The 72,089-nt window shown below is 41.6% G+C and overlaps 1 protein-coding gene across 1 annotated transcript; it reads right to left on the reverse strand.

Moving 5' to 3' along the window:
• Window positions 1-2,212: 2,212 nt before the first annotated feature.
• vstm2b (V-set and transmembrane domain containing 2B) lies at window positions 2,213-27,805 on the reverse strand. The gene is made up of 5 exons (XM_026294044.1): window positions 27,557-27,805; window positions 26,871-27,058; window positions 25,844-25,873; window positions 24,619-25,060; window positions 2,213-2,385 (listed from the first exon to the last, which is right to left on the reverse strand). The coding sequence occupies exons 1-5, from the start codon at window positions 27,627-27,629 to the stop codon at window positions 2,297-2,299; spliced, it is 822 nt and encodes a 273-aa protein (XP_026149829.1). The 5' UTR covers window positions 27,630-27,805; the 3' UTR covers window positions 2,213-2,296.
• Between the last annotated feature and the right edge of the window lie 44,284 nt (window positions 27,806-72,089).

The raw sequence follows: 72,089 nt of genomic DNA on the forward strand, positions 1-72,089 counted from the left end.
TCTCTTGAATAAAAAATAGTATAACTGGCACAGAAACACACAATGCACAAATAGCAAATCACTTCTCCTGGTCTAAAAATTCACTTACTGTGTTTGCAGCAGGCAGGTGTCTCTGGAGACAGACCACCAGTCTGTGTGCTAATGGAACAATTAGAGGAGAAAAAAGTTCCTGGTTTGATCCCTGGGTTGGTGGGATAAAGGCAGGGACAAAACAGTGCCAAATCTTTCGTCATCCTATTTCCTGACGTTATATGCTGAGCACATTGGGATGTGTGGTTGTATGGGGCAGCTTGTGAGTGTGAGCAGGGTGTTTTGGTAAGAGAGAGCCATGCCATTCTTCCTTGTAGAAGTAGAGATTATGCAATAACTATAAGCTGAATCAGGTGGCAGCTACAGGTCTCATACAAGAACGAGTGCTGTAAACAGGCTTGTTCTTGAGTAGCACAAATGCATGATTTAAGTGTGTGACAGCCACCATTTTTTTTGTACTGATGGTACTAATCATGAGGAGATGAACAGTGACTGTGTGACTGTTTGATTTAATTAAAAATATAAATATTACAAAGACCTACTGCACAAGTAATATTCTGTTCAACATATTAATGACTGTCAATTTACTGAGAGGTCTGTTAATTTTTTTTTTTTTACAGGCATTTTTCACTGAGAGTGAATTTAAACATTTTTAGTTTAATGTTATGTCACTGTTTATTTCCGTTAGAGTACAGAACTGTTAAGACATTAGTGTGTAGGCTATTGGTATTCTTACCTGATTATTAAGAAATTATTATGAAACAGTGAACCTCTAAAACATACTTATTAGATTTTCTGTTTGTTTTGGTCTGCAGATTTCTGACAGCAGGATTTTAGATTTGCACTTTGAAATATTTTATTTTAACATTTTAATAAATAAATCACAAAGCAGAACATGGAACCCTCAGGTAGTTGTGATCACATTTCACTAACGCCTCTACTCATGAACAGGTGTTATTCAAGGTTTCCTTTAAAAGAGCTAGCTCTCTTTTATTAATGTTGCAGAGCACAAATTTCATTTTTATATTTCTTTTCTACCCATTGGAACTTTAACTAATTTGCATCTTTAGTCAGAGGTCACCATAATATTAGAACTGAAGGATAGCCATTGCAGTATTCATGATGATTTGTGGTAAAATATGAAAAACCTTATGAACTTTTAACCTTTATATTACTGGATTTAGGAAACTGTTGAAATGATGGTGAAGTTTCAGAAAGGGACAGTACTGTTATAGATAACATGATAACCTTGTTCTTTGCCTGTAGTGGAGCAGAGTTGTGCCCGCATGAACATGAAGATGGTGTTGACTATGGTACACTCATTCCCTGCCTATTTCTTCTTCTGTACATGTATGATTCTCTATGGTGAAAGAAAGCAATTGACATATGACGCTTTTGAAATCTAATTTTTATTACAAAAACAATAAAGCTTCGTCTCAACTGCTGTTGGCAAGTTACCAATAAACCATTTTTTGTCTCATAGAAATGAAATGTTTCACTTTGACCACCATAGATTTAATAAAAATAAACATTATTCGAGGTGATTAACAACAACTATGGTAAGGTGTGCCTTATCTTAATTAAAATATATCAGCTTATTATTTGATGTTTACATTATGAAACACAGCTATGAGAACAAAATTTTATGACTGGGTGTTTGTGTGTATGTAGGAGAATGGACGTGACATACATCAAACTAATACACTGGATCAACAGTAGCTCTGTATAGCCCTGTAATGGCTAGAGAAATGTCATGCCAACTGCCCCCTCACAAAAAAAAATAAAAAACAAAAAAAAAAACAGAGGTCATGTCTTCTATATAACTAAGAACAGTGACTATGTTCAAATTAACAGTAGGACTGCAGTGACGTGTGTTGATAGATGAACAGGATTCACAGTGAAGATGCTCTAAAGGTATGTGAGTGGGGAGTTTTTGAGGAGGGCCGTGCATGAAGCAGGTGCAGAGCAGAGGGAGAGCTTCATGTGGCCACGCTGTACAGGCTGTGTGTTGATCTGCTCTTTCTATACTCATGTTGCTTCAATCTCTGTTTCACATCAAAGGAGTGTCCTTTTCCTCTATTTTATTTAGTCTCTTCTGTCCAACTCCACTGTCCACTGTTGCATTGCTTTCACTCCCAGCATTGTGTTGCATACATCGATTTAATGTGACCCCCTTCCCCCTGGTGAGCACTGACTGCTGCTTGGTTTCTGTTTGGTATAGAAAGTGAAAAGGTTGAAGGTTGACATAATTTAGACTGAAGTCTTTTCAGTGGGCCAACAGGAAGGGGAGGAGCTTATGCAGGAAGAGGAGAGTGATGCAAAGGAGGGGGTCCATAGTGCTCATCACGCTGCAGCCTAGATGAAAAGTAAAGATAAGAAGAAAAATAAAATAATTAGATCAACAACCTAATAAACAACCTTTTTCATTAAAACAGACTTTCTATTTCAGCACAAATCTACAATATCCAGTAACAATGGCAGATTCAACACTCTTAGGAATCTTTGAAATCTAGGTTCAAACATAAACAAGTAGACTTACTTTTTAATCAGTGACTGGGTTTCTCTGCCTGACAATACAGAACTTTAAATATGAGGTTGAAAGAAGTTCATAGAGTGGAAAAGTTTTGTGCTGCTTTTTTTTACGAAAGTAATATCAAAACCAAGAAATTAGGAATAAGATTGAATAAGAAACTTGACTACAAGAGTAGTGATTCTTACAATAAAAGGGGACACTTTCATCACTACTGTTAGCATATTTTTTGATGACATTAAGCAGTAACGATCAGTCACGTTACATTACCTCATGTTACAGATTTGTTTCCTGCTCTGTCTTTTATTTTGAACTATTTCCGTATCCCTGGTGTGTCCCTTGTTGTTTCAAACTTTACTTTGTCATTAGTATCGTGGATTAATTTCAGCTGTGTCTTGTTAGCTGGTTCTGCAACTGCAACTTGATTTGTTTAGCACTTTAAAAACAAGTTGACCAAAGTGAAGTTGACCAAAATGCTGTACAAGATAAAACGTAAAATAAAACAGGAGTAAAAGCAACACCATGAACCATAAAATAATCAAATGAAAATAAGATAAATAACATAAGATTAATAATGTCAACATCTTAGACTGTGTTAAAGACCATTGAGAACAGGTGAGTTTTAAGTAGAGATTTAACCCTCTGAGGTCTGAGGGGGTTTTGGGGGCCTGGACAAATTTTGACATGTCCTGACATTTGTGCTTTTTTCAGTGTCTTTTAAACATATTAATGTCTAAAGTCTGATAACACTGTAATCAGCACAAAATTGGCTACAATAATATGTGAGCAGCAAGTTTATACATGATTGTGTTTTTGAGAAAAAAGTGTTTATGCATGGTTAGTGAAGAACTACAATTTTTTACTCACTGAAATAAGACCATAAAACACAAACAGAACATTGGTTCACAAGACTTTGGAGACCTGCATGTTGTAGGCTAAAGTGTTTACTTCAGAGTGCTGTGAATGTCATCTTGTTCACACATTCACAGTAAACAATACACTGATTTAAATTTTCTAAGACACTTTTTGTCCAGAAAAGCCATATGCAAGAGGGTGTGTCTCAGGATGAATAGTCATGTGATTTACCTGAGAACACAAAAGACGCACTGAATGACCAGACAAAGATGCGCATAATGAGCCTTTCAGTCAGTGTAGATGGGAGGGGATTAGTGCAGCACCATACAAAACAATGAGGAGCCAAACGATCCTCATTTGAGTTTGAGCAGCATTTTGTACGAGCTGCAGTCTTGAAATGGAAGCCTGACTAACGCCAAAATAAAGTGCATTTCAGTAATCAAGATGGGTGGTGACAAAGGTTTCAAAGTGCTGCTGTGTGAGAAAATGCTTAACTTTGGCCAGCTGTCTCAGGTAGAAGAAACTGGTCTTAACCACTGATCGGTCCTGGTTGTCATTTTAAACCCTAAGTTAAGATTTCAGGGTTGGCATGTTCTGCCAGAGGTCCTAGGTCTACAGGGGTGATCCCACTAGTAGTACTGAGAGCTTTTTCAAAGAATTTGGTTGGAGGTGCAGCTGCTCTTCATAAAGTTAGCCAGAGACGCCGATGTAGGAAGCACGAAGGAACTTTCATAATGCTTGGACAGTGCTGGTTGCGCATTCTTCTATCTATCTTCTATATATATATCTATATATCTGGTGAATGTCCACTCCCAGGCTAATAAGATGGACGAACTGCTGCTTCTCAACACGAAAAACATGGACTTTGGCAGATGCCACCCTCTGCTTCACTGAGACCTAGCTCTCGGGCAGCATGCTTTGGCTGTCAGGATTCCAGCTTCTTCTGTCCGCTGCATAGAGCGCTCATCTTATCCCAACCTAGAGGCAGAAGTTAAAATTCTCTAAGCCTACAGTAAGGACTGTGGTGAAATGGACAGCAGAGTCAAAGCTGGAGTTACGGGCCTGCTTTGATTGCACTGTTTGGAGTGTTTGTGAAGCTGCAGCTACAGATCTAAATGAACTCACTGACACTTTGACATTTTATATCAGTTTTTGTGAGGACGTGTGTGCACATCAAGACCTTGTGTCCATACACCAACTGCGCCAGGAGGCCTAAAGAAGTCGGAAATGGGCCCTTTTCAGGCAGGCCAGAAACAAGCTCACAAAGGAGATTAGGGTAACTGAGAACTGCTTCTATTGCAGGTTTGAAAAGAGTTCCTTCACACCTCTCATTCCAGCATGCAGACCCCCTGCCTGCCAGCTCTTTCAGTGACAAAAGTTAAGGAAGTCTCCAGGACTTGACGGTGTATATTAAAATATAAAAAAATTTTAAAAATAACTTAAAATAAAATTAAAAGAGAATGATAAAGTGTGCAGATAAAACACTTTCAGTTGTTATATACAGAGCTAAAAAGAAACTTGTCAGAGTTGAGGCTTGTCTAACATCAGGAAGACTATTCCAGATTTTAGCTGCATAAGATTTAAATGTTTGTATTTGTATGTAATTGAAAGTTTCCCCCTGTTTAGTCCTGACTCTGAAGCCCCTCAACTCTCTCCCCTCACACCACTGTGTTTAGTGTGGAAACCTTCAGGTTTCTGGGATCCACAATTTTCCGGGACCTGAAATTGACCTCCCACATAGACTACATCCAGATGCAGGCCCAACAGGGACTGTACTTCCCGCGGCAGACAGGAACAGACTGCAGTGGACAATTTGGTCTGCAGAGAGGATCATTGGGGCTGATCTTCCCTTCATCCAAGACCTTTACTGGAAGGAAGGAGGGAAGGAGCATCTCTGAAGACCCCTCACACCCTGGACACAAACTGTACAGACTCCTCCACTCTGTTAGACGCTAAAGAGCGCTATACGCTCAGGACAGAGACAGTTTCTTCTAGATTTGATTTACCCAAAAATGCTTTTAGGCTGTTAAATCTCTGCCCCTATCTCCTGTCAATAGATAAACGATTCTACATTTTATTGATATGCTAAGAGGTGATCTGTTCAGCTTCCGGTCAATAAAAACATCAATTTAGTTGTTGTGTTTATAGGATGTATTCTGCTGAATGACCTACATTGTAAGTTAAGGAGATAAGAGCAGACATCATGTAAACCTAGTCCCTCCTCTGCTCACAGCTGGCCAGATGGCTATAATAATGCAATCTCCTTTCCCCTGTATTTATCTTTGTCCTGAGTCTGCTGTCCAACAGCCTGTTAGGGACAGAACACAGGAGCAGGGGCCTTATCAACCATTTCAACCAGCTATCACAGATCTAAAAAGTAGTTACTATGAAAGATAAATACCTATAGATGGGATTTATAAAATAATTAAATACCCTAAGTGAGGCACAAATATTGGGAAAGAAATAAGTCCAAATATAACTTCAAAACACAAAATCCTTTAATTTTGGACATAAAAGGATTGGCTAAGTTGATCCCTGGTAAATTGGTCATCTGATAAGGGACACATTCTGGATGAGCAACCTGATGCAATCTACAGTAAATGACTGTTTTTCTTTTAAATGTCTCTCTGTACATTTCTCTTTCTTATGTGACAGCTGTCAAAAAAATATACACAGACTTAGCATATTTCTTTGACAGGTTTGAGAGCTGTCACACACTTAGCTCCAAAGTGACCTAAAACCTGCAGGTGCAAACATTTGTGTTAGTCCCATAAAACCATGTGACATAGACTCATTATCTAATGTCGCCTCTGGAATCAAATGCAAACACAAACCTCTCTTGTGTTGTTACTTTCAGTGTTTAATGATAGTGAACTATGTATGCTTAACTCATGTCATGCCTTATTACATTCTAAACATATATGCCAAATCTAGAAATTACAAAATACATTTGAACTCCTTTCTGCTTTCTGGTCACTTCATTAACAAACACATCACAAAATACTGCTCAAAAAATTCAGCCCTTGATCAATTAATTATTTAAGCATAAAATATTTAGAATTTGTTCACAAAGAATAAATAAAAAATCACAAGCTCATCAAAGGTGTGTCAATTTCATCATGGTAACTCCTAATGTGACATGGCCACCACGTGCCTGTATGCACTCCTCACAATGTTCTGGTATGCTGCTGCCGAGTTGGCAGGTGGTGCTCTGGACCTGGTTAAGGGCATCAGTGAGCTCTTGGACAGTCTGTGGTGGTAATTGGTAGTATCAGATGCACTGAGACATGTCCCTTATGTGCTCAGTTTGAATTAGGGAAATGTAAGGGCCAGTCAATGGCATCAGTGCCTTTATCATCGAAGAACTGCATGCACACTCTAGCCACATGAGTTCAGGCATTGTTGTGCACCAGCAGGAACACAGGGCCCACTGCACCAGCATAAGGTCTGTCGGTCGCACTGAGAATCTCATCTTGGTATGTCACAACGGTGTAGCAAATATAAATATGTATGTATGAGAACATAGATATGTTTATAATATGTGGTTTATGAATTATGAATATCATAAACCATTTTAATAATTTTAGGGCAGATCCTTTCATGGTGGATCAACCAGTCAAATAATCTGAGTGAGAGTTCCCCGATTCAGCGACGAGTTTACTGTGTAAAATAATATGCCAGTCACAAATGCCTTTTAAAGATTTATTCAACTATTTACATGGTACATACATACTATTTACAGGAAAACAGAGGGAGAACTGAGCAGAGAAACTAGATTAATTGAATTAAAACATCTTGAAATGCTGCATAATAGTAGGGTTTGAGTCTGAGGTCTAAACAGCAGTTTAGTAGCAAGCTCTAGGTAACTATGGAGACAAACAGATCAATGCGAGACAACCAGCACAGCCATGAGTTACTTGTATGACCTCGAGTTTAGTGATGCTCGATCTGTTCCACTGTGGGCTGGTCCGACTACAGTCCAGTCGGCGGGTTTCCAAGAGAGATGTAGGCGTTCCCTGAAGTCCTCGGCTGCAGGCCTGGAGTCCGTTCAGTTCCTTTTGTCACTCAGGGTTATCCCGTGGAATTTTGTTGATGTGAGACGATCAGATTGAGGTAAGCTATTTAATACAGGACATCCACATGCGACATGCAATATCTTTGGATTCGCTCCTCCGCGTGGGCAATAGAAGCAGTTTTTTCCTCCATAGTTCTTTTGTCGGTGCTCTCTTTCTGAGAGTCAAAGTAAGGCTGAGAACGTCCGCAATAGAACTGTCCCAATTCAGGGGCCACATCCTTTAAAGGACGGGGTCATTCGAATCCTAGGTAGGCCGCATAGGCCAAACATTTGGCTAAGCCGAAATCAGACCGTTGTCTGCCGACTTCCTGTTTGCATCACCGACTGTTCCCGCCCTTACCGTTGAATTGCTAAGCTCTGCTTCCTTCAGCTAGCAACCTTCACAGGTGTGTTAAATTAATCACTAATGATGGAGCCAGAAATGTTTTTTTTTAATTTATATTATTTTGGAAGAAAATGTGTAACTTTACTTTTGGCTAACATTAGTTTACTAAAGTAATAGCATTTTTAATTTGGATAACTGTATTTTCTCTTTAACCGCCTCACCACACGTATCTGCTATGTTAATTGTTTTCACCTTTCGCAAAGAATCTTGGGATATGTTGGGGCGCAAAGGATACATCAGATGTAGCTTTTGTTTCCCGGGGAAAGAAGGCTGCAATTGTCGGTAGCATTTGAAGGAGCCTTTCAAATGGGACTGTTGTCACGCCAAATGCAGCCTTCGAAGGATGTGGCACCTGAATTGAGACACAGCGTGTATGTTCCAAAGTGAGTCTGTGAATGTCTTTTTGTGTCTTGCCGTGCTGGGCGGAGAATCCATCTGGTTGCACCATCATCATGCTTGACACAACGTGGTTGGTCCAGGAAGTGCTCCATCATTGGTGGTGAGTTGTTCACAGTCACCTGACTGTGATGGTGCAGTCTCACTGGTCTGAGTACTGTGTGATGCAAAGGACCAATCTTTCCTTTAAGTGTTGTAAATTTTTAAGAATGTTTTCTAAAATCAGAAGAATAATTTATTTTTCTCCCAAGCAAGTTTCAAACACATACACATTCCAAGTAACCAGATTCAATAGTTTAGCAACAATATAACTGATTAAAATTTCACACAGGTACATGGATTTACCACAAGCATGACTGACAGGCAGTAGCATGGCTTCTATCTCACACCATAGTCTGACAGCAATGCTCTGCATAGGTCTGGTCACACATATTTAGCATTTGAAGTTGAAATATAACAAAAATAATTCATAAGTCACTGCGTAAGTTGTAGGTCATTTCTGTAAGGGAACCAGGAATAGTTTGAAGGTAATTATGGCTGGGTATGAGTAGGGTTAGTCTGTTTGTTAAAAGGGCTCTCCTAGTAAGAGCCCATGTGTAAATTCTGCAACCTGCTCATGATCAAAGGGAGTCTTGACAGTGCAGTATTTGGTTGAGATGGCCGTGCCCCTTCCTGCTGTCACCTTCACGGGTCACACCTAGGTTATCAGTTTCAGAACGATTAATTCCTTTTGGGAATCAGTCTTGGAAGGTGAAAATATACTTCTGCTTGGGTCCACTACAACAGTCAGGGTACTGCCCTCCAATCATATGCCTCCCCATTCCATCACTGACCTAACATGAATCTGGTCATGCGATATTGCACTTAGCATATTGTTTACAAGGGCAAACCTATTCAGGCTCCGTGTGAAGTAAAACCAACCTGGAGGATAAACTGACATTACTGTAACACTTACTACAACTGTTTTCTTCTGCTGCTATAAGGTTAAGATTACAAATTATTGCAATTCAGCTGTATCAAAATGCTAAAAATGAAATGCTTTGCTGCTAGAATAATCAGTATTAAAACTAACTATTGATTATTTGAAAACAACAAAAAAAGTGCAATTTTCACATAGGTCAGTGTGGATATCAATCAATGGTAGGCCATCAGGGCCAGCAGGACCTTCTCTGCTGGTCCTAAAAAATAAAACCCAAATGTGTGTAAAATGTCTTTATTGAATTTTTTATTATCAGTTTCATTAGAGTGATATGCACAAAACTGCTTTTTGTTATAATGTTAAACTGGAATTTCCTTAATGAAATATAGTCACTTAAACACCACCAATGACCTAGTGCTGGGGTCAGCACTACAGATACTGCCAGCCTCTTATTAAAAGACCACACATTTGTTTTGTAACAAGCATTAGTGAGAGAATTATTAGCCAATCAGATTTTGATGTTCAACGCTTCAGCGTCATTTGGGCCCAGCGCATTTACCTAGTGGTTTTCGTTACGAATTTCCAACATCGTATGTACGTGAACTTGATAAAAATAAAATGGCAGGTGTTGTCGCCACTACAGATAATCTTGTAGAAGATCTACTGAAAATGCCTTTTTCAAGGTGCTCTTTTACAGAGAAAAGGGAAATAATTGAGAAATGAAGACCTACACCCAAACTACTCATTAACAAAGGCCAGCAAATGTTTTGTGTGCCATTTCAAAGATTGCAACTGTGAGCGCTATGAGAGGCCAACAGCTAGCACAGAGCACAACAAGCTATTTTACCTTTCAATATGAGCAAAGGGACAAGGAATGATTCTTGCTTTAGCAGTCTGGACAGCTTCACCAAGAATTTTTCAGGGGACACGACGAATCCATAGATTGACTGAACACAGGCAATTACTTGGATTTGCCGATGCTGTTAGCTGAGCATGATAGTGACTTGCGGCACCATCTTGACACAGTCACTGTTTTTACTGGAATGTCAGGAAAAATTCAAAACGTTATCATAAATCCAATGGCCAATGTGTTAAATGATCACATCACAGAAGAGTTTAAACAAACAAAGTCTATGCCGGTTATTGTCGAGATGACTGACTTCAGTAATGTGGCGCAACTGTCATATGTCCTCAGGTACATGACTGAAATGGGGGAAAAGATTTTTACAATTTGAGGATATTACAAAAAACAAGGCCAGGATCTAGTGGTAATGGCATCAGGGCTAAATGGGAAACAGGCTCATGTCAAAGACACTCTCCCTCAGGTTCTTTGTGCATTGTTATGTACACACTGTATGTACACAGGAATTAACTATTTGAAGATTTTCAATCAGGATTTAGAGCACATCATAGTACAGAAACAGCACTGTTAAAAGTCACCAACAATCTTCTCTTAGCCTCAGATAATGGACTTGTTTCTATACTTGTCCTCCTAGACCTTAGTGCTGCATTCGACACTATTGACCACAACATCTTATTACAGAGACTGGAGCATGTGACTGCTATCAGAGGAACAGCATTAAAATGGTTCCAATCCTATTTATCGGACAGATTCCAGTTTGTTCATGTCCATGATGAACCTTCCACACGCACAAAAGTTAGTTATGGTGTTCCACAAGACTCTCTGCTAGGACCGATTCTGTTCACCCTGTACATGCTTCCTTTAGGCTATGTCATTAGAAAGCACTCTATTAATTACCACTGCTATGCAGATGACACTCAGTTGTATCTATCTATTAAACCTGTTAACACAAACCAGTCAACCAGACTTCAAGCGTGTCTAATTGACATTAAAGGCCTGGATGACTAGTAACTTTCTACTTTTAAATTCAGAGAAAACAGAAGTTATTGTATTTGGGCCTAAAAACCTCAGAAATAACTTTTCTAAAATTATAGCTACTTTAGATGGCATAGCCCTGGCCTCCAGCACTACTGTGAAAAACCTTGGAGATATTTTTGACCAGGACATGTCCTTTAACTCACATATAAAACAAATCTCTAGAACTGCCTTCTTTCACCTGCGCAACATTTCCAAAATTAGGAACATCCTGTCTCAAAATGATGCAGAAAAACTAGTCCATGCATTTGTTACCTCAAGGCTAGATGACTGTAACTCATTACTATCTGGATGTCCCTGTATCTCCATAAAAAGCCTCCAGTTAATCCTGAATGCTGCAGCCAGAGTCCTGATAGGAACTAGCAAGAGAGATCATATTTCTCCTATATTAGCTTCTCTTCATTGGCTCCCTGTAAAATACAGAATAGAATTTAAAATCCTTCTCCTCACATACAAATCCCTTCATGATCAAGCTCCTTCATACCTTAAAGATCTCATAGTACCATATTATCTCAATAGAGCACTTCGCTCTCAGAGTGCAGGTCTACTTGTGGTTCCTAGAGTTTCCAAAAGCAGAATGGGAGGCAGAGCCTTTAGCTATCAAGCTCCTCTCCTGTGGAGCCAGCTCCCAGCCTGGGTTCAGGAGGCAGACACTCTCTGTACTTTTAAGGCTAGACTTAAAACCTTCCTCTTTGACAAAGCGTATAGTTAGGGCTGGCTTCAGGTAACCCTGAATCATCCCTTATGCTGCTATAGGCCTAGACTGCCCGAGGACCATCGGTGCACTGAGCTCCCCTGCGCTAACCCTAACGCTCCCTTCCCTTCCCCTCTCTTCCTCTCCTCCCCCCTCACATGTATATTTCACCATTGAATGTCACTAACCTTGTACTCTCTCTCTCCCCTCATTTGTGGTCTCTCCCTCTCTTTCTCTCTCTCTCTCTGTACCTGCTGAAGGTGTCCCCGGTCCTGGAGCTGATGTGCTGTTACTGGCCCCACCAACCTGCAGTGTCTATTTATTGTTTACCGGTCGAGGCAGATGGCCGCCCAAACTGAACTCGTTTCTGCTGGAGGTTTTTTCCTCCGTTAAAGGGAGTTTTTCCTCTTCACTGTCTCCAAGTGTTTGCTCATAAGGGATTTGTTGGGTTTTTTTGTTTTTGTAAAGTGCCTTGAGATGATTTGTATTGTGATTTGGCACTATACAAATAAAACTAAATTGAATTGAATTGAATTGAACACTGTAAACCCGGTGAGGTGCAAGATATTTTTTGCAAATCTCAGGCGGATCATCAGCATGTTTTACTCATTCTCCCAAGTGTACCAAATTACTGGATGAGTTTTGTCCACAAAGGCTGCCACACATCACACAGGTGAGGTGGAATTTCAATTCCATGCTGGTGTGCACTGGTCACAACAAAATAGTGTGCAATTTTTTTATCAAAATCCCCCAGCATGATCAAGAATGTGTTGGAAAATCTCAACCACTTCAATTGTGTGTCTGCACACTTGGCACAGTTAAAAAGTTTTGACTTTTGTTTTATTCTTGTTTATTGGAATTTTTGACATTGGTGATGTGCTGTTTGTGATTTTACAAAACATGATGTTAGAGGTGCAGTTTAGTCTGGCCAGAATTGCTCATTTCTGCCAGTGTTGAACAGGAGTGGGCTAAATTCAGCGACACCTCTGACAAGATTACACAGGAGATGGAAGAGCCGAGAGCACTCCGTGGAAAGCCCCATGGCGCACCCACTACAGAGAGCTCCACCTGGCTGTAACTGACAACATACTCGCACAGATTTGAAAATCACGAAAGACTGATGTGTGTTGGATTGCTGGATTCTGAGCAGTTTAACAAATTCAAGCAGACATTTCCAGAGGCAGAGCTCCAGAGTCTGATGGAGCGCTACAACACACAGTTTGACCTGAACAGACTCAAATCTGTTCTCAAAGTTATGTATACCATGTCAGATTTTCATCTTAAAAATATAAGTGATCTCCTGACTTTTCCAGGACAGGCCGTGCAGACAGTATGACAGAACTCTAGACTGTTGCTCAACCAACAACTACATCATTTTATAGAATGCATTGTCAAAAAAGACAGACGCATGGATTATATTTACAAGTGCCAGGTGAGCGTAATCTAGTCTTCTATTGTGTTGTCATTGTAGTTTATATCTGACGATGAGCATTTCAGAAACATACTTATGTAAATTTTGCTTGAGGTGTACATCATCCACATGCTACCTTCAGTTTTGTTGCAGTAGGCACAGTGTATTTTGTAGTGATGTGAATGTGCACTGTGATACGTGTGTACTGGAAGATTATGTTATGGAACTTTGTCAGGAAATTTATTCTCCATGTACATAATCCTAGTATTTAGATATTCATTTTTGTCCAGGCGAGTTTCATTAGTTTGTTTTTTAAAATGCTTCTACTGAACCACAATTCAAAGTAATGTCTGATTGTCGTTAGTTAATTTTCAGTAATTTTTTTTTTTTTATTATTTCATCAGTTACAAGTTGTTTCAGTGACCATTCTGGATTTTTCTTTCTTTAATGGAAGGGTACCAACAGTTTTGTCTATGTGTGAAGATCACCAACCTTCACACTGGAATTGGTCATCCCTTTGTCATTGTTTCTTTCACATAAGCATAATAAAGTCACTAGCTTTTCTCCAGTGTCAGGTTCCCATCCTTTCATTTATTTTTTTTTTATCACAGGACACACAAACCATACAGATAATGTAACCAACTGAACAGGAGAATCAAATCAAAGTCCATGGATAAACTTTGAATTCAGAGAGGGACTGAGAACAGTCAGAATCCAAGATGACAGTAGGTTGACAACAAACAGCTAGCAGGTAAATAGTAAAGCACATAAGCTGACTGGAGACTCTAGTGTAGTACAAGGCTGACAAGCTGCAGAAGAGTGAGCTCTCATATCTGGCAGGCTGATGATGCAGATAAAAAGTAGGTGAATGGGAGTGTAATGGGAAGGGGCAGATGGAAGGTGGGGAAAGCAAGAAGTATTTGCATAAGAAGTATGCAAATGGGCATGGCAGAGTCTGAAATGACAAGGGACCAACAATAGGAATGCAATAAACCAAAACAAAACTTGTTTCAGCCAACTATTTGGTGAGGTTTTTAGCACAACTACTTGGGATTAAGAGGTTAGGGTTTGGTGCTATTGACTAGGTTCATCATTACTACACAGACAACCATGCTACTGGGGCACCCCAATAGTTTACTGGGTTTAATAGGGCTTGACGCACATTTACTCACTGTGTGCAAGATGTCAGTGGTTCAAGTCTGGTCACCAATATTTGTCATAGGTCTCCCTACTCTTAACTGATGTGATGAGATGACATAAACTTGATTAAACCCCAAAGTGAAACTCAGGTAGTCTTGTAGTTAATTAGTCAGTGTGAGTAGTCACTTGTCATCTGCCATTGGCTAAGGTGTTGTAGAGCCTGATGGCAGTAGGGATGAAGGATCTCCTGTATTGTTCAGTCCTGCAGCTCAATGAGGTGAGTTGTCCATTGCAGCTGCTTCTCTGGTCCATCAGGATATTGTGAAGGACATGGTCAGTGTATTCCAGGATGGTCTCTATCTTTTTCTGTGTGCATCTCTCCACCACAGCCTCCAGTGAGTCCAGGCTCATTCCAGTCACTGAACCAGCTTTTTGCACCGGTTTGTGCCGCTGTCTTGCATCCTTCTGCTTTATGCTACCTTCCCAACAGACTGCAGCATAAAACCGCACACCTGCTACCAAGTTTGATAAAACAGGTGTCTGTTATATAGAACTGTGTTCAGTGACCAGTCCAGCTTATTGTCCAGGTGCCCACCTAGATATATGCAGGCTGGCACCACTCAAATGCCCGCACCACAGATGTTCACTAGATAAGGAGGGGGCATAGACTTTCAAAAATCCACTACCATCTCCTTGGTTTTAGAGGTGTTCAATAGGAAGCAGTTTTGTGTCTCTAGTCACTGAAGGATTTTATCAGGCCCATGTACTCCTCTTCCTGTCCAATCCTGATACATGCAACAATCACAGTATCATCAGAATGTGGCAACACCCAGAATTATTCATGAAGTCTGCTGTGTGCAATGTGCACAGGCATGGAACCAAAACAGTACCCTGTGGAGCCCCTGTGCTGCTCAAAACACATGTAGTTCCCCAGCCTGATGAACTGTGGCCTTTCTGTCAGGTAATCTGTGATCCAGTCCACCCCCATCCACATTATATTATATTATATTACAGCTCTATTCAAGCTCTCAGTACAACCTTCCAGTGATATTCCAGTTAAGTATGTTAAATATAATGTCTCTTTATTTGCATCTTACAAAACTGTGATAATCATGGAGAAAACATCCACCCACCAAGATTTTCTTAGCCTACAAGCCTCAGGTTACTGTATTCATATGCAAATTCAAATACCTGTAATGAGGGCATTTTTCTTTCATTTTAAAACACAGCCACTCCTATGTATTATATTATAGCTAATAACTTCGTAGCCCTTTTCTCTGAGACATTTTTATTATTTAGTGGAGTTTCATTATTTCATTATTGTTAAATAAAGTCAAAGTTTAATCAGAATGACTGCTTCATTCTTCATCTTTTTCCCCCTAATTTCTCCATCCACATATTTCCTCTATCCTCTCTGCTATCCCAAAAGTTTAATATGTGAGGCAACACCCTGCTGATTCAACCATCCATTCAACTAAACTTAAGAGTACCACTTCTCCTTCTCTTCTCTGTTTGCTACATGGGCAATTTATATAAATGTTTAATTTACCATGTGTAAAAACCTTTTGTTCGTTCTTAATTAAGGTCTTATAAGGAATAAATCATAAATTTGTACACCAATAACAATAAGGTTTGAGGGTTTTAGTGCATAATAGCTGCAAAAGCACCACATTATGAATATCTGTGAAATGCATTGAATAATTCTACCATTGAATAATACAGAGTTGAGAGACTGGATGAAACTACCCATTCCCAAATTTAGTTTGCATCTGAAAGGCTTCTGCTGGTGGCTCTACATTTGCTTAACTATCATCAACCACATCAGCAAGATAAAAGCACATTTCAGTAGAAGTGCTACCAACGTTCATCCGCAAAAAAGCAGCTACCATCAGATCTAGAGTACACTTACAGACAAAGCAAGACATTGACATTCTGCCTGAATGAAGTCAGTAATTGTGTTAATTGTTATTATACAGTGGTTTTTCATTCTCTAATTTAAAATTAGGCCAATTTGGTAGTGGATATAGGAGGACTTACTTTATTTCAAAATTCTCTCAAATGTTACTTAAATCCATAAAGCCCATGGTTGTTAATTTTGGTCTTGCAGAATTTGGATTTGTTGACAGAAATTAAAAAAAAAATTAAAGAGGGCTTAAAGTGTAGAGCTGTCATGAGGTGTCAACAATCAGGGATCAAAACATGGCATCGTTTAGTTTAATTTGGTTACAAACAACATGCAGGTCACCAGCATTTTTTTTATAAATTATTTTTATCATAATTGGCCAACAATGTTGCTATGACAACATCTGAATGCACACACCTTTTAAATACATCTTGGTCATGTGGTGGTTTCTCAGCCTTACCAGCTGACAAGGTCTCAATGAATGCAGCCTAAAGTCCAAGACTGTGACGGACAGGGAGAGGAGAGGGCGGCTTATCAGTTACCAGGCAAGGCCACCAAACCTCAGATGAAAAATGAAAATATGAGAGGCAATTTAAGACACCTGACAGTTTATCTTCCCGCCCTCTGCCATACCCCACATTCACTCTCCCATATTAATTGTTTCTGCCACTCATTCGTGTGACATTGCAGAAAAGTGACAGATGCCAGCACTTCAGAGCCCCCACCTTCCTGCTCACAATATTGGCTGTTATTACTGAGGATAAGGCAGCAGAGCCGAGAGCGAGCACAAGGTAATCCTTCAATTTTGCCACGCTTTTTAACCTTCATCTGTTGTCAGATACTTAGAGCAGATCAACTCAGAGGAAACGGGGTAAGAAATGCCCAAGATGGATTCCTCCGAGATCTGTCAATAGAAAAGTGTCAGTGAGACACATAAACTGTATTTGATTTAGTGTGTAACAGACACCAGCAACTTGCCTGGTTGAGAGTCCACTCAAGAACCCAAATATGAAAACATCAGCCCACACCACAGAAATATTAATCAGGAGCACTTTTAGATTGAAATCTGCACTGGGTATGTGCCAGTAAAATGAGACAAATTCCACAATTTTACCTACCAATGATCCTTTAAAAAAAAAGAAAAAGAAAGAAAATGATCTAATCTTTATGCTGCTTCTAATTAAAGTGGAAACAATAAGTCACTAAAAGCTTCCTCAGGGTGCAAATGTAACAAATGTTTAGGTATAGGTATCTCTATTCACACCCCAGACTCCATGCATTTCATGGCTGCATAATTAATTCAGATAGTCAGCATGTGCCATGTAGTATTTTATACACTTCCCCTAAATGCATCCTGACAGAATTGGTATCACTGGAGCTTAATTTTAATTTAAAGTAACAACATTACTTGATATTGGAAATACAGACAGCAACATGTGATGACAGAAATATAGTTAAGACAAACATGGAGGAAGAAACTAAAGTGAAATTCATGATTAATTTGTTTTCTTTTTCATTGAAGCATCAGTGGCATACTAAAACAAAAGGGTTGTTTGATTCCAGCAGCATTAAAAAAGCCACTTCATTTGTCCGATTGGAGCTACAATAAATGTAGTTGAGCAATGAGGACAACACTGGATCATCTGGATTAGGATCAGAGAAAATATCAGCTGCTGTGCATCAGCTGGATATAAAATTACTCCACCATGTCCGATTCACTTTTCTGTTCACAGATTTCATCAAGAATCTGAAAGTATCAGCAGTGACTGCACTGTTTCCACTTCTAATCTTCTAATGCTTGGATCAGAAAGTCATATATGTATGTTTTTGCTGTACCCTACACTGTAGACACTAGTTTTCAGAATAAATTCGCAGATTTTTGCATTAAATAAATTATTTACACTTATTCCAACACATATTTTTGGATTCTCTCTTCATGCATTCATCTGCCTTGAACCAATGTCATGTACAATTCTCTACTTCACTCAGGCACGAAAGGTGATCACATTTTAGATTATATATATATATATATATATATATATATATATATATATATCCCCGTAACCCTGGCTTTCAGGAAAAAGAGGGTATAGAAAATGGATGGATGGATGGATATATATATAGTTGCCCACACACATTATCAAGTGAAAAATCTGACTGATGATGAGAATATATTATACTACAAAAAATTTGTTTGATTCATATTCCTCTTATTAACTGTGGTTTTTAATGACCCCTCTTTAAGCTGTCTGATTCTATACAAACCAGAAACAAATACAGTTTATAGTATATAGTGTATTTGTAATTTCAACTTTAACCTGAGATCTGTATAGTCATTGACTTGAACAGACAATATTTGGTGGAGAATACAGAGAACTAAATATAGTATGTGTAGTTATTTTGTATCCCTCAAGTACAGAATAGGGGTGTGTCTTTTATATTTGAAACAACTGCATGGAATATTTGTCCCTGAAGTCAAAATTGAGCTGGTGAGATATACAGTATATTTTTTCACTGCTGATAAGAAAATCCATTAAGTGTTTTCATGATTTGCAAAGTCAATAAAATGAAGCTTGAGGCAAATACAGTGTTGACTCGATGTTGGTCATTCCACCTGGAAAGAGGTGTGAAAGCTTTATGCTGACTGTGCTGTTAGCTGTCTAGTCAGCTGAAGAGAGCGGATAGAAAACTGTGCAAATTTATTTATCATTACATTGAAGCGCTTAACTCCCACCAACATGATGATGTCCATTGTGTCACAGATACATGGGATGATGCTTTGTTGGCTGCTTTATCAAACAGATTCAAGTGAGTTTGTACTGAGAGCTTCTGAACATGGGTTGTGTTATTAATTGAGCTAAAATTAAAGCCGTGACTTAAACATGAAGCAGCTGAACTGTCGAAGCTTTAATGTGCTTCAGTGAACTCATCAAACCAGAAGGAAACGTCGGGGAGGCAAGTGGTGAGCGCACAGAGGAAGCAAGGCAATTAAAATGTTAGAGCTGCATCACTGGCTGCTTCTTTAGCCCAAAGTGTAGCCTCTGTAGTTTGACAGGCTTTTTTCATCCTCACGATCTACAGTATATACAGTGCTGGACATGTACTGCACTTTTTTTTTTTTGTACATTCGATTACTAGCAAATGCTAATCTGCACAAAAAGGGAGAACTTGTGACCTTGGATACTCTTACAGGTTTTCAGTTCAGTACATTCCTCTCACTGTGAACTTAAGCATTCTGTCTCATCTACTTCTAGCTTGGTGATTTCATTCTTTACTTTTACCATCTCTAGACATACACCATACATCTCTGTGCTGCTGTTGCTGCATTACTTGTAGAGACACTTGTACCTTCCTAGTGAAATGGATTTTTCTCTGAGTCATTGTTAGTGAAGGAGGACATGATGATTCGCCATGGTGACCCCTGAAGGGAGCAGCCGAAAGGAAAAGAAGAAGATTGTTAAAGGTTGGCTCTGAGTTGTTAGACATACGCAGAGGAGCTTCGGTATCTCTTTGGATTCAATGGCTTAAATTTGAAATATTCCATTTTCTTCTCCATTCAAGGTATGTTGTCCTGATGCAGTTCAATTCAATTCAATTCAATTTTATTTGTATAGAGCCAAATCACAATGCAATCATCTCAAGGCACTTTACAAAAAACAAAAAAACCCAACAACTCCCTTATGAGCAAGCACTTGGCGACAGTGGAGAGGAAAAACTCCCTTTAACGGGAAAAAAAAACCTCCAGTAGAACCGGGCTCATTTTGGTCGGCCATCTGCCTCGACCAGTTGGGGTGAGTGGATAGAGGAGAGAGAAAAGTTGCAGTTGCACGGCATAATGTATAGATAGGATTTTACTTGCTGCTTCTGTCAAGAAATATAAAGCAATAATGCACTGAAAATATAGCCATTGAAATAAAAGTGAGAAGTAAAAATTAAGGGGAAAAAAAATGTTTTCATTTGTAAATCCACACTGACTCTTCTGTGCTGTTATGAGCTGCTCCAAGAATACAAATCAACAACCCTTTGGGCCATGAAATCAATTTCACTTTAATTAAAACCTCACTTTTTAACTCCTGGCTTGAATTCTGTCCGGCAGACCGCCAGAGGACTGACCAGAGACTGCTGAAGACTGAGTGGCTCCCCGACAAGCAAATATCTCATCTTTGCAAGTGCTTACTGGCCAAAAGTCAACTTTTACAATTTCATGTGTTGCATCTGATTACAATGCAACAAATAACCGCACTCTCACTGAGGAAGTCAGACCAAAATTGTGGATTTTGGGTTTTTTTCCCCTCCAAAGCTGACATCATAACCAATTTCACACAAGTGTTTTTTTTTGTCTAAATAACTTCTGCATTCACATAGATTACCTTAATTTGACAGATGGAGCACTTTCCAACCATCATTACACCAAACATCCATGCTTTTACTGTCTAAATGTGTTTAAATTAATTCTGCCACTGCCATAATGGCAGCATCACTAGACAGCACAGCATATAAATCACTAGGGGATTTGTCGATAAGAAAAGTACACCACTAGGCAACTTAAGGGACATCATCATGGCAGAGGAGTGCTACTAAGCATGTAGCTTTTTATTTATTTATTTACTTTTACAGATTTAACCAAAGTATTCATTATCTAAAGCAGTGGTTCACAAGCAGGGGGTTGGTAAACAAAATAAATGTGAGGAGTCCCAAGATTATTATTACAAAAGGAATGATGGTAATGTTTTTTGACAGAAACACACTTTTAATGGAAATCCTTTGTCACTGTGGTGACACTGGTGAGGACTCTGACAATATGTATTCTGTTGACAAGAGGTTGGACACGAACACAGTTATGACACAATTTTTGTTGTTTTTAAGGAATCACAGGCACAAAAGACTGCAAATCACTGACTAAACCTGTCAGCTTTGTCACAGGTGGAAATGTGACCACACACTGACACTGTGTCATCAAACGGTTTGACATGTCTATGAGTTGTTTGGTTACTGGACTGACATGCATATTGCTTTTTACAGGTTGGCCACTGCGAAGTTTAACTTTTGACTCTGAGGTTTTATATGCTGCATCAGCAATCATCCGGAATAACAACAACAGATGTAGGTTACATAAATGAACAGTGAACACGTTGCATCTGTAGCAAAAAACCACCAAACTTAATCTGCCCACAAGCATCCCAAGAGGTTGGGGTCAACAGTTCCAGAACACAGACCCTCACCATAAAAGACAGAAGGACTGAGTAAGGACTGAGTTTATTGCCAACCAAGCAAACTGCCTTAAAACAAACACCCAAAGGACAATCTTATCAGCAAACTCTAGCTAACCCTAAACAGAATGCTCTACTCATGCTATAACCAATGAGTAAACACAAACACAAACACATGCGGTGTTTCAGGAAAACCCCATGGACTGGTCATCCTGACCTGAGCATTTCAAAAGACCTCAGAGCCTGGCCAGAGACTGGCCATAAAACACTCTGCTGGTCCCTAACAGGATTCAACTTGAAGGGCTGATGGAGCCCCTATGATTTCTACATGCCTCTGTGAAAGCCTGTTTGATGTATTATTTGTCTGTATTAATCAATATATTGTCAATCATATTAGCGGTCTATATTATGAGTGTTTACGCCATTCAGGCCATACATAGCTAAAATAATCAACTGTGTCACCAGGTGATTAATTTGTAACTCTCAGCTAATCAACATATTATGATGAAATCTATTATGAACATGTGCTTAATTCTAACTAACCATTGTTGGTAACTTAGTCCTGTGTAACAGAAAATGTCACTCAAAAAACTCAAAATGGCAGTGGCGTGATCATGCCATTTAATAATGCCATTTTTCCCTCTCTTCTCTTTGAAATCAGTTTTATGACTTTGAATCCCCCACCTCCAGACTCAGGACTATAAAATGGGATATTTGTTCTGTTTCTTTTGCTTCTTTTTGCTATTTTTTTCTTCTTTTGCTGCTTGTTCTGCTTTTTTCTTTGTTTTTGTTTTCTAGTTTTTTGAGTGAGTGATTAATTCACTTGTTATTCATGTCATCTGCAGCAACATTTTCAACATGCAATTCTATCACTTAATACCGGAAACCTCAGTCCTTCTCTTCTGGTCTCTGTCGGCTGTGGAACTGTTGGGTACTGAACACATCCTCAGATTTCTAAATTTATAAGTACATTTATAATCATTTGAACGGTTATTCCCCGAAAACGACTTGGTGCTACGAAGTAATTATATAACATTTTGCATAAATAATTTATAAGACACTTCACAAATTCAATATCGCTTCACATCACAATGTATTTGTTAACCACTGGTTTCATTTTGATTTTGGGTTGACTGAGTACACATACACAAAGACAAAAACTGTGCCCAGTAAAGAATAAAAAAATAAAAAAACTCTGGATTTGTTGAGGTTCATCACCGTTTGTATGTCTGCAGTGTGTTTTGAGATAAAAAAATAAAAATATATATATAGATATATATATATATATCTATATATATATAGATATATATATATAATAGATGATTATTTCAATAATCAGTTACTGTTTTTCATTTCACTGCACCAGGACATGTCTGAATTCCACCAGAGGGCTTTCCTCATTATAACTGTCATTGTCTAAAAGCAAACTGCATTTTTACTAATTGTCCTGTTTAAACTAAACACTGTACTGTATCCAAGTGTCTATAATCACTGCAGAATACGTCAACTGAATTCTAGAAAACCTGTCACATTTATTTTGGCAGGACACTTTCAAAAATTGTTGTAATATTTTTTCTCAGGTGATTTTTTGACAGTTTCCCAGCAAGTCTCTGAAAGTGAAAACAAGTTTCTGCAAATATTAATATTAAAATATTAAAAACTTTCTATGATCACGATTGTCTTTACACAGTGATTCAAAAATGACTAGTTATAATTAAATGTCATAATTATAAAAAACAGCTAACATAAATCAAATGCACATTTATGCCTATCAGTTATATGAAATTGCTAATATATAAGGAATGGTTTCAGTAGCAGATAAAGTATGACAACATATTTCTGGACCATTATTGCCTTATTCTGAGGCTAATATTTCTTTCCAACACAGAGACAGACTGTCTCTGCAGGCAGCGCTAATAAAAAGCTCCTTGTAGGAGCTGTGGCATCAGTGCTGATAAAGTCCTCTCCCTTGTCCCTGTGAGAAGCCTTTGAAAGACTGATCAAAGCTGTGAGAACAGTGGACTGGTACTTTTCTAAAATGACACAACAGACTTCAGCACACACACAGAGAACAGCGGACATCAAGCCTTTAAAAGATACCAACTCTAATCTCCCTGTCACCACTGAATAGCCACCGTCAGTTAGCAATATAACACCAGTAGGTGGAAGTATTAAATATTGGAGTCAACCAAAACGCAAACACACTACCTATCAACACGTGGCATTTGCTTGTCTTCATTCTGCGCGCTGTCCATCAGATGCACCATCAGCACACCTGACTATCCTCAACTAGATTTTGCTGACTTTTTAATTATTCATAAGCATGCATGATTGAAAATGAATGTGGCAGGGAGAATAGCTATGGGGAGGTAGATTACAACTCTCCAACCTCCCTTTTGCTCCCACCTCTCCCTGCACTATCTGCCAAGCTGCTGGCAGAGGCAGTCATTAATGTGTTACACATTCCAACAAGTCAACAAAAATGCTCCCCTGAAAAGCTATGAACAGTGTGATAGAAGGAAGAGATGATTGAGAATACTGGGTGATCACACTTACATTCAAGCAGTACAAATGAGAAGACACAGTATGTATGAACATAGAAATATTCAAGCTCTCACAAGCAGGGTTGCTAGCAATAAGGATTTTTTTTTTCCTTTGTGATAAGGAAATCAGTTATCTCATGAATATTTCTGATAATAAATAATGCTATAACAAGCAGGAATGCATATCTACAATACTGCAGAAGGCCCAGGGCTCTGGCAAATACATTGTAGTTTTAAATGTCCTTCTACATATTATATCTTTGTCATAATTTCTAAGGTTTGTTATTTAAGATGGAAAAATTAAAAACACTTCAGTAGCTTCAGAAAATATACACGAATATGATGTTTTCTTAAGCAAATGCTGTCCAACATTAAAACTAGGCAGACTTTTCGAATTCATGACCAGGTAGGCAGCAATTGTATAATAAAACAACTGTAGTTGCTCTACATATCTCACAGCACTTCTTACACTAAAATATCATTCACAACACAAAGATAAACAACATCACATTTGCTCAGATTTGGGTTACAAAGAGAGATGAACCCTCAAAGGGTTCCTCCCTCTACAACCACTAGGGGTCACTGTAGCTCTGTTTCATTTCCACCCCCCTATGATACACAATCACTCACCAGCTCCGTGCTGCTGCCTGAGGATGGCTGCATTCCCTGGCAGCGGTGAGGCTGACGACTTGGCCACTGAGATGGTGGTGGTGGATGAGATGGATGGGAGGAGACCGGAATGGGCCTGCTGAGGCACCCGGTGCTTCCCCTGTCCTGACCTCGGACCTCCTGCCAAACCCTGGTTGGGCTCTGACGTGGCCCTCCCTGCTGCCACCCCTCCTAGTGCTGTGTTGGCATTCCTTAGTGGCCAGCGGTTCTGGATATGCGACACGGCCTCTTCAGCCACCATGCCATCAACTGGCGTGACATGCAGTGTGGCGTGAACCGTAAATTCCTGAGTCTCTTCAGCCCACAGGTCAGACACACGGCACTCATACACCCCCTCATCTTCCTTCTTCACCTTGGACAGGCTGAGACGGTGGGAGATTGCATTGCCCTGAACACGCACCGTCTGAATGCACAAAAAAAAAAAAAAAGAAAGAATATATGACAAAATTGCAATGCCTGAACAACAACCAGTTTTTGTATGCATTAATCATGAGCTTAATAAGGATGGCTTCATGTTTTATTACTGGAGGTGATGGCACAGGCTTAAAAAATGCACCAACTCATGACCCTGTATTAGCTGCTCAGCAGACCAACACATTAGCTCTTACAGAGCTTCAATTATCGCTAATAAGGGCACACTTCAACAGAACAAATCTGAAATATTATCAAAGCTCAACCTGCAACAGTGTGTTTGACACTGACACCATTATATATGTCTGAAAATATTAGAAAAAGTGGGACAGTAGGAGTTCTTTGACTAATTGATTTTAATGAAAACAAAACATACTACATCAAAAAGATGCATCACTAGTGAATTACCAAATATTATTTTACTGTTAAAACAGCAAATAAAAACATTAGCAACAAAAAAAATTCTGGTTGATCCGAACAACCAGTGAGTCTCTAAATGAGTCTGAAATGTGTTATCCATTAAAGCTGATGTTTGGCATTTCATAGACTCCATCATGAGCAGACACTGAGTTAGTCTGAAGACAGGGGCATCTCCATTAATAGGGGAAATACTATGTTCCACCTGTTAAACATAATACACACTACCATGTCAGGTAGATATTTTTATATAGTATATTTCTGTCAAATACAATGAATAGCATCCATCCTTTGTTTGATAGTTGGAGAACAAAAGTCTGCCAACAAACACACTTCAGACAGAAAAATGGATACTTACACTTATTTTTGTGGCTTCCCTTGGGACAACCTGAAAAGAGAAAGCACTGTGAATTGCATGTAAACAATGAGTTCATAGATTAACCAAAAATTTGCTGTTATATTCCTAACAGCTGCAAATTATTGGCAATAACAACCCAAGATGTTTCTTTTTGTTTATTAAAAGAAAGAGAGAGAGAGAAAATGGTATGAGCTGAGCTGGTTGTGTACATTTCTCAAAGACGCTATTGATAACCTCACTCTCTCTCGCCATTTCCTCTGCTCTCTTTACCCCCCACTGCATGTTTTAATGTGCTTAAAGTGCAGAGGAGATGTGATTGCCCCTGACTCCTCAGACTCTCAAAAGAATGATTTGTCATGCTGAATGGAGAGGTAATTCCCACTGCGTCCTACCACAATGTCCTATCATGGTGGTTTTAGGCAGTGGACCTGAGAGGAATGTAATGGTGCTGATAACCAACAAGTGCCCTTTCTGCAATCGCTGTGACATCCCCCTAATCCTGAGTGATGCACATGCTCCCTGGCTTCTGTCTGATCAAAAAGACAAACAAATGGTGCAGCCAAGGTCAGAAACATATAAGGATGTTAGGATAAGCTCCTAAACTGCAGGATGTGTGGATTTATACAGTGGCTCACATAAGCCAGCGCTTCAGACACTGGTGATTATTAGATACTAGATAGAGATACTGAACTGAAGATCAAAGATGCTGCCATCATTAGGTTCATAAAAGGAAAGAATTTTGAGCTATTTGACTGCTGTGGATGTAAAACTAAATGCCAGTAGAAAATTGAAACATGCACAGTATGCAAATTTCAACCACAGGAATATTTACAAGGTAGATGTTCAACTGACATCTTTGACATATTACCAGCTTTGTATATGCTAAGAAACTCAAAATGCATAAGGCATGTAGTAAGAAAAATATGCAGGTCACACAGGGCAGATTTAACAACACACACACACACACACACACACACACAATTCTGTTATATATAACTAGCAGTGTACATGTCAGCATTGCAGTTACCTTGGCTCTATTGGCTGGGGCACTGATCTGCAGCTCATGAGGCAGCTCTTTAGGCACATCCTCCTTCAGGTACCACCACTGGATCTCCAAAGCCATGGGTGCTGAGCTGACAGCTTTGAAGGCGCAGGGCATCTCCACATCCTCTCCCTCCCCAACACTCACATCTTTAGGGACTTCGGTAAATGTAGCTTTGGAATATAAAGTGGCACAGGGAGAGAGCAGAGAGCACAGAACAAAGAGTTGGGGCGGCAATAAGAAACGAAACTGCTCCTCTACACCTTAAGTAATCTTTAAACAACAGAGTTTGGCCTGTTAGCTGGCCGTCCATTTATATTACATCATGCAAACATCCTCTATTTTAAGCTCACCCTCTATGGTCCCGTGATTTATAGACCGAAATGTTTTTACTGGAATGTCTGTGACCTATAATCTACTTCAGGCTTTATTTGACAAAATAATAGGAAGCAATTCTCTTTCCTTTTCATGATGCTGTGACATGGGCACAGCTGGGTCATTATGTGGGTTTCACTGGTTTCTTTAGCTCTGTTACAATTCCCTGGCTACTCTTCCAGAAGAAAAATGATAACATTATAGTCAAGGATGTTTTTTTTTTGTTGTTGTTTGTTTGTTTATTTTTATTTAATTTTCCACAGTAGATAATGTTTTCTCTCTGGGAGTCCACTTACCATTTACACAAATTAAAAAGGGTGAATTGAGAATGAAGTAATAAATGAGGCTGTAGAGTCCCGTTTTTTCCATGTCAGAGTCAGGCTTACAGTCAGCGCGGACATCAGACGGTCATTTGACCTGGATGTGATGTTAACTGCTGCTCAAATAACTCCAAATATGGGCAGAGTAGAGCCAAATCCAGAGGCAGCCACTGCATCAGTGTGGCAACATGTACAATCCGAAGCTGAGATGGAGCATAATTAAAACCACAGAAACGAAACGAGTCGGAATAATTCTACAGCAAATAAATCAAATGAATAATTTGAATCCCCCAGTGACCGCGGTGCGTCCTTTATTCCTAGCTGAGCGTCGTCTGGAAGTAGAAAGTGAACTTCCCGGTCAGCGACAGAAACCTGTTCTTCATCATTATCCCGATTCCCTGGCGAAGGAAAGATCTCCCGGGCTCCACTCTAAAACCCATCACATAACCGATCCTCTGTGTGTGCGTGCGCGTGTGTGAGGGCGCGAGGGAGAGAGAGGGAGAGAGATGTACCAACAGCAACCAGAGAGGAGACCGAGGGGACAACTTCTCCGTGATACCGACAAGCAGAAATTGTGGCAGGGACGAGCGGGGTTGTTGTCCGTTTCTTTGCGGTTCCCTCTCACGCTGTCTGCTGTCACCGACCTGGAGCGTTGCCGTGGATTGCTGTGCGTCTGGAGCGCATCGCAAGCAGCGGAGGTCTCTGTGCGCCCTCCCCCCTCCGCGCCTCTTTCTCTCTCTCTCTGTCTCACTCGTTCATTTTCTACACCTCTCTCCCTCTCTCCGGTGTCTCCATCTTATTGCTGTTTAGCTTCCAAACTGTAAACCGTTTTTTTTTTCACACACGGTCCCAGGGAATGCGTAACTGTATGAATCACAGCTGCGTCTTAAATTAAGGGCATCAAGATAATCTACAGAGTGCCTGCAATGGAGAGTTCAGGAGGCTTAAATCTCATGAAATCCCCCAACTGATTCAAATGCTGTGCTGTGAAATGCACATGCTCTTATTCTGAATTTCCTCAGACACTATTATGTAACTGGCCATTCGAGCATTCAACACCTGCACGGGTGTCATGCCCAATGCATGGCGAATGGCAAAATGTGTTGCACACAAACAATAAGCAATTGTTCATGGGGTTTTCTGGGGAAAAGTAAAAGAAAACAGGAATGCACATTGCACAGTTTTTATATCCTCATATTCAACCCCAGAGCTTAGGGTTTCTGCCAGTGTCAGTCTGTGGTCTCTTGTTCCCAAATATATAAAACGTGTAACTATGTAGAACTGTCTGGGAAGACTTTTATGTAAGGTAGTATGAAGGCACAGATTGCCCTAAAAGTAAAAACTAAGCTGATAGCTTGCCGTGACCATGAATGTGTGAATGTAACTGATAGTGGAAACACTGAATTTAGTGATGCTGATGCAGACTGAAGTGAATGTGAATTGGTCACATCAGGGCATATGCTATTCAGGACTCTCATGGGAGCCAGGTCTGGATGGGCACCCAAAAAACCCAAAGAAAAACACGTATCTTCTGTTGTAAAAATTGCTGTTTATATTTATATTAAAGCACTGATCTCTGTGACGTTAAACTGGTTACTAGAAAATAAGCCCTGACCAGTCATTTATCCTCAGATTCAGGACTTACTGATTATTATTCACTCTCCACTTCTGTTGTAAAGATTTACAGGAACAAGTGCTCCAAGGTACTTACTGTGTGAAATTCAATGATTGTACTGCTCAACTGCAGGGAAATAATTAAAATATTTGTATTAGCATATTTCAGTATCCTTTCATATTCATGAGTATACAAAGAAAACAGTGATTAAGTAGAAGCCTACCACATGGCACCTGATTGTTTTCCTGATATTTCTTGTGTTTTGTTGTGCTTTCTGGATCTTCAATCAAGCACTTCTTGCCAGCTCTATTGCACAGCTGAATCTGGTCATCAATCAACCTCTACAGCACGTATAACCCAGCTCTGCTGTCCACCTTTCTCCAGTACCACACACCAATTCACTGCAGCTCATGGTTTTCTGCTTTTCTGCTACTTGTCTGATCAGCACATCCACGATTCCTTGTTCTGCCTAGCCAATCTGCACTTCTATCCAAGAGCTACTACTGCTGGCATCTACAGTTCCACCAGTCCCCTCCACTCTGGCTGTCTTCTGCCCACCACCAACCAGAAGCTTCCATCTAGCCACTTCAGCCCCAGCATTCCTTCTGTTATGTTAGCTTGCCTAACCCTGCTTGCCTAACCCTCAGCAAAGCTAGCCACCTACTATAGCCACAATTCTGTTACAACTACAGCTTGTCCCATTCTCTGGCACCAAACCACTGCCAACATTATTCTTGTAGTGAATATAAATATATACATGTATTGAACATGAATGTGATTATTATGTCTGGTTTATGAATTATGAATATCATAAACCATCTTCATAATTTCAGGGCACCAGATTCTTTAATGTTGGATCAACTGGTCAATTAACGAGCAGGTTATGAGTCTTTAATCTGAGTGAGAGTTCCCTGATTCAGTTATTTCATTTACATAGCAGGAAACAGGGAGAACTGAGCAGAGAATCTAGATAAATAAAAGAGTTAAAACTATAACAGAATAAAAGTAGGTGCTGTGAAGTGGTGGGAAAGAAATTGTAAAATAAATTTATGTTGGGGTGCTAAGTAACCAATTGAGATCAATGTGAGGTAACCAGCACAGCCAGTTATTTGTCTGACCTCGTGTTTACTGAGGCTCGGTCCGTTCTGTTGAGAGCTGGTCTGACTGCAGTCTGCCAGCGGGTCTTTAGGAGAAATGTAGGTGTTCCCCGAAGTCCTTGGTTGCAGCCCTGGGTCCATTTGTTGCCTCTTGGCATCCTCCATCTGCCCACTGCAGGGTTGTCCCATGGAGTTTTGTTAATGTTAGATGGTCAGCTGCAGGTGAGCTAGTTGTTCCAGGACTGTTCTTTGGAACTCTCCTCCACGTGGGCAATAAAAGCAGTCTCTACCTCATTATTCTTCTGCCGGTGCGCTCTTTCTGAAAATCTTTTTCCTCAGAGTGAGACGGTCTTAAGAGTCTCTGAGTCTCCAGACCATCTTGAGGAGTCTAAAGGAATCTGAGAGATCTGCGAAATCTGGGTGTATCTGTTTGTATACTGTCGTTTTGTGTCTTGCCGCACTGGGTGGGGAATCCATCTGGTTGGTCCGTCATCATGCTTGACACAATGTGGTTGGTCCAGGAGATGTTCCATCCTTGCTGGTGAATGACTCGGATGGTGCAGTCTCACTGGTCTGAGTGAGGAAAGAGACTAATCTTTAAGAGTTACAAATTCTTTTTAAAAAATTTCAAAAATCAGAATAATAATTCCTTTTTCCACCAAGCAGGTTTCACATGACACACAGCAACTAATCAGAGTCAATAGTTCAGCAACAACATAAATGAAAGCCAATAAAACTTCACATAGGTATATGTATTAATCACAAGCATGAGTAACATAAACAATAGCATGGCTTCTATCTCACACCGTAGTCTGACAGGTTCTCTGTAGGTCACACACGTTACATATGTAGCAATCAAAGCAGAAATATAACACAAACAATTTATAAGTCATTGCATAGGTGTCAGGTCCTTACTAGAAGAGAACTAGGAATAGTTTTAACATATTTATAGCTGGGGGAGCAGGGGGAGTCTTTTTTTTAAAAGGGGTTATCTTAGTAAGAGACAGTGGTCTGCTTTTGGTCAAATGGAGTCTTGACAGTGCAGTGTTTGGTTGAGATGGCTTTGCCACTTCCTGCTGTTTACCTTAGTGGGTCACTAAGAGCCTGAGATTATCAGTTTCAGAACAATAAATTCCTTAAGGGTAAAGCTCCTTCCTCAGTATTGGAATGTTAACATATACTCCTTTAAGTCTGCTACACTCTGCTTGCTTATTTTTCACTAATTGTAATAAACCGCTTAGACAAGGATGATACTTGATTAGAGTACAAAATTTGTTAATGCCTCAAAAGCACCTGTGTTTAGTTGAGTCTGACTCCATTCATTTTTCCTACACTTTACTTTCTGTGGCTTGGTGGAGAAAAAAGTATCTGATCCATAAAATAAAACCACTATTTAAACTCAAATCCAACAGCTTTTTCAGAATATGTATTTTCATGGAATTAATAACGAGAACATAATTTAGGTTAAAGTTGCATCATCAGTGCTTAGATATTTTTATATCGCCAGGATGTTAAATGCTCATTCAATATGTATTTGCTGAGAATAAATGGAAGTGTGTGGGTGTAAATGGGCATAAAATCATTCAACTAGTATGCTCCAGATGTTTGAGGTATGAAAAAAAAAAAATGCGTACACCAATTCAGTAACAGCTGAAACAAGAGTCATCACCTTAGTCAACTGGGGAACAGGGCCTGTTCTTTTCAAAACCATAAATTAAGGTTGTTGTTAGAGCATACAGTACCACATTATATTTTAGTGTCACCAGTCTCATATTTAAAATGTTTAAAAAATGTTTAAATCATTTACAAAAGAGGGTTATTCTGGATTCTAATTTGCATCGCATTCTACTTCACAAAATTTATATATGTTTGGATTTAGCCTAACAAAGCTGAATTTGCACCTGTGGTAGAAATTTCTTTAAGTTTGAGAGTTAATTCTCAGAAAACAACCACAAGTGTGATGAATCATCTCAGGTTTAATCACGGGCCCGGAGAGGACGTCCTTGTAGAAATCCTCTGCCGTCTGTGTTACAAGACCAGTTTATATACAGTTTGACACGAAAGGGGTGGACTAATCTTGAACAGACTCCACATGTTTGTTCAGGTACTATCTTCAGTCTTCTTACCGTCAAAGAAACAAATTGTTGACAGTTATTTACAACCTTCTACCCTAAAACATTAAACCAATAAACAGACAGAACCACATACCATGAAAGGGTCAAACAAACATTCAACCCCCACATTGGTTTAAGTCAGTGACCATTTGCTCTGTTGTAAAATCCTCACACACCTTATGTTTCTAGCAGTGTTTATTTTACCTCTAATTTCCCTACTTTTTGCTTTGGCCAGTTCAGTGGTAAAATAATAAATAAATAAATACATTTTTTTTGCTCAGACAGCTCTTTAGATATCTCAATAACTAATCTATTATTCAATAGCATTTTAACATCTTTTTAATCATTGTTTGAACAATCAATTAATTGTCATAAAAGTTAAATGAATACATCCACAAAGCAAGCTTTCAGTTACTTTTAAACATTCTTTAATGCATAGTTGAATCTCTTTTAGTTACTGGTTTCTTCTGTTTTGCTTTATCTTATGTCAGGATAGCTGTACAACTTTTTTCAACAGCAGTTGTGGAACAGTTACATGTACAGATCACTGATTACTGCATGGGGTCGTAGAGACAGCAGGTGCACTCTTGTATCGAAGAACATGTACAGTACTTTTGTTCTATCCAAATCCTGTCACTGTTAAGACAGATGCTAAAAGAAGGGTCATAATGTGAAGAGTGTTCGTTGTGTATTACAAGCAAGTGCCAGGTGGGATGCATAAGCACCTGAATAATAAAGAACCAAGCCCTTAATGAAATCACTCCTCTTAACAAAATGAAGAATGCAAGCGAGCATGGCACAGCATAAAAACAGACAGCACACACACCCCTGACTAGCCAGTCAGATTACAACTGAGAAGGACCCAGAACAGCATGAGAGACAGATGAACTAGCTATGTTCTGCAAATAAAAATATACGGGAGCAATTTCTTGGGCACCAGGAAATGACAGGAAATTGAATCCATGGGCCATATCCACTGGCGGAACAATGGAAATAACTCCCTTTGACTGCAAATCATGTATTTGGGTTAGCAGTGATCACACGTGCGCACAGAAGGCAAGGCGAGTTTCTAACACCCTGCGCTGGAGCAAAGGGAAATGACCCAGAGTGATAGCCCAGAGGGCTGTGCCCTCTTCTACTACAGTAGCTCTTGAATCATCTGCAAGACCTCAGTTATGTTTAGACTGCTTCTCTCCCATAAATCTCTCTGAATTTACATCACTATTTGCCTCATCGAAATCATCAGCATGTCTCTTAGACCCCATTCCTGCTTAAAGACACCCTGCCATTAATTAACTCATCTTTATTAGACTTAGTAAATTTATCTCTAGTATCAGGCTACATACCACAGGCCTTTAAGACTGCAGTAATCAAACCCTTACTCAAAAAGCCTAGTCTTGATCCAAGAGTCATGGCTAATTATAGACCAATATCCAACCTACCATTTATTTCTAAAATCCTAGAAAAAGCTGTTGCTAAGCAGCTATCAGACCACTTACACAGGAATGAACTATTTGGAGATTTTCAATCAGGATTTAGAGCACATTATAGTACAGAAATAGCACTGTTAAAAGTCACCAACGATCTTCTCTTAGCCTCAGATAATGGACTTGTTTCTATACTTGTCCTCCTAGACCTTAGTGCTGCATTCGACACTATTGACCACAACATCTTATTACAGAGACTGGAGCATGTGACTGCTATCAGAGGAACAGCATTAAAATGGTTCCCATCCTATTTATCGGATAGATTCCAGTTCGTTCATGTCCATGATGAACCTTCCACACGCACAAAAGTTAGTTATGGAGTTCCACAAGGCTCTGTGCTAGGACTGATTCTGTTCACCCTGTACATGCTTCCTTTGGTATGTCATTAGGAAGCACTCTACTAATTACCACTGCTATGCAGATAACACTCAGTTGTATCTATCTATTAAACCTGTTAACAAAAACCAGTCAACCAGACTTCAAGCGTGTCTAATTGACATTAAAGGCCTGGATGACCAGTAACTTTCTACTTTTAAATTCAGAGAAAACAGAAGTTATTGTATTTGGGCCTAAAAACCTCAGAAATAACTTTTCTAAAATTATAGCTACTTTAGATGGCATAGCCCTGGCCTCCAGCACTACTGTGAAAAACCTTGGAGATATTTTTGACCAGGACATGTCCTTTAACTCACATATAAAACAAATCTCTAGAACTGCCTTCTTTCACCTGCGCAACATTGCCAAAATTAGGAACATCCTGTCTCAAAATGATGCAGAAAAACTAGTCCATGCATTTGTTACCTCAAGGCTAGATGACTGTAACTCATTACTATCTGGATGTCCCTGTATCTCCATAAAAAGCCTCCAGTTAATCCTGAATGCTGCAGCCAGAGTCCTGATAGGAACTAGCAAGAGAGATCATATTTCTCCTATATTAGCTTCTCTTCATTGGCTCCCTGTAAAATACAGAATCGAATTTAAAATCCTTCTCCTCACATACAAATCCCTTCATGATCAAGCTTCTCCATACCTTAAAGACCTCATAGTACCATATTATCCCAATAGAGCACTTCGCTCTCAGAGTGCAGGTCTACTTGGTTTCCAGAGTTTCCAAAAGCAGAATGGGAGGCAGAGCCTTTAGCTATCAAGCTCCTCTGCTGTGAGGATTTTACAACAGAGCAAATGGTCACTGACTTAAACAAATGTGGGGGTTGAATGTTTGCTTGACCCTTTCATGGTATGTGGTTCTGTCTGTTTATTGGTTTAGTGTTTTAGGGTAGAAGGTTGTAAATAACTGTCAACAATTTGTTTCTTTGATGGTAAGAAGACTGAAGATAGTACCTGAACAAACATGTGGAGTCTGTTCCTTTCGTGTCAAACTGTATATAAACTGGTCTTGTAACACAGACGGGAGAGAACTTCTGCAAGGACGTCCTCTCCAGGCCCGTGATTAAACCTGAGATGATTCATCACACTTGTGGTTGTTTTCTGAGAATTAGCAACTCTCAAACTTAAAGAAATTTCTACCACACCTGTGGAACCAGCTCCCAGCCTGGGTTCAGGAGGCAGACACTCTCTGTACTGTTAAGGCTAGACTTAAAACCTTCCTCTTTAACAAAGCGTATAGTTAGGGCTGGCTTCAGGTAACCCTGAACCATCCCTTAGTTATGCTGCTATAGGCCTAGACTGCGCAAGGACCATCGTTGCACTGAGTTCCCCTACCCCTCCTCTCCCTTCCCTTCCCCTCCTCCCCCCTCACATGTATATTCCACCACTGAATGTTACTAACCTTGTGCTCTATCCCTCTCTCTCTGTTCTCTCTCTGTACCTTCTGCAGGTGTCCCTGGTCCTGGAGCTGTATATTGCTGATGTGCAGTTACTGGCCCCACCAACCTGCAGTGTCTATTTGTTATTTATTGTTGTTGTTCTTTTCTCTCTCCTCTATCCACTCACCCCAACAGGTTGAGGCAGATGGCCGCCCAAACTGAGCCCGGTTCTGCTGGAGGTTTTTTCTTCCCTTAAAGAGAGTTTTTCCTCTCCACTGTCACCAAGTGCTTGCCCATAAGGGATTTGTTGGGTTTTTTGTTTTTGTAAAGTGCCTTGAAATGATTTGTATTATGATTTGGCGCTATACAAATAAAATTGAATTGAATTGAATTAATGAAACAGAGCTATCAAGTTCATTTGCTGCTCTTTAAACTGTTAACTGTACTAGCCATCAATTAGTAGGTAGTGGGCAGAAAGGTGGATTAGTGGTTGGCGGCCTCAAAGCAAGGAGGTTCCTGGGTCAAAACCTGGCAGAGGCCTTTCTTTGTGGAGTTTTGCATGTTCTCCCTGTGCTTGCCCTGTGATGGACTGGTGACCTGTTCAGGGTGTACCCCTGCCTTTCTCACAAAGAGACCTGGGATAGGCTCCCTATGACCCTACATAGTAATCAGCAGGTATAGATGAATAGTAGGCAATGAATTGTGACTTTTTACACATTTTTTCACACTCTCTACAGTATAAAGTCCATAAAGACTGACTGAGTCCTCATCAACACAATACACAGGCCCAGCCTTTGCCACAGAACAGGTGAGGCAGGAACTAGCTAAACTAAAGACCAACAAAGCAAAAGGACCAGATAAGGTGTGTGCTGGACAGCTTGAGGTCTCAAGTGTCTGAATTTCTGGACCCCCTGCAGTTTGCATATCAGGAACACATCGGAGTGGAAGATACCATCATCTTCTTAGCGCACAGAGCATACTCCCATCTGGAGAGGCAGGGCAACACTGTGAGAGTCATGTTTGACTTTTCAAGTGCTTTCAACACTATTCAGCCCCACCTGCTAAGTGCAAAGATGAAGGATATGGAAGTTCCCACAGACATGGTGGAGTGGATCAAAGACTACCTCACTGGGCGGCCACAGTTTGTTCGCTTAGATGGCTGCATATCTGATGTGGTGATGAGCAGCACCGGTGCACCCCAAGGAACTGTACTGGCACCATTCCTGTTTACACTCTACACCTCAGACTTCCACTACAACTCAGGAACCTGTCACCTCCAGATGTTCTCTGATGACTCTTCAATCATTGGATGCATCAATAATGATAACAATGAGGAATACAGACACTTGATAAAAAGCTTTGTTGATTGGTGTAACAACAACTGTCTAAAGCTCAATATTAAGAAAGCCAGAGAACTGGTGGTGGACCTTAGGAGGAGCAGGAAGGTCCCTGTCTCCATCCTTGGAGACGAAGTAGAGATTGTGGACTCCTACAAATACCTTGGAGTTCACATTAACAACAAACTGGACTGGTCAAACAATACAGATGCACTCTTCAAGAAAGGACAGTGCAGACTGTTCTTCTGCAGGAGACTCTGTTCCCTTGGCGTGTGCAACAAGCTAATTAAGATGTTCTATCAGTCTGTAGTAGCGAGTGCACTGTTTTTTGCAGTTGTCTGCTGGGGAGGTGGCATCAAGGCTGGTGAGGCCAACAGAATAAACAAGTTGATCAGGAAGGCAAAATCTGTTGTTGGACTGGAACTGGACAGTCTGGGGGCTGTGGCAGAGAGGAGGATAGTGGACAAAATCAGCTTCATAATGGACAATCCTGCCCACCCACTTCATGAGGAACTGTGGCGAATGGGAAGTTCATTCAGCCACAGACTAATTCCTTCTAAAATCAAGACTAAGAGATTCAGATCTTTTGTGTCCATGGCCACGGTCAGACATAGCACATTCGCTTTGCTTCCTTTGTTAAACCACACATCTACCTTAATCACCTCTATTGACAGAGACTGGGCAAACAAAGCATGCATTCTCTTTAGTTCAAAAAAGTAATTTCATATCAAACAGGAAACAAAAGCTCTGTACATTTATCTAAGTGAAAAGGCATTTGCATCTCTGCTCAGATCTTGCACCTTACATCCTGTATGTTTTGGCTGCTCTCAGTGTATTGTTCCATTTTGAATTCCAGCTGTCTCTTCAGTAGCGCCAATTTATTTGCTTCAGATACACAATATGTTGACAGAATCTTTCTTTCAGTTGCAGATTTCTTTTGGATCTGAAAAAAATTGCAGGCTAAAAGACAAATTGTTTCTGTTAAACCTGCACAGCATATTGAAACAAACATTTGGAATACCAATTTCACACAAGTGAGTTCCAAAAAGTTTTCTTTGTTTGTTCCTCATTCCAGATTTTCAGCTACATAAAGTTTATTGTTAGAGAAAAATCAGTCTGTGTGAAATTAATTGCTCAATATTTTATTTTTGTAAATGGAATTTATTTGATCCTGTGAAGCTCAGTCAAAATCAAGTCAACAATGTACCTCTGAAAAATGAATAGAAATAATCAGGAGAGTAGATACTCAATGATTTCTCAACAAAAATTTTACACATGATTTTTGCACACAGTAAACAATCACTAAATAAAAATAGATATAGGAACAAACCATTTGCATGACAGAATCCTTTTTAAATTACAAGAACATTTCTCCATTTTTTTCAATTATCACTGGAACATAACATAACTCAAGATTCTTCAAATCTACACTACACTATATTTACCATGGTCAAAATTAACATACTAAGTGGTATAATAATGTCTACAATGTCACCATTTAATTTCATATACTAAAAATTAGATTTAGGGTTTCTTAAAATAATAGAATCAATAATGCACTTAATGTCGATTTTAAGATATGATACGAAAGGAAATTCGGGTAGTCTGAAAAAAAGTAAAAAGTTTTAAGTAGTTAGCAGTAAATGTAGTCAGCAACAGTCCAGTTCTCATCGGCCATTGGCTGAAGTGTTGCAGAGCCTGAGGACAGTGGGGATGAAGGATCCTGTATTGTTCAGTCCTGTCGTACAGTGAGGTGAGTCGTCCACTGCAGCTGCTTCTCTGGTCCATCAGGAGGTTGTGAAGGGGATGGTCAGTGTATACCAGGATGGCCTCTACCTTCTTCTGTGTGCATCTCTCCACTGCAGCCTCCAATCTCCAGTGAGTCCAGCCTCATTCCAGTCACTCAACCAGCTTTTTGCACCAGTTTGTCTAGCCACCTTGCATCCTTCTGCTTTATGCTGCTTACCCAGCAGACTGCAGCAAAAAACAGCACACAAGCAGCATCTTCCTGCAGACATCTAAGGACCTAAGCTGCCTTGGGAAGAAAAGTCACCACAGACGTACAGTATAAAAATCTGACAATTAAGAACAATTTCTTCTAATACATCCTGACCACACATACCTGATAGCCCTAAGCTTCTTTTCCCTTTGTTCGTTCATGTAGTCCAACAGGCATGCATCGTACATGGCCAGTGGATGCCCACCTGGAGGTTCAGCAACATTTGGCTCAGGCTGTCTTGGAGGTGAAAAGTTCGACATACCGATTTTTTCAGGATGTGCTGCACCCACCAGCCTTAGAACTCAAAACTCTACAACGATTAGCCTTTCTACTGAACTCTCCACCATAATAATAATAATAATAATAATAATACATTTTATTTCATGGCGCCTTTCAAAGTCTCAAGGTCACCTTACAGATAGAAAAGGAAGCATACAGCATGATATACATAGAGTGCATTAAAACAACAGTAACAAGAATACATAAACGGCGGGAGAGAATGTAAAGGCAAAAGCGTGGATTATCTAGGAAGTGGGCGAAGTACAGTAAAAGTAAATTGAAATACAGAAACCCAGATGACAGAACAACAAATATGAAACAGTATGAGACAATATGAAATAGGCAGAGGGTGGTAGGACATCACGGGCTGCTTTGAGAAGTTAAGAGAGTTAGGTGGAAAACGCTATACGGAACAGATATGTTTTGAGTGATGATTTAAAAGTTGATAAGTCCGGAGACGACCGGATGCGATGAGGGAGAATGTTCCAAAGGCGGGGCGCAGTGTGGCTGAAGGATCTAGCGCCCATGGTGGCCAGGCGCGCTGTAGGGGTGCAGAGGAGAGTGGAACTGGAGGAGCGGAGAGGACGAGGCGGAGAATAGATATGAAGTAGTTCAGTGATGTATGGTGGGGCAATAGAGTGGAGGGCTTTGTAGGTGAGAAGGAGGATTTTATAGTTTATACGGAAGGACACAGGGAGCCAGTGAAGTTGTTTAAGGACAGGGGTGATATGATGTGAGGATGGAGTTCTGGTGATGATTCGGGCAGCAGAGTTCTGGACAAGTTGAAGTTTGCGAAGTGATTTGAGAGGTAGACCAGTGAGGAGTGAGTTACAGTAATCCAAACGAGAGGTGACAAAGGCGTTAATGAGTATTGCCGTGCTATCGGTGGTGAGTGAGGAACGGATGCGGTTTATGTTACGGAGATGGGAGTAGGCCGACCGGGTAGTGGTATTGATATGCTGAGTGAAGGAGAGAGTACCGTCTAGGATGACACCCAGGCTTTTAACTTGGGGGGGGGGGGGGGCAGTATTGTTGTCAATTTGAATGGAGAAGGTGCTGGTTTTAGAAAGGGTGGATCTGGTGCCCACGAGGAGAATTTCAGTTTTGTCAGGGTTGAGTTTCAAAAAGTTATGGGTGAACCAGGATTTGATATTATGTAAGCAGGTAAGGAGGGAGGGAGGGGGGTGGGTAGAAGATGGAGCAGCAGAGAGGTAGAGCTGGGTGTCGTCTGCATAACAGTGGAAATTGATGTTATGTTGCCTAAGGATATTTCCGAGAGGAAGGAGATAAATAATAAAGAGGAGGGGCCCCAGGACAGAGCCCTGAGGCACGCCACAACTGACAGTAGAGGGCTGGGAGTGGAAGTTCTGGAGATGGACGGACTGGGTGCGGTCAGATAGGTAGGAGGTGAACCATGAGAGGACCGAGCCGGCTATGCCGATGGAAGCAAGGCGATGGAGGAGAATATTGTGTGAGATGGTGTCAAAAGCTGCAGTTAGGTCAAGGAGGATGAGGATGGAGACAAGGCCAGAGTCTGCGGCTACTAGGAGGTCGTTGGTGATTTTGACCAGGGCAGTTTCAGTGCTGTGAAGTTGGCGGAAACCAGATTGAAAGTGTTCGTATAGGCTATTGGCGGAAAGGTGGGTATGGACCTGGTGGTGAACAACTTTTTCCAGGATTTTGGAGAGGAACGGGAGATTGGAGATAGGGCGGAAGTTGTTAAGGTCGGCAGGATCGAGACCAGGTTTTTTTAGAATTGGTGAGATGATGGCTGTCTTGAGTGATGGGGGTACGATGCCAGAACTGAGGGAAGTGTGAATAATGTGGGTAAGATGAGGAAGGAGAGAGGGGAGACAGAGCTTGACGAGGTTGGTTGGTAGGGGGTCAAGTTTGCAGGTTGAGGGTTTGGATTTGAGGATCAGGGAAGAGATAACCGTGGTGGGTGGAATGATAAAACTCGAAAGCAGGGAGGATACTGGTAGAGAGGGAAGGGTACAGTGGAGGCAGTTCGCAGTGTCACAGATGGGGGGAAATTGCTGGTGTATATTTTCGATTTTTGATGAGAAGAAATCCAGGAAGTTATTGCACAAGGTGGTGGAGAGTGAAGGGAAGAGAGGAGTATCGGGAGGGCCCAATAAATTTTTGACAGTGGAGAAGAGGGAACGCGTGGAGCCAGAGGCGGATACAATAAGCGAGGCATAGAAGTCAGATTTTGTTTGAGTAATGGTTTGCTTGTACTTCAGTATGTGGTTTAGGTATAAGTCCTTGTGGGTGGATGAACCGGTTTTTTTGAAGAGACGTTCAAGGCGACGGGCTTGGGTTTTGAGGAGGCGGAGTTCGGGTGTGTACCATGGAGCAGAGTGCGTAAAGGATACAGATCTAGTTTTGAGTGGGGCGAAGGTGTTGAGTAGATTTCGTAGCTCACAGTTGAAATTGGATAACATGTTGGAGAGGGACGGTGTGTAATTAGTACATGAAAGGTTGTTGAGAGCAGCAGTGAAGGAGGGGAGGTCGATGTTCTTTAAGTTACGGAAGGTGATGGTGCGGGAGAGGTGGGTTTTGAAGAGAGGTAGTTTGGAGTTAAGCAGACTAGTTTGTGGTCGGAGAAGAAGGTGTCGAGGGTAGAACATGACTGAACTGTGACGCCAGAGCAGCAGACTAAGTCGAGGGTGTGGCCTAGAGAATGTGTTGGGGAGGTGATGTATTGTTGGAGCCCAAAGCTGTCCAGACAGGAAATTAGGTCTTTTGTAGCGGTGTTGTTGGGATTGTCGAAGTGGATGTTAAAATCACCAAGAAGAATTATGTTGGCTGACAGAGAGATGAGGTCAGCTAAGAGGTCAGACAGTTCGTCCAAGAAGGTCGGGTTAGGTTTTGGTGGGCGGTAGATAGTGGCCAAGAAGGTTGGTGTGTGACCATGAATACGTACTATGAGAGCTTCAAAGGACTGGAAGGTGATAGTGGGGTGGATGGATATTTTGTATTTAAGGTTGTACAGTATGGCGAGGCCGCCACCGCGTCCCGAGAGGCGTGGATGGGTGAGATATGTGAAGCCAGGAGGAATAGATTGATTAAGTTCAGTGAAGTCGTTGGGCTGCTGCCAGGTTTCAGTTAAGCACAGGATGTCGAGATTGTGTTTAAGAATAATGTCAAAGATGAGGGATGCTTTTTGAGAGAGGGAGCGAACGTTAAGAAGCCCAAAATGAGTGTTGTGGAAAGGTGTCGAGTCCATGTTTCTGGGGATGTTAGCTAGTACAGAGTGGTTGATCTGGCGTATACCTGATTTTCTAGACTGAGGTCGGGAGGATGACCAGATGGAGGGGATTGGTAGTATGGAGTCAGATAGTCAGGCATGTGGGACAGAATGGACAGATTGTCCAGTGTTAGTGTGTGGGGTACAGTGAACTGCATGTTGAATGTTGGTGGAAAGTATATGGGAGCCCAGGCGGTTAGGATGCAGACCATCTCCTGCAAAGAAGGCAGGTCGGTTCCAGAGATGGAGATTGGAGATTGTAGGACAGGGAGACAGACTTGATCCAAGTGTTGAGACTGAGGATTCTACTGAAGCGGCCAGAGCCTCTTCCAAACGTGGGGATGGGACCAGACATGAAAATAGTCTTACCACAGTTGCTTAGGAGGTGGAGGAGAGAGATAAAATCCTTTTTAGTCAGTTCAGACCGGTGGAGTGACGTGTCACAAGTTCCAATATGAACAATCACTCTAGAGATGGAAGACGGAAGTGTTGGCAGTAATCCAGGAAGCATGGCCAAGATGTCAGAGGCCATAGCTCCAGGGAGACAGTGAGTAGTGGCGTTGAAAAAGCGTACATTCCTTATAATTGAGTCTCCGATGATTAACGTGGTTGGGGGGAAAAGGGGGCGTGGAGAAGACGCCAGTAGTTGGCCGTTTGAGTCGTGTCGTCTTGCTGACTGGCGGGGAGGCGGGGCGGTGACATCGGGTGCTGAGGTGGAAGATGGAGGCGGCAGTTCGGTTGGTCCGTAGCTAGGGAGCCCGTGAGTGTGCCTGAGCACGGCCTCGCGAAGGATCCTACGGCGCACTGATGTAGTAGCTGAGCGGGATGGAGACTGTTTTCCGCCGTGGCAACGGGCTCCGCGAGGAGCACTTGGACTAAGGCGGGGGCGGCGGGTGTCGTCAGAGGGGAGCGAGAGCAGGTGACGGCGCTGAACGACATTGGCGGGTGACGGGGGTTGTTGGGAAACCGGAGCGGAACGATCCGGTACGCGGTTAGCGGATGAGGCCGTATGTAGGTCCGGGGTGGCAGAAGACAGAGGTGCAAATGGATTGGAGAGGTCTAGGGAGGGACGCGGAGACCCGTGGTGAAATCTTTTCCGCCCACGAACCGCAACCTCGGTCCAGGAGGACCGAAGACATGGTGTAGAAGAGGAGGAGGGTCGAGGACAGGTTGACGGGTCCCATGGGGCAGTGTCCTGGAGAGTGAAGGTAAGTGTGGAGATCTTCCTCGACTGCTCGAGGGCAACGTCCCTGAAGCTAGTCAGTATGGAGTCTTTCTGTTGGAGATCGTGAGAGAGGCGGCGTATTTCCTGCTTTAATTTGGTGATTTCATTGTTTGCTAGACGGAGTAGTAGATTGGCATTGTCCGAGTTGGTATTGTCAGGTAGTGTTGGCGTTGTTGTTGTTGCTCTTGGTGTTGGTGGCGTTGTAGGAGCCTGGCTGGTTGTGTCGATCGCCATCTTGTCGGTCGCCATCTTGTCGAGATTTTTTGTGTGAAAACCATGCCAGAAGAGAGAAATTGCCTGACGAAGCAGAAATGTCCAACCAAGAAGACCAAACCCACATTTACGCTCAATCACTCATCAGGGGAACTGTAAGCATTCATACCGCAGAGGTCACATGTGCATACATTAATAAATGTGTAAACTGTTTTGTAATGCAGTTTAATTATTGGGAGATTGGCCTGTCATGTCAGCACTACTAGAGCCTCCTATTCACAACTTTCCTAAACTCTGACCTTTTGCCAACTTCATGTATTTACATTTTTAGTAGTAGCTAATGTCATCCATTCATTAACCTGTCAATTAAACACCCTTACAATGCCTCTAAAATTTAGAGGCATAGATGTAGATATGATTACACTGGTCAACAAATTTTATGGAAAACGTTGTTTCCTCTACAATTTTTGGTGAAGCCAACAGATTTTTATATGCTGAACACAAATGTGCATTGGTAATTTATCTATCACGTAGGGTTTTTAAGAAAACTGCATTAACACATTAACACTGTAATGTCTTCAGTATTGCAAAGGCCTATGCTATGCTATTGCTAGAAAGCAACATGAGAGACAACCAGAAATGTTTTGTTGCAGATTTTCACTTATAGTCACTGTCCGAAGCTTCACGTATCAGTGTCCAACAATAGTCTCCCAGCATTGATGGACTCCACTTTCCCTGGTTTCCCACATTTCTCCATCGTGGCAATGTCTTCAGTGAAACCTCTCACTATGTTCATCACTGACAGCTCTGAGATTGGCTGGGAAGAAGTCCAAGTCCGAATGAAGAAAATGTATCTTCAGTGACATGTTGCAGTTCAACAGAGTTTAGAGAGTTTCAAACAGTTCAACGTAGTTTTGTGCCTTGTAGTTGCCGAAAAAGTTTGACACAACATTCTTGAAGGCAGTCCATGCAACATGTTCGGCACCCTGCAGAAGGTCATCAAAGTGACTCTCCGTCATCACCTCTCGGATTTGTGGGCCAATGAAAACGCCTTCTCTTATCTTTGCATCACTGCTGCGTGGAAATATTTGTGGCAAGTATGCACATGCTTCACTTTGTTTATCATTGCCTTAACAAAATTTTTCATTAGTCCAAGTTTGATGTGCAGTGGCGGAAGAATTATGTTCTTTGGATCAACCAGTGGTTGATGTGCCCTTGCAACAATTTCCTGCGAGGTGGCCAGTCCCTGACCACGTAATGTGAAGTTCTTGCTCAGCTGTCCCATTCGCAAAGAAAACAACACTTGGTGTAGCCTAACTGTTAGACCAAGTAAAATTGCATAATCAGACCAATTTTCCTGCAGTATTTTACTTAAGTTATCTTGTAGTATGCATTACATTAGTGTGGCTGTAAAATATCATGGTTGTGATTAGGGAAGATCACGGAATTCTGCCATGCAGCTAAAACATTAACACCCATGACTATGGGAAACACCGCGATTTGAAAAATTTTTAAATTTTTATTACAAAATTGCCTGTTTCTCAAAAATCTTGTGTGATGGGAAAAATTTAAAGTTATTTCTGTGAACAGCATCTTAAAATGTATCTGGCACACTAAAAATTATGAAGAAAACAAAAACCTTGCAAACCAATGTAACCTTACCAATACTAGGGATTGTACAATAAAAGTTTCGCATCCGTTATCCTTGTTCGTTGCATCAGTAGTCGGGTTTTCATCGCCTTATTTTTTGAGCATTTCAAAATATCTCATCAGAAATGAGTGATGATTTCGCAAAACGTTTTTAAGCTGGCTTGAGGTGGTTTTTGATTTCTGCGAAAAATAGTTACTGCGAATAACGGAAGATGGAAACGCATTTGTGGAATAAGTTATGATGTACCGAACGTTACGTAAACCCATGTGACTGTTGGCGTCGTTACGTTTCCAACGATCATTATGGCTGTTGAAAACAGCATTAGCATTATTTCTTTTTCTCTTTATAGAATTTAAATTTGGTGTTCATGAATTGTGCTGCTAATAAATTTATGGATGGAAACGCATCTAATTCGCACATATTTTCTTCTTTTGCGAATTTTGAATGGATTTTTGTCATGTTTGAATGGAAACACAGCTAGTGTTTGCCAGAACCATTTCATATAATTTCTACAGCTCTTGGAAATCTCCATGAAGTCCTTCAGAATTGTTAACATTGGGTTTGAAAATATGGATGGAGGTACATGCATGGCAATGAAATAGACCCGTGAGTCATTTCTACAATGCATCACATCTAGTCCAGCTCACTTTGATTGTATTTCTTTAACAGAACTTAACTAGACACGATGCTGCTTTTACAGTACATTTTCATTAAAGATGCTACCTTTCTTGGGTAAGCCAGCTTTTAAGAGGTGTTTTTAGATTTATTTGTGTTTTGACATTTGTAATTGTAATCTTGAAAACTCCATACTTTTTTTTTTATAGTGATTAAATGAGATGGATTTTCTCTCCCTTTCCCTCTGCAGGCCAATGTCAACAACACTGTAGCTGAAGTACAACAGTTTCAGTTCATGAGAAATATATGCATAGAAAGTTTGAAATGTCTCCTTTAAATGAAACAATTCAAGTCGAAAACAAATAATCTCTTTTTATGTAATCCGTATTGTTATGCCCCAGCCTAGGGGTTAACTGGAGCGTAACATGAAGTTGAGTTTTCCTCCAAACCTCTTCCACTCTCAACAAACACGAACGATACGAACTACAATTAACAAGAATTTTTATTCTGTCGAAACACAGAATGCAATACAGAATGTTCAAAATAAACAAAACGCTCCGTGAGCCCTACAATGTTACACGAACAATGGAAAACGAACACAAACGCTAAAGATAGCCCTACTCAAACAAAAACGCTCCGTGAGCCCTAAGATTTTACACAAACAAAAGATCAAATAACAAAAATGCTAAATATAGCCTTACGATATCAATCAAAAGAAACAACACAAAATCACAGGTCGCTAACCTGGAAACTCGTAAAACAAACAGGAGAAAACAAAACTTAGGGTCATAACAGTATGAAAGTAAGGAGCGGTATGTTTTCTCCTGTCTCACCTCATAACTAATGTGATCCCGCCTCGCACTGAGCGCACTGTTCATACCGAAATAATATGAGGTGAGCCAGGTAATTGTGTACACACCACCGAGAAATGGCATAAAACGTCAAGCTTCATCATAGAAGTAGTAGTTTGAAACACCCTATTAAGGGAATTTTAATCAAACTTTTTCATTCGTGTTTGATTTAATAGACTTAATCACTGATTGTTTAAATTTATTTTTGTAATCACTTTCCTATTCATATCACAGTTATAATTAATTTAGTTACTAGTATCAGCTTATAAGTACTACACCCTTAGGTCCACTTGTCTCATTATATTATGCTTTTCCCTTTTTAGTTGTGCACAGACCAATATATAACCACCACCATAATCACAGAAGAATTTTTTTTAATTATTTTTACTCCAATAACCTACTGTCAACCTTAGACAATTTTGATAACTTTAGTGCAACTGTACAACTTAACTGCTTCCTACAGCTCCAATAATCACCCTTTGTTTAATTTCACCAACCACTGTTCACTTGAATTTGAATGAAATCCTGAAATGAATGAGAGTTTAAAGTAACTGATAACTCATACTGCCTTGGCTGCCTACATCAGTCACTGCAATAAGGAATCACCTCAGTTCCTCAAAGTTGACTTGTGAACAGTCATATTAATTAAACATACTTTCTCACAAGGTTGACAAACATTGAAGCCTAGATTCCCTTTTAGGGACTAGATAGATTGCCTTTAAAGTGTACCTAACGAAAAACACTAGTGTGCCACCTTGTGTTTTTACCTTATTGTAGCACACCAATTAAATTCCTTAAATTGTAGAAAAAAAATCACTCAAATACAAAATTAGGCTCTAATAGATAGTGACAGCAGTCACTGACTCTCATTCAGGATGTCACACTCACCCGATTTTGATAAGCACCTTGACCCCATGTCGGAGGAATCATGTTCAGCATACCCAGGTAAGATTTCCTTAGTCTAATCCACCAACACTGCATCAAGATGGTCAAGGGGATCTGAGATGTAGTCTTGGTGGCTTTGACTCAGGAAATCTTAGCTGGGTATGCTGAACAAATCCAGACAGCTGACGCTACAGATCTGGAATCCTTACCGTCAGGCCTCATCAATGACTGAAAAGGTCATTCCTTCCCGCTACGAGGGACCACCCCTCACGGGGCCCCTCATTTCGGGATCTTGATAAACTTGTGCAAAACATTCAGGGTTTTACACCCTCAGGGAATCTCAGACATCAAAAGCTATTTGAGAGACACTGATGTTTACTTAGAAAGATTCCCACGGGCTACCATAGACTACCATAATTTAATTTATCCAAACAATCTCCAACAGTGAGATTAGTGACTTCCTTGAAATGCAACACTCCAATGTAAAGAGCAACCATGAACTGCTGTGTTTTGAGAAAACAGCGTTTATGCATGGTTAGTGAAAAACTACAATTTTTAAGTCACTGAACTAAGAAATGCATCTTGTAGCCAAGAGTGTTTGCTTCAAAATGACGCTAAGACACTTTATGTTTAGAAAGGGCATATTCAGGAAGGTGTGCCTGATCATGACTAGTCATGTGATTTACCTGAGAAGACAAAGACCCGCACAATGAGCCTTTCAGTCAGGAATATGGCTGAGAGGGAATTAGTGCAATGCAATACAATACAATGCAGACGCAAACGTTTGTTATTTGAGTCGTGTTTTTCCTCTGAGGACAAAGTAAACTCTTCATCGCTGTCTGGAACATACGAAGTGCTTCTTCACCTGCGTAGCGGGTCATAATTCTATGATGAAGTTGGATATTTTATGCCATTTCTCGGGGGCATATAGTTACCTGGCTCACCTCAGGTTATTTCCATATGAACAGTGTGCTCAGTGTGACGTGGCATCACATTAGTTATGAGGTGAGACAGGAGAAAAGGTACCACTCCTTACTTTCATACGGATTAAATAAAAAGTGATGATTTGTTTTGAACTTCAACTGTTTAATTTAAACAAAGACATTTAAAGCTTTCTAGCCATATATTTCTTATTTATTTATGAGGCAAGTATTCACTGAGATTCTGGTTGTTTTATTTACGTGTCTGTGAAGAGAGTTGACAGAGAGAGAAGACAGAGAGCGCACCCTGTCTGCTTTCTTTATTTTACAAAAGCACAACGTTTTGTTGTTATTATGAGTGTATACAAATCAAACTAGTCCCTTTACAGATTCAAATGATATATTGCTCTTATCTGAACGATCAAAACTGTGTGTTGTTTCAGCATTATCTGGAGAAGATGCTGGCGCATTTGTTGACCCCTGAGGGTTAATTGCTGCTCTAGCTGTGAAACAGGCTAGAAACGAGTCACCATTCAATACTATCATCAGCTGTACTTTGGTTCTAAAAATGACCCTGGAATGGAGGAAGACTTCCACTTTACATAGCTCAACTAGTGAGCCTATGGGTCTAGAGGTGGAGTGAAACCAACCTGGGGAGATATATTGGAGGTTCCAGTCCAGCCCTTTGTTTTCAGACTGATGAAGCCACCTGAATGGGTGGTGAAACGTTTCAACTTAAAGACTGACTGTGCTTGGCACAATGTGATTGGTCTAGGATTGTTTGTATCCTTGCTGGTGATTAGACGCTGTGAGGCCTTGATGAAGAATACAATTGTTTGAACAATCAGGTTGATCAGGTTCTTTCAATGCATATACAGCTACAATCACACATAGCACATACAACATCAGAGTGTACAAGACATATAGCTGATATACACCAGCTAATTAACGCAATTTTAGACAAAATACAATAGTGTTTTTTAAAAAGAAAATGGCCAGTCCTTACAATCAGTGTTGTGCCTCACATTCCTCTGTTGATAATGACAGCACTAGGCCTGAATTGACACTTATGCTAGTCTGTAGAAATGTGTGAGAAAAATGAGCAGCTTATGAAAAAGTTAAACACTCCTCCACCACCAGACACTAAATACCCTCATGTAGAATCAAGTCCTGCCGATTTTCTCAAATGGTGCGCAAACACATGCCTGAAACAGAACTAAAAAAAAAACTTAGCCATCTCCCACGGGGATCTAGATGTAAACGTGATGTGTTTGCAACGGCTGAACAGTCTCATGCTACCCATGTTGATGAAGCTGATAACACCAGGCCTGATGCGTTATCAGGCCGGGTGTCCAGAGCAGGCTGTGTGGAGTCTTTCATACTGTGACAGCAGATCAGCCTTACCAGCAACAGCAGATACCTATAGGAAATGTCCATTAGTCAGACGATGATGTCCTTCAACTACATAATAGTAATATGTCAAATAATATAATGCAGCAGCAGTCTAGTAGTAGTAGTTTTGTACATGATCCTATAACCAGTGGCAGCTCTCCGATGCACGGGTCTGGTGCAAGCACTGTCAAGGATGTCCCGACCTCCGATGCTCTAGAGTTGAGGCAGCCTGTTAGTTTCTGAGATACTGACATTGATAGCAACCCTGAGCAGGTACCTGGACTCATCAGAGAGCGGCTGGTTGATGTTATTAATAGGGTTATAGAGGTGTCACAACCAGGTAGTGTGTTAAATGTCATTTTGCAAGGACCATACCTGGCTAGTGGTGTGCAGGTCATTTTAAGGTGTTAGAATAAGGGCATTGTAAATTGCTAACTGTGTTATGAGAATTGTCATTTTGTAGACAGATTTATGTAAAGGGTGTAACCAGGCATGTCATAGTTGAGGAAACCCAGGTTTTCTGTGCAAATCACCAAGACATGTAAATGTATGGATGTGAACTCTGTATGAACTCTGAAGTTAACCTATGTTTCAACTTTCCCCTGTTGTGTAAAGTGAGACGGTGCCTGGAACCCATGTAACCACCTCCAGATATAAATTAAAGTGTTCTGAGCGGGCTCGGGGCTGCAGCCGGAGATAAGCAACAAGTTTGCATCTCCTAACAGTCACGAGCTCAACCTAGAGCAAAGAAAAGAAAGTCTCTGTTTAAATGTTTGATTAGAACCAACATTTATTGGTGTTTCCGCCCGGTTTCCAATACAGCATCAACGGTGAAGAGGAGGACGAGGACGCTGGAAAACTGCGCGCAGTCGGTCCCATAGGGGATCGAGGAAAATCCACCCTCGTGAATTCGACGGGAGGTCGGTGTCTGCTTGCCTGAAAAGATCCTCTTCACTTCTGCTGCTTGACGGAGGCCGGACAAGAGACGTTTCTGCAGAAATAGGTGAGCTGCGTTGACTTCTATGTCTGGGACATAGCAGTGTCTGGGACACTAGAAAGCAGCTGCAGAGTTCGTCAGGGACGAAACCTATGTCAGGGACATAGCAGTGTCAGGGACACTAGAAAGCAGCTGTAAGTTCGTCAGGGACGAAACCTATGTCAGGGACATAGTAGTGTCAGGGACACTTGAAAAGTAAAAGCGCTATTCGTCAGGGACGAAAAGAAAGTATCAGGGATACTGAAACACGTGTGAGTGAATGAGAGCGTGTGAGTGAATGAGAGCGTGTGACTGATGGTAGTTGACGGACTATTGTCGGCTGAATAGAGCAGCGTCACTACCTATTAAAACTGTGTATTTTGTTGGGCACAAGTAAAAATTGAAAAGTTGAGTGTGGTGGACGGCTGTATCCGCAGGTAATTAGTACCTGTAGAAGCTTGATACAGTGGACGATCCCCATGCTGTTGTGACTGATCGTTTGCTTGTGCCAAAGTTGCAACTATGGGAAAGGGGAACAGTAAACCCCAATTAATGGGGGATCCTAAATTTATGAACACTTATTCTCCCGGATCAGCGAGATATTTAGGAGAATGGCAGAAAAAGTATGAGTTTCCTGGAAAATTGGAAACCTGCGCATGCGATAAATTGGTAACTCAGTTAAAAGCAGAAATGGCCATAGTAGAACCTAGGAAAATTGATAAATTTAAATTGCAGCTCATTGAGGCAGTAAAGTGGCAAGAGCAAGCGGAGAAGAGAAGAGAAGAGATAAAAGTCCCTCATAGCAGCCCTCCAAGAGGACCCAGCTGATTTTGTAGGGCGTCCACAAGCATTAATTCAACAAGAAGAAGCAGCGGCTGCGGCTGCTACGGCTGCTGCAGCGGCTGCCGCACCTGTGACGGGGGCAGCGAGGACAGCTGCGGCCCCGCCTCCTACGGCTGGACCTGCTCTAATCAGTCCTAGCCACACTAGATCAGGAAATCTGTATGGTCCTTTAAGTGATGAGGTCCAAGGACTGGCAGAGGCCATGTTAAAATTAAGTCCGTTTAGGGACCTCCAGGGCGATGGGTCAAGGATGGGGCCCCGTCCTGATCCGCCGCCCTGGCCACCATTGACTGACCCAGCCAGCATTTTTCCAGCCATAGAGGTGCCTAACCCCCATTTTGGAGTAGGGAATGATAACAGGCCCCTTCTTCTGGTAAGGAGACCGTGGTCTTGTAAGGAGCTAGAGGATGCAGTAAAAGGGCTAGGGGACCCCTTCGCTAATGTTCGTCAATGGATTGTAAATCTGCAACAACTTAGACAAACTTACAATTTGGACGGGCAGGAGATTGACTCAGTGTGCAGGAAAGCTTTAGGACACAGATATGGAGGAGTGAGGGGAGGATATACAGGGCGGACTCCAGGGGGGGAGGTTTTGGCCCCCGGAGACCCAGCCTTAGACAACCAAGTTGCATTACTGACAGACAGAGTAAAAAATGCATTTGTTAAACCTCCTGATTACCAAGCTATTGCCCAATGTAAACAGAAAGAAGGTGAGGATGTGCAGGACTATAGAGGACGGCTAGAGGAAGTGTTTAAAGCAAACAGTGGTTTGGATCCCTCTGACACTGTCGCTTCCCCCTATCAGCAACAACTGAAACAGGCCTTGCAGAGTGGGTTTCTTCCGTCCATCACTCACCACATCCGAAAGCTAAATATTAATACACCCACAGATGGAGTGACTCAAATAATGAATTATGCACAGCATGCCCAAGACTTACAGAAACATAAATCAGAACAACAATCAAAAGCTGCAGTGTTTGCACTACTGGATGTCATGGGTGACAGGGGGAGAGGAGGTCCTTCACAGTACAACAGGAGAGGATTCAGAGGAAGAGGCAGAGGTAGAGGGAGCTCAGGAAGAGGCTTTGGAAATAGGAAATGGAAGGATGATGTATGCTATAATTGCGGTAGACCAGGACACTTTGCCCGTGATTGTGATGAGCAGAACCAGAGCTCAGGGAGAGATGAAGGCAGACGATCAGAAGAGTATAGGAGACCGGGACCCTTTAACCCCCAAGCATGACTAGGCCCTACTGTAGATGAAATGCTGGACCTTGAAGAAATTGTAGACACTTATTATAGTGCAGAAGGGAATAAGGTAATGCCCATTAGAATGCTAAAAATTAATGGAGTGAAAATAAAGTTTTTGTGTGGCACAGGAGCAGACAGAACAGTCTTGAGGGATAAAGTTCCTGGAGTGACAAAAGGTGATAAAAATATTTTTGTAAAATCAGCAAATGGACAGGTCACCCCTTGCAGTTTCTCCCAAAGTTTTGTGATTGAGGATGAGGCATCTGGCTTTCAGGAAAAGGTAATGGCAGTTTTGTGTCCTAACTGTCCTGTGAATTTATTGGGCAGAGATCTGTTGAGTAAGTTAAAAATATCTCTAGTACCTACTACAAACGGGATGGCAGCCATAGGCCCGGGGGAGGAGATCCCCTCTTATGTAGTGCTGAAACAAGGGGCACCACATTACTGGTGGTCCCTAGATCTGCCCATGCCTGACCCTGGACGCACAGGAGAGCAACTCCTGCGCCTGCTGCCTGATCCTCAACCACCACACTCAGAAAGCCTCTCCCCAGAGCAGATGCATGTCACCCTCTATTATAAACACACCCCAGGTCCAGATTTTGACTATGTACGGAAGTTTGAGAAGTTAGGGCCACAGAGAATAACGCTTAAGACCCTTTATACTGATAGGAAAGGAAAGGCAGTCTGCTCTGTTAGTCTTCCTCCAGAAGCTAAGCGCCTCTTGATGGGATGGTCACCTAATCCTCACTTGTCAGTGTCTAAGACGAATGACATGCACTGGGAGGAGTTAAAGCAGTTTTTGAATAAAGCTGAGAGTATTTGTGATTGGCATGAAGAAGAAGGAGGCTGGTTTAGTAATAGTGTGGGAAGCTGTTTTTACAAAAACTTAAATTGGGTTGTGACGGCCACTCCCCGTGCTCACATGGGGGAGGATGACCGAGAATGAGTGTTACTTCTGGAGGAGTTAGATCCGTGTTTGGCTGAGGTGCCTGACAGTTTCTGGTCTCGAAGCAAAACTGATGTAGGCCTAATGACTACAGCTCCAGAAGTTATTATTAAACCTAAATCTGATTATAGACCTAGGATAAAGCAGTATCCCCTTAAACCAGACGCCCTTCAGGGAATCAGGCCTGTGGTACAAGAGATGCTTGATGCAGGGATCCTGGTGAGGGCACCAGAGGCTCAGTGTAACACCCCTATATTCCCAGTGAAAAAAGCTGATGGGAGGAGTTGGAGGATGATCCAAGACTTAAGGGAAGTAAATAAAGCAGTTGAAAGTAGGGCCCCGTGTGTCCCAGATCCTCACACTTTGTTGAACCATATAAAACCTGAGATGAAGTGGTTCACGGTTGTGGATCTCAGTAATGCTTTTTTCTCTATCCCAGTACATCCGGACTCACAGGGATGGTTTGGGTTCACCTTTGAGGGAAAGAAACTCACCTACACCAGGTTGCCACAGGGTTATGTTGATAGCCCCACTATATTTGTATCAGAATTGGAAAATTGCTTATCTACATTCCATGTGCCCTCACATAGCCAAATTTTGACCTATGTGGATGATATTTTAATTACATCAGACACTCAGCAGCATAACAAAGACACGGCGATAGCACTGTTCAAACATTTGGAAAGAACAGGTAACAAAGCATCTCCAAAAAAGCTACAGTGGGCTACTTCTGAAGTTGTATTCCTGGGTCATAAATTAACACCAGAAGGCAGAGCCCTGACTGAATCCAGGAAAGCAGCTATTCAACAAGCTTGTAAGCCTATCACTAAGCAACAGATGATGCAATTCTTAGGGCTGTGTAACTACTGTCGACAGTGGATTCCAAATTATGCTCAGGTAACACAACCACTGTTAGACCTGATTTATGAAACTCCGATGGCCATGAAGCAGGAAATAAAGTGGACTCCAGAAGGTGAGAAGGCTTTCTGTGAGTTAAAAGCACAGTTAGTGACCACACCTGTCTTGAGTCTCCCAGATTATAGTAAACCCTTTGTTCAAACTGTGGATTGTAAAGGGAAGTTCATGACTTCGGTGCTAACTCAGTTGTCAGGAGGAAAGCAGAAGCCAGTAGCCTATTATTCTAAGAGGCTGGATCCTGTGGCTTGTGCTTTGCCTGCCTGTGTCAGAGCTGTGTGTGCCGCTGCAATGGCAGTAAAAGCCTCGGCAGAAGTAATACTTTTCCATTCACTTACACTGCTGGTCCCACACTCAGTTGACTTACTTCTGACAGAAACTAAAATGTCATTTTTGTCACCAGCTAGACATCTGTCAGTCATGGCGCTCCTAATGTCCCAGCCACATTTGACTATAAAAAGATGCTCTACACTCAATCCATCTACACTATTGCCCACAGCTGAGGAAGGCACACCACACTGTTGTATTACAAACACTGAGGAGACGTGTAAACCCCGTAGTGATTTGAAGGATGTAGCCTTAGCTGAAGGGGACGTGTGGTTTGTAGATGGTTCTTGTTTTAAAAATGACAAAGGAGAAAATATGTGTGGGTTCGCTGTAGTGTCACTACAGGATGTCTGTGCAGCAGGGCAACTTCCTTCACATTTCTCAGCACAGGCTGCAGAAATAATAGCCTTAACGCAAGCATGTAGGCTAGCAGAGGGGAAGAGTGTCACAATTTATACAGACAGCCAATATGCTTTTTCAACTCTTCATTTCTTTGCTGCACAATGGGCTCGCAGAGGAATGAAGACAGCTGGAGGACAGTCAGTTAGACATGCTCCACTCTTGCAGGAGTTGTTACAAGCTGTCATGTTACCAAAACAACTTGCTGTCTGTAAATGTAATGCACATATGAGGAATATAGATCCAGTGTCTAAAGGAAACAATAGAGCGGATGCTATAGCAAAAGCAGCGGCGCAGGGACAGTTTGGAAAATGTAACCTTTACCTCATGGAAGAAGTGAAACAGCCTATAGATCATGAAGTACTTTCAGACATGCAGAAAAGAGCTCCACCGGCTGAACAGCAACTTTGGCTCAAAGAAGGAGCCATAATTGAGCAAGATCTTTTTAGGATTAAAGACAAACTTTGCCTACCTAGAAGTCTCTATCATACGGCAGCTATTTTGACGCATGGGCCTTGCCATGTGTCAACAGGAGGGATGGTATATGCAGTGGAAAAGTATTTTCATGCACCAGGTTTTAATAACTACTCAAAAAATTTTTGTAAATCCTGTTTGACTTGCTGTAAGCATAACCCACAGGGAAATCTCAGACCAAAGAGAGGGAGATTCCCCAATCCGGACTATCCATTCCAAGTTATTCATATGGATTTCATAGAGTTGTCACAATGTCAGACATACAAGTATTGTCTTGTTTTGATAGATGCATACTCTAAGTGGGTTGAGATTGTGCCCAGCAAAAGTGCTGATGCACTAACAGTGGCCAAAGCGCTGTGTAAAAGTATAATCCCGGATCATGAAATCCCACAGCGAGTCTACAGTGATAATGGTCCACATTTTGTAAATGAAGTAGTTACGCGGATGTCTAAACATCTGGGGTTTGAATTGAAAAACCACTGTTCATACCATCCCCAAAGTGCAGGCCTGGTAGAAAGAACTAATGGCACTATAAAGATGAGACTGAGGAAAACTATGGAGCAAACGGGAAGAACATGGGTGGAATGTCTCCCCCTGGTGAAGATGTATATGAGGGTCACGCCAACAGACAGAGGCCTGACCCCGTTTGAAATCCTTTATGGAAGACCTTTTACACTTCCCATTTGTGAAAATGTGTGTGAAAAACCTCAAGGAGAAACTACTCTAGCTGAATGGATGAGCAAGATGTTGCAAACTAGAGAAGTCATGAGTGCAAATAATCTGCCAAGAGATGTTTTGTCTCCAAAGGTGCAGAGAGTCAAACCTGGTGACCAAGTCCTGATAAAGGTCATCAAGAGGAAGACCTGGTCCACTCCCAAGTGGGAGGGGCCCTATACAGTGATCCTGACCACTCCCACTGCAGTGAAGATTCAGGAGAGACCTACGTGGATTCACCAGAGCCACTGCAAGATACTACAGCCACTAGGAGCCGAGTAAGGTGGAAGTCAGCCGGTATCAAAACCCTTGGCTGCTGAAGAGACCATCTGATCCTTACTCCCAGCTATGGCTCTCCATGGGCTGATTCTGTGTCTAGGGACACTAAGTATTGTCTGTTATGCAAGCACAGAGGTGACTGTAAAAACCACTTGCTCCAAACAAAGGGGTTATCAATTCGGCATACAGGTATGCTTACCGTTGAATAGCTCAGCTGTAATTACAATTCCATTCCACGCCCTAGTGAACACAAGAACAGGTTTAAAGGGGGAGCAGTATAGGGCCTATTATTGGTACCTGACAAATGATCCACAGGACACAAGCTGGTCGACCCTAGTGGCCGATCAGGGTAATCGATGGACCCCATCATGGGGCACCACACGGTATGCTAAACATCAAAAACAATTATTTAAGTTGACAACGACAAATGATGGCCTCAGTCTAATGGTTAACCTTACAACAAAGTCATTGTGGCCCCCAGGAGTAAAAACTCAAGGTGCAGGAGAACGAGGGGATTGTTGGGGATTTAGGCTGTGGGCCCATGCAGCTGGCACAGACCCTTGGTTTACTCTTATCATATGTGCTGAAAATCGCACTATTACTAACCTCATAGAGCCACAAGTGAGCCCCACAACAAAAAGAAAAGGAATCCAAGTACGGAACCTAAATAACATGACTACTGATGATTGGCTTCACGTAATGACTGGAGTGAGCCAGAGTACAAATAACTGGTTATTGTTGGCAGAGGAAGCAGCAAATACAACCAAGGGTGACTGCGTGGTTTGCATGGGTTCACGGCCACTCCTTAGAGTAGCAGCTGCACCACATATGGGAAATTGTACTTTAAAGCTTCTACAAAGTTCCAGTTCTTCATCAACTTGTTCCAGCTGGGATAATGTTTTTCCTGTCACACAGAGAACCAAAAGCGCCCCCCTCTTCAATTCTCAAGTGGCCCAACAGAACTTTACATGTATAAGGTTAACAGGTATTAATCAAGTGGGGAATGTAAGTGCCCACTGGTGCAATGAAATACATAACATAACTGTCCCCAGCCATCTGTTGGTGCCTAGGGGAGATTTATGGTTATGGTGCGGAGGTAAGAGCATCTATGATGTTTTTCCACGGAACGCATCAGGAATATGTGCATTGATTAATTTAATGCTGCCTGCAGTTGTACTTGAATATAATGACGCCTCTTTTGTACATGCCTATCTTGAAGCTAATCGTGACTGGTTCACAAAAAGAAGCATCAATATTCCAGGGCCAGACTCCACATATATTGATGCTATTGGAGTTCCAAGGGGGGTACCAGATGAGTATAAGTTAGTAGATCAAGTAGCAGCGGGGTTTGAGTCCTTTTTGTTCTGGTGGAGCACCATAAATAAGAATGTGGACCGTATCAACTATGTGCATTACAATGTTCAGAGGTTGGCAAATTACACCACAAAAGGATTCATAGCAGTACGTGATCAACTACAGGCCACCTCACTGATGACCTTCCAAAACAGGTTGGCTGTGGACATGCTCTTGGCAGAGAAGGGCGGGGTATGTGCCATGTTCGGTGACATGTGTTGCACGTTTATCCCGAATAACACAGCTCCTGGAGGAGAATTGTCTGAGGTGGTTGAAGGATTAAGGACATTGAGTAAGAAAATGAAAGAACATTCAGGAGTGGACACCTCAATATGGGACCGATGGTTAACTGTGTTTGGAAAATACAAAGCTTTGGTGGTTTCAGTTCTGACCTCTGTAGCAGTGTTCTGTGCTGTTTTAGTTTTGTGTGGGTGTTGCTGTATCCCCTGTATCCGCTCCCTGGTCGAACGCCTAATACAGCGAGCGTTGGGCCCGGTGGAGAAACAGGTGGATCAGCTGTACCCTCTCCTCATAGCCATGGACCACTCTGATGAAGACGATGATGAACAGGTTGTGTAAATACTGATTATGTGTAACTGTTTGTGCTCTGACAGAGGACCAGAGGTGGTCGCCCAGGAGCCTGGGGGCCGGTTGGGAATTTTTCCTTTACAGAAGGTTTTCGCCCAACCCCTCACAGAGCCTTGCTTCTCCAAATCTTGTTTAGTCATAATGACGAGTTTCCAGAAAATCCCAAGAGGAAGATGGAAAACTCTGATACTATGGTGAAAATGACAAACAGGAGGGAAATGTTAGAATAAGGGCATTGTAAATTGCTAACTGTGTTATGAGAATTGTCATTTTGTAGACAGATTTATGTAAAGGGTGTAACCAGGCATGTCATAGTTGAGGAAACCCAGGTTTTCTGTGCAAATCACCAAGACATGTAAATGTATGGATGTGAACTCTGTATGAACTCTGAAGTTAACCTATGTTTCAACTTTCCCCTGTTGTGTAAAGTGAGACGGTGCCTGGAACCCATGTAACCACCTCCAGATATAAATTAAAGTGTTCTGAGCGGGCTCGGGGCTGCAGCCGGAGATAAGCAACAAGTTTGCATCTCCTAACAGTCACGAGCTCAACCTAGAGCAAAGAAAAGAAAGTCTCTGTTTAAATGTTTGATTAGAACCAACAAAGGACTGATGACAGGTACAATGTAGATGTTTTTACGGACGAGGTTGCACAGGTGATAGAGAGTAATGACGAGTGTCTGTCAGATGATGACTTGGATTCATGGTTAGTGTGGCGCAGGAATGTAGTGGTGGTACCCATTTGAAGGTGGGAAGAGTGCTTTATGATGAGATATTTTCAAAAAAGGACCAGCAACTGTACAATCCAAATAATGAGAACATAGACAATAACTTGCTTCAGAATCTGTATCATCCACTCAAACAACCCCTCTGTGGAGGATGTGGAAATATTACACCATGCTAAATAATTTCACTCCTCTGTTGGTCTCCACCACACAGATCAGGTGACATTTAGTGATGTTATCAGATTTGAAAGAGAATTAGGGGTGAAAATTATAATCTTCCATCATGGTAGCAGGCAAAAATGTCTGCAGTGTTTCCAAACACACAACACACCGCATTCACAGACCATTTGGCTTTACTTACAAAATGAGCATTATTACCTGATCAAAAATCCTAAGGAGCAGCGGACACCAGTTGTATGGGGGTTTTGTATGTCTGTGTGTACTGTTACAGCACATATGAAGCACCCCAGCTACATAAATTGCAAGCATCTGTGTAATGTCTCACACAGTGTCAGCTGCACCCCTGTAGAACTGTAAATGTGACGAGTGTAAACGCATTTACAAAGCTGACCATTGTTACCAAAAACACAGATTACCAGACCCCAAACACAGAAAGATACCATGTGAGACGATGAAATACTGTGAGGAGTGTGCCAAAATTTACAGGAGTTCTAAGAGGTCGTCTGCTCACAAATGTGTAGCCCCCCACTGTGGCCATTGTGGGGGTCTCAGATCAGGTGTGCACCAGTGTTTCATTGAGCCCACCCCCCTTAAAGAGGATATAGTGCCTGCTGAAAAATACGTACTGTACGATTTTGAAACCAGATATGTAATGGCAGGCATTAGGCCATTTTTGTGTTTGCTATGGAGATTTCCGGTGTTACATTTCCATTTTGTTTCACCGGCATTAATTGTGTGGCTGCCCTTGTCAAACACTACAGATGCTGTCAATATAAGGGTTATACATTTATAGCTCATAATGCTTCAGGCTTTGACAGCTACATCTTGCTCTCAATACATTGTACGGCAGCGGATCATACCCACTGTGATTATGAAGGGAAGTCATGTTGTTCTCATGTACGACCCCCCAACTACTAGCAGCGGTGGATAGATTCATTGAGCTTCCTCCCCATGAATCTGCCCAAAAACACCAGCCGCATTAGATTTTGATCGTGATTTGGAAAAGGGGTACTTTCCACATAAATTCAACACTGAGTTTTACGTAGGACTGTACCCTGACCCTCTGTATTATGGGTATGATAAAATGAGTGAGTATGAGAAGGCTAAATTTATGAGATGGTTCAACAATATGAAAGAAGCCACATTTGAAATGCAGTATCAACTGGTGTACTACTGCCGAAATGATGTGGATGTACTGTGAAAGGCCTGCATGGTTTATCGTTCAGCATTTCTACAATGGATACAGGTGGACCCTTTTACTTTCACCACTCTGGCGTCAAGCTCAAGATTGGTGTATTTAACCCTCTGGGGTCTGAGGGGGTTTTTGGGGCCTGGACAAATTTTGACATGTCCTGACATTTGTGCTTTTTTCAGTGTCTTTTAAACATATTAATGTCTAAAGTCTGATAACACTGTAATCAGCACAAAATTGGCTACAATAATATGTGAGCAGCAAGTTTATACATGATTGTGTTTTTGAGAAAAAAGTGTTTATGCATGGTTAGTGAAAAACTAAAATTTTTTACTCACTGAAATAAGACCATAAAACACAAACAGAACATTGGTTCACAAGACTTTGGAGACCAGCATGTTGTAGGCTAAAGTGTTTATTTCAGAGTGCTGTGAATGTCATCTTGTTCACACATTCACAGAAAACAATATGAAATGACAGAGACAGAAAAGTCCGAGAGCGCACCCTGTCGGCTTTCTTTATTTTAAAAAAGCACAACGTTTTGTTGTTATTATGATGGTATATCACTAAAACTAGACCCTTTACAGATTTGAATGATATACTTCTTTTATCTGTACGATCAGAATTGACGGATTAATTTAAGTTTGTTTCGGCCTTATCAGGAAAAGATGCGTCAAAACGCGCCGGCGCGTTCGTCGACCCCAGAGGATTAAGACGCTGTCTCTGCCTAATGATACTCTGGCTCTCACGTACAACGGTGTGTACAGAATAAGGCTTTTTCAGATGTCTCTATTCAGTGGCTGGAATTTGTGGAGCATTCTGAAAAATGTGTGATAAGGCATGCACTCGGAAGGGGTGAACACAGTGGGGCTGTACTTTGCGGACAGCTACAACCCAGACACAAACACATGCTATGAATTTGCAGGCTGCTATCATCACGGCTGTGTCAAGTGTTATCCGGAATCCAGTGGAAATATCACACGGCTTATGCACAGTTTAACAACAAAGTGGATGCCATGATGTGCTGAAGCGTTGAACCAGGTCAGCGAGTGCAATCACAGAAACAGTTGTCAGGCACGTGGGTGTCTTTTGAGCTTGAAAAGGGATTCCGGATTCTCTGCATCAGTGAAGTCTGGCATTTTCCAGACAAGACTAATACTTTGTTTGAGGAGCATGTCAAGACATTTCTGAAATGCAAACAAGAGTCCTCTGGTTAGTTTTTAAAAAACTCGGACAGACCTGAAATGTACCATTATCTATTTTTATTTGAAATAATTTTTGACATCTTGAATGTGAAATAAAATTTGTCAGATATGTAAGAAAGGGAGGACCAGGATGACGAATGCCGGCACCAAAAGCAGTCTTTTTAGGTATTTTTATTATTACAGGGAAACCAGTTCAATGGATGATGGGATGGGGACCAGGAGAGTGGCTGAGAACCAGAGAGTGTGACGGCTGCTGGGGTTGCACTCTAAGTCCGGCCAGGCACCACCAGGGGAATTCTAGCAGGAGAAACTTAGAGAGTCCAGTGTGACAAACTTAGAGAGTCCAGTGTGACAACGGCAACAGAAAACCCTCCTCCAATCAATAAGACGGTAGTCAACAAAACATCCAGAGGAGGGGAAACGTTCTGGCGAGTCAGAAAAGGGTCAGAAACACAAAGGGAGCTGTTATCTCCACTGACCAGCAGTCAAAGCAAAGTCCAGTTTACAATTTATGAGTTTCCCACTCACTCAAAGAAAAACGAAACTCTTGAAGCCATGGCTGGGTCTCTCTCCAGTAAAAAGCGAGGCGATCCCTCCGAGATTAACATGAGTCAGGGAAAAAGACTTACTTGGTTCATGGTAGCATGCAGGGAAAAAAGGCTTAGCCACAGCTCTCTGACCTGGATGTGTAGACGATCTGGCAACTTGTCAATGGTTACGGAGCAGTATAAGAGCTGTGGACAGAGAAGGACAAACAGGTGAGTCTATTTACTCCATCGGCAGGGTGGAAGTGCGGGATGTTTCTCCGAGCGTGGGTACTTCAAAATAAGGGTGCAGGTTTAATCTTTGAGACATGAAATGAGGGATGCACACGTAGTGTTCTGGGTAACCGTAGTTTGACCGCCGCTGGACCTAGGACCTTGGCTATGGGAAAAGGTCCCATGAATCGGAGGCGTCAACTTCTAATATGAAGGGTGGATTGTGGTTAGGAAGCCGGAGGAGGGGAGCTGATGTGAATTTGGACTTTAGGGCCTGGAAGGCCACCTTGGATTCTGAGGTCCACTTGAAAGGTACATGCAGGGAGGTGAATTGATGCAAGGGAGTAGCTATGATGCTGTAGCCTTTTACAAACCTGCGATAAAAGTTCACAAAACCCAGTAACCTCTGCAACTACTTATGAGTCACTGGCTCCAGCCAGTCCCTCACTGCTTGGATCTTAGCGGGGTCCAAGAAAAAAACTCTCCCTGGTTCAACCACAAATCCCAAAAATGACGTCTTCCTTGTCTGGAACTCACACTTCTCAACCTTGATGTAAAGTTGATTTTGTAGCAACCTCTGTAGCACTGCTCTGACATGGTGGACGTGTACGGACTGAGACTGGGAGTAAATGAGAATGTCATCTAGTTATACAAAGACGAATTTATTCAACGTCTCCCAACACATCATTGACCAAATTCTGGAAAACTGCTGGGGCATTGGTGAGTCCAAAAGGCATACAGTGGGTACGGAAAGTATTCAGACCCCTTTAGATTTTTCACTCTTTGTGTCATTGCAGCCATCTGCCAAAATCAAAAAAGTTCATTTTATTTCTCATTAATGTACACTCAGCACCCCATCTTGACAGAAAAAAACAGAAATGTAGAAATTTTTGCAAATTTATTAAAAAAGAAAAACTGAAATATCACATGGTCATAAGTATTCAGACCCTTTGCAGTGACACTCATATTTAACTCACATGCTGTCCATTTCTTCTGATCCTCCTTGAGATGGTTCTGCTCCTTCATTGGAGTCCAGCTGTGTTTAATTAAACTGATTGGACTTGATTAGGAAAGGCACACACCTGTCTATATAAGACCTCACAGCTCACAGTGCATGTTAGAGAAAATGAGAATCATGAGGTCGAAGGAACTGCCCAAGGAGCTCAGAGACAGAACTGTGGCAAGGCACAGATCTGGCCAAGGTTACAAAAGAATTTCTACAGCACTCAAGGTTCCTAAGAGCACAGTGGCCTCCATAATCCTCAAATGGAAAAAGTTTGGGACGACCAGAACTCTTCCTAGACCTGGCCGTCCAGCCAAACTGAGCAATCGTGGGAGAAGAGCCTTGGTGAGAGAGGTAAAGAAGAACCCAAAGATCACTGTGGCTGAGCTCCAGAGATGCAGTAGGGAGATGGGAGAAAGTTCCACAAAGTCAACTATCACTGCAGCCCTCCACCAGTCGGGGCTTTATGGCAGAGTGGCCCGACGGAAGCCTCTCCTCAGTGCAAGACACATGAAAGCCCACACAGAGTTTGCCAAAAAACACATGAAAGACTCCCAGACTATGAGAAGTAAGATTCTCTGGTCTGATGAGACCAAGATTGAACTTTTTGGTGTTAATTCTAAGCGGTATGTGTGGAGAAAACCAGGCACTGCTCATCACCTGCCCAATACAATCCCTATAGTGAAACATGGTGGTGGGAGCATCATGTTGTGGGGGTGTTTTTCAGCTGCAGGGACAGGACGACTGGTTGCAATTGAAGAAAAGATGATTGCGGCCAAGTACAGAGATATCCTGGACGGAAACCTCTTCCAGAGTGCTCAGGACCTCAGACTAAGCATAAAAAAGCATGTAAGCATAAAAAAAAAAACATTAACGTGTATACACAAAAACGGTTTAAAGGTTAACAAACTAAAATTAATACAATCAGTTTCTTAATGACAGGTATGAAACTTTATTAATGTCGATCGGATTTAATAGCTGGAATACAAAACATTTTTTTCATGTAGAAAATGATATTGTCAGCAGCTACACTTGTATTGACTTTTTTTTTTTACCGTGTGTTTATTAGTAAAAAACGGCAGAAAACATGCTGATCTTTCCTTCAGGTACGTGGGTCCTTTGTTCGACGACATTGAATATGTGATGTTGTATTTCAAAATAGCGTAATCCATTAGGTCGTGTATCCAATTCATTGGTGGATAGCGATTCGCCAAACCAGACGCCTGTTGGAGTATCAGTACACTCTAGTTCTTTTATAATGTTGTAGAGAATTTTTTCTTCTGGGGCTGATACTGAGGGGGGCTAATGAAAAATGGGGTGTTCAACATGACCCAGTGTTGTGCCATGCGCTGACGCAGATAAACGGATCACAGAATGATAAAGTGATAAAAGTTGGCATCATTCCAGCATGTATCTGTGCTTAAAGTAGGGACACTGGTTAGAGCTAAGCAGGAATGCATGATTTTTAAAAAATGTTTGGCTGTCTTTAAAGAGGCGCAGAGAGCGAACAATTTTAGCCAGTCACGATGAGTATTTATGGAGGTAGGTTCATATTAAAAGATGAAGTATTGTTTTAGTGGGGGTGTAGCTGATTATAGCTGATTATTATAGTAAGGGTACGAGAGAGAGAAAATACACATCACAATTTAAATACATTGGTTGTTAATATCCATATAAAAATACAGTTTTTAATTGGTATGTCTGTGTATACATCTAGATGATTTTCAGCTTGCTAAGAGACAGAGGCACCCTTATCGCACATGGCCCCAACAACAGCGAGGAAGAAGGAAGAGGACAAACAGAATAGCGCTGCTGCTGAATCGACGCCTAGGGTTGATGACGAGTACGCCCTGTGGGCCACAGAGACCGCAGCAGCAACAAGCTTCCTGGAGCATCTGATTTTATCACCGCCACTACTGTGTGATCAGGGGGATTCCGCCACAGCTGTTTCATCTCAAGGTGATGTGGCTACATTATTCCCTACAGTAGACTTTGGCGTTATTGTGTGAGAGGTCACTTCTGCTAACACCCTGTGTTACTCCTGTTGATCTGATATGGGAGGGTGATGCAGCCGTCGCAGGGTCTTCTCTTCCATACCTAAATAGTAGCCCAGGGCTGGTAGATGATCATATTCCTCCAGTCATAGAGGCAGACACAGCCGACTATCTCCCATCTTCCCCCCTGACAGATAGTGAGGGTGACAACCCCAGTTCTGTGCAGAATTCACCAGCTAATGGTGCAGACACAAGCGACTCAGAGGCTTCTTCATCACAGCCAGATAGTGTGTGTTCTGGAAGAAATTCCTCAGCTACAGATAGTGACTCAGCCAGTGCTCATTCTGTATCATCATCCTCACAGGGAGCTAGTGAGTCAGCTACTGAGTCAGACAGTGATGATGGTGATTCTGTGTCTGCAGCTTCAGAAACTAGTGTTGTGATAGCCAGAGATGTTTCAGTAGATGTGGCATCAGATGTTGCTACACAGACTAGTGGTGATAACACATTCTTTGTACATCAGAACGTTGCTGAACTGTTATCGAACATCGAACAGAAGTGTATGTTTCGCACACAGCTGCAGAGTATACCAGGTACATAACAGATACACAAAAGCTGGTTTCCACTATTATAGACAAAAATGGATGATAATCAAAATAGTGGCTCTGTTGATAATGGTACATTCAGGCATGCAATGTCTCACGCTGGGCTGCTGAGATGCGTGCAAAAAATACTCATTTCATGAACATGTTGAACACTCATCCACTGCCAAACTCTGAATATCTCATTGTGGCATTAAGTACTGCTGATTTTCACAGATGGTCTGAAAACACACAGCTGAAGTCAGAACAGCCCAAGAGAAGAATTAACCTTCAACCACAAGGGTGGTGCGGCTAAATGTGCTGCCTTAGCATCTGTTGGGCAGGCCCCTGTTGTTGTTGAGTATGCAGATGATCAGACCACGCTATGTGATGTTGTTGTTGATGCTGATTCAGTGACTTCAGAGCCTCCCCATCTGCTGCAGGTCCTGCCGGTCACTAGTCCTGCACATGTCATGGAGCAGGGTCAGCAGGCCTCTGTGGTTGTTGTCGTTGAGCATGCAGATGATCAGTGCAGGCTATGTGATGTTGTTGTTGATGCTGATTCAGTGACTTCAGGGCCTCCTCTGCAGACGCATAGCCCTCCGTCTACTAGCTCTACAGATCATCCCCCCCAGCACCAGTGCTGTCCAGAAGGGTGCAGGTGTAATTACTGTCAGGGATATACCCACATTTGATGGCATAGAACTGAGACAGCCTATTCATTTCAGGGATGTCAACATTGATATCAACCCTGAACAGATTCCTATGCTCGTTAGGGAGCGGCTGACCGAAGTCATAAATAGAGCTATTGCTGTGTCACGTCCAGGGAGTGTGTTGAATATTGTCTTGAGAGGCCCATCTTTGGTTAGCGATGTGCAAGTGGTTTTAAGGTCAAATAATGGGTATGATATAAAACACCAGCCGCCTTAGGCTTTGATGGTATGGTACTTTCCCCATAAAATTAACACTGTTGAAAACGAATTTTATGTAGGCCCCTACCCCTCCCCAGACTACTACGGGTATGACAAGATGCCCCAGAGTGAGCAGGTAAAATACATGCAGTGGTATAATGAGGTTGAAGACAGGCCATTTAAAATGCAGGCTGAGCTGGCTCATTATTGTCGCAATGATGTGGAAGTACTGCGGGAGGCATGCAGGATTTATCGCTCAGCGTTCATGCAGTGTACACAGACTGACCCGCAACTCTAGCATCAAGCTGTTTGGGTGTTTTTAAGAAGCTCTTCCTGCCTCAGGACACTCTTGCTCTCACATATGACGGGATGTACCTTGAGTGTAATAAAGCATTCTCAGATGTGATGTGTTGTGCAGTGGCTAGAATATGTGGCCTATTCGGAAAAGCGGGTGATCAGGCATGCCCTGAGAGGCGGTAAACACAAGGTAGGGTTCCTACTGTGTTGATGGGTTCGATGCAGCCTCAAACACATGTTTTGAATTTGCCAGCTGCTACTATAATCACTGCATCAAGTGTTACCCAGAATATACTATACTAATATACTAATAATGTAGGGCTTTATGCACAGTTTAACAACAAGGTTGAAGCTCTACGGGTCCGTCACAACGTCAGCATGGTTGTGATGTCGGAGTGTGAGTAGAATCAGTTAAAACAGACAGACCCAGCTGTCAAGGCATTTCTTGCCAATCAAAAGAAGCCGGAACGCCTGAATCCTAGGGATGCACTTTTCAGTGGTAGGACAAATGCAATGAAGCTCCTGCATGTGACAGTGTGTGCAGTGGGGGAAAAAGTACACTATTACAACTTCACTAGTCTGTATCCAACTGTGCAGGTCAAGAAAGATTATAGGCCACCCAGAGATAATAGTAGGTAATTTTGACAGCATTGAAAATTATTTTGGGCTTGTCAAATGCACTGTGTTGCCCCCTAGAGGACCATCCAGAATACCTTCCTGTTTTGCCATACAGGTGCCACCATAAGCTCATGTCCCCCTCTGCCGAACGTCCTGCTTCTGAAGAGTGCAGACGCTTCTGCTTGCTCCTGCTTGTCAGCTTTACTTTGCTTTTATTCCCCTTTTATTTCATTTATTTTTACCCAATGATTTTATGATACACTTTTTTACCCCTTTTTAAACTGCATTTGGAATGTTAGTGAGGATTTTATTTTTCTTTTTAACACTTAAGCCAAAGCGTCACAGAATTAGAAAGAAGAATGGTGGCACCCCAGGACCACATGTAGCATCAACAAACATACAGCTCAGTAACAGGTTTCAACCACTGTCTGAACTAAATCTTATTGAGCAAGAAATTTCTTTTAAAATGGAGCAAAAATTATCTCCCTCTGTACTTTTTCTTATTATTTACAAACCTCCCCAATGCTGTCAAAATTTTATTGATGAATTTACTGAGATGCTTTCAAATGTCTTCACAGAGTTTGACTGTTTGGTTATTACAGGTGATTTTAATGTTCACATGGATAAGGCCTGTGACAGATATGCTAAAGAACTTTCTTCCGTCCTTGAAACGTGTGGCCTTAGCCAGCACGTTAGGGAGCCGACCCATACCAGAAGGTCACACTCTGGACCTTGTCATTACTAAGGGTGTTAACGCTTCTAATATCACTGTGATTGATGATGCTTTGTCTGATCATTTTTGTGTCTTTTTTGATTTGTCCATAATTCCCAAAGATGCAACTGGACCTACACTTGTTCAGAAAAGACACATAAATGATAACACCAGGAAACTGTTTATGGAGATGATCAGGTTTGAAAATACCACTTTCTGTCATGTTGAAGATTTGTTGAATTCATATACTTCAAGTGTTCTAAATGTCATAGATGTGATTGCTCTTGTTAAGGATAAATTAATCAGGAACAGGCAAAAGCGACCGTGGAGAAATGATGACTCAGTCAGGGCACAGAAAAGGGAGTGCCGGAAGGCCGAACAAAGATGACGTAAATCAAAGCTCCAGGTTCATTATGACATTTATAAGCAGATGCTGTGTGTGTTCAATGAAACTCTACGTAGAAAGAGAGAAATGTATTTTTCTGAAATCATCAGCAACAGTAGTAACAACTCACGTGTCCTGTTTGCTACAGCGAGTAGGTTAACAAACCATCCATCTCCATTGCCACTGGAACTAATTTCAACATCTAAATGTAATGAATTTGCATTATTTTTTAATGACAAGATTCAGGGTATTAAATAAACAATAAATTGCACAAGGCAGATACTAAGTCTACAGTCATCCAGGAAACACTTGGTAGAACTGACACACTTTATGCCAGTAAATGACATAACAGTTGAAGAGATCATCTGTAGTCTGAGTTCATCCACCTGTTGCCTTGATGTTTTACCCACTAAATTTCTGAAATCAGTACTAAGCAGTCTGTTACCACAACTCATTACAGTCTGGAACATTTCCAAGGGCCTTGAAAATTGCTGTCGTCAAGCCTCTCCTGAAGAAGAGCAGTCTTGATGCCATGGTACTGAACAACTACCGGCCCATATCAAACCTGCCGTTTTTAGGCAAAATCATTGAAAAAGTTGTTTACCAACAACTTACTGACTTTCTCATGCTAAACAACTGCTTTGATGATTTTCAGTCAGGTTTTAGGCCCCATCACAGCACTGAAACTGCCCTCATCAAGGTGACAAATGACATTCGTCTGAACACCGACGCTGGCAGAGTCTCTGTCTTAGTACTGCTGGATCTAAGTGCTGCTGACACAGTCGACCATGTGATCATTTTACAAAGGTTAGAGGACTGGATAGGCATCTCTGGTACTGCCCTTAAATGGTTTAAATCCTATCTTGAAGACAGGAAGTATTTCACTGAAGTTGGTGACTGTGTCTCAGACCAAATGGTGTTGACATGTGGGGTCCCCTAAGGGTCCATCTTGGGACCCCTTTTGTTCAATCTTTACATGTTTCCTTTAGGCCAGTTAATACGCAGCAATAATGTGTCCTACCATAACTATGCAGATGACACTCAGATTTACATTTCACTCACAGCTGGTGAATATGGACCAGTTGATTCACTGTGCAGCTGTATTGAACAGATCACTCTGTGGATGCAAAACAACTCTCTCCAAATAAACAGTGACAAGACTGAAATAATCTTTGGGCCTCAGAAACAAAGAGAAAGTGTCAGCAGTCACCTCGAGTCTCTTTCTCTAAAGTTAGAAATCTAGGGGTAATCATGGACTCAGATACAGCCACATTAAATCGATAACATCGTCAGCATTTTACCATCTCAAAAACATTGCCAGAATCAAAGGGATCATGTCTGAACCAGACTTGGAAAGACTCATCCATGCTTTTATATCTGGCAGGTTAGATTACTGTAACGGCCTGTTCACGGGGCTCTCAAAATGAGCTGTAAGACAGCTACAGTACATTCAGAACACTGCTGCTCGGGTCCTGAGTAGAACCAGGAAGTACAACCACATTACTCCTGTTCTCAGATCTCTGCACTGGCTTCCTGTCTCTCAGAGAATAGACTTCAAAACAGCACTGCTTGAGTATAAGTCTCTTCATGGCTCGGCACCACATTACATCTCTGACATGCTGATGCCATATGAACTATCTCGAACTCTGAGAACATCAGGGACAGGCCTTCTGCTTGTGCTCAGAGTCAAGACTAAACAGGGAGAAGCAGCGTTTCAGTTATATGCAGCTAAAACCTGGAATAGTCTTCCTGATGATGTTAGACAAGCCTCATCTCTGGCAATGTTTAAGTCCAAGCTAAAAACCTTTCTTTTTAGTGTGGCATATAACATATGACCAGACTAGCCCTGACAGTGTTTTATCCAAACCGATCTATCTGCACTCAGTTTCCTCTAATATTAATTTTTAATTAATGTTAACTTTTAACAACTTTTACTGACTCACGGTCAGTACTCTAAGTTGATTAGGTTAGGAACCTTCGATCTAAAGCTAACTGGATCAGGGACTCAGGGGTTAGGAACCCAGGTGCTTTAGTGTTATCCTTAGAATACGGGCCTAAACAGCTGTAGACTTAAATAAGGGGTTTGGAACCTCCAGCTGTAGTCTACTCGATCCTAGATGTAAGAGTCCGGGACTCAGGATCGTCTCTGCAGATAGTCTGTGTTGAGGTACTTTTAGTCCATCAGGGA

Source organism: Mastacembelus armatus, chromosome 3, assembly GCF_900324485.2.
Source record: "Mastacembelus armatus chromosome 3, fMasArm1.2, whole genome shotgun sequence".
Taxonomy (NCBI): Eukaryota; Metazoa; Chordata; class Actinopteri; order Synbranchiformes; family Mastacembelidae; genus Mastacembelus; species Mastacembelus armatus.

What these genes read in the sequence shown, in the direction of transcription:
- vstm2b (XM_026294044.1), bottom strand. Translation starts at nt 27,629, where the DNA reads ATGGAAAAAACGGGACTCTACAGCCTCATTTATTACTTCATTCTCAAT. An exon ending in CCCCAGCCAATAGAGCCAAG is followed by an intron (nt 25,874 to 26,870) that starts GTAACTGCAATG and finishes TTCTCTTTTCAG; the next exon opens with GTTGTCCCAAGGGAAGCCAC. An exon ending in GGGAAGCCACAAAAATAAGT is followed by an intron (nt 25,061 to 25,843) that starts GTAAGTATCCAT and finishes TTGTGCATTCAG; the next exon opens with ACGGTGCGTGTTCAGGGCAA.